The 71,274-nt window shown below is 45.5% G+C and overlaps 3 protein-coding genes across 4 annotated transcripts; 2 read left to right on the plus strand and 1 right to left on the minus strand.

Moving 5' to 3' along the window:
* Positions 1 to 3,189: 3,189 nt before the first annotated feature.
* Positions 3,190 to 14,461, plus strand: LOC117052001 (free fatty acid receptor 2-like). Its single transcript, XM_033158727.1, has 2 exons — positions 3,190 to 3,397; positions 13,428 to 14,461. Exon 2 carries the CDS (start codon positions 13,439 to 13,441, stop codon positions 14,459 to 14,461), a length of 1,023 nt encoding a protein of 340 aa, XP_033014618.1. The 5' UTR covers positions 3,190 to 3,397; positions 13,428 to 13,438.
* Positions 14,462 to 31,857: 17,396 nt separating this feature from the next.
* Positions 31,858 to 55,696, plus strand: LOC117051621 (free fatty acid receptor 3-like). 2 transcript variants are annotated; one of them, XM_033158185.1, is made up of 2 exons: positions 31,858 to 32,111; positions 54,423 to 55,696. In XM_033158185.1, the coding sequence occupies exon 2, from the start codon at positions 54,440 to 54,442 to the stop codon at positions 55,403 to 55,405; it is 966 nt and encodes a 321-aa protein (XP_033014076.1). In that variant the 5' UTR covers positions 31,858 to 32,111; positions 54,423 to 54,439; the 3' UTR covers positions 55,406 to 55,696. The 2 variants fall into 2 exon arrangements, with proteins under 2 accessions (XP_033014076.1, XP_033014075.1); XM_033158184.1 differs by having other exon boundaries at positions 31,858 to 32,099.
* Positions 55,697 to 62,779: 7,083 nt separating this feature from the next.
* On the minus strand, positions 62,780 to 68,583 carry LOC117052002 (immunoglobulin lambda-1 light chain-like). The gene is made up of 5 exons (XM_033158728.1): positions 68,523 to 68,583; positions 67,148 to 67,486; positions 65,429 to 65,713; positions 63,972 to 64,073; positions 62,780 to 63,179 (listed from the first exon to the last, which is right to left on the minus strand). The coding sequence occupies exons 1-5, from the start codon at positions 68,581 to 68,583 to the stop codon at positions 63,103 to 63,105; spliced, it is 864 nt and encodes a 287-aa protein (XP_033014619.1). The 3' UTR covers positions 62,780 to 63,102.
* Between the last annotated feature and the right edge of the window lie 2,691 nt (positions 68,584 to 71,274).

Here is a 71,274-nt window from a genome sequence, read left to right on the forward strand (position 1 = left end):
TGAGGTCACATAAACACCAGAGGAATCTTTGCATATACTGTCCCTGCTTTTGACTGTGGGTGCTGATGCAGAAGCCAAGAATATCTGCACTAAGCGTGCTTCCTTGCATAGACCACATAATAAGCTAAGATACAGCCAAAGGAAACCCTCAGTTTGCCTGTCCTCCATGGGTGGCACTGTGGTTTAAACCACTGAGTCTCTTGGGCTTGCAGATTGGAAGGTCAGGGGTTTGAATCCCTGCAATGGCGTGAGCTCCCGTTGCTCTGTCCCAGCTCCTGCCAACCTAGCAGCTCGAAAGCACGCCAGTGCAAGTAGATAAATAGGTACCACTGTGGTGGGAAGGTAAATGGTGTTTCTGTGCACTCTGGGTTCTGTCACAGTGTCCCATTGTGCCAGAAGTGGTTTAGTCATGCTGACCACATGACCCGGAAAGCTGTCTGCAGACAAACGCCAGTTCCCTTGGCCTGAAAGCGAGATGAGCGCCGCAACCCCATAGTTGCATTTGACTGGACTTAATTGGCCAGGGGTCCTTTACCTTTACCTTTTTACCTTTTCCAAGTTTGGAGGTCTACTAAGGATGCAGTGGCCAAACTTATCTGGTGGATATGCTAAAAATGTGTCTGAACTACAGATCAATTATTTTTAATTCATAACATTTTAATAGTTTATTAAAAAAACCCTCAAGTGCAATACATTAAAATACAATGGCAACATTCAAAAAGCTTTCTGAAAAACAAGATTAAGAAATGAGATAAAAGTGAAACTAAGGATCAGAAATAAAAGTGAGTAATGCATTAGTCCAATATTGATTAGTTCCAATTTAGTTCCAGTTTTAGTGGTTTGGGCTTTTGCGACCTGCTTCATGGTTATGACAGCATATCCATTGCTGGCATCCATCTGTCTCAGGAGATAATGGAAGAGTGTGCCTTCAAGGGTAAAGTCAAACCATTTGAGAGTTACACTGCCTACTGTGGCTGTAGAGACTGATAGGGTAGAGACATGTTTTGTTGCAGGTGGGACGGATGAAGGCTTCCAGTTTTGCTGCTACAGGCACACCATGGTGTTTTCTCTCTCTGTGCTCCTCCGAGAGGTCATTCCTCTCTGGTCACTGCATATCAGTGCTGTATATTTATAGCCATTCCCATACAGTTGGGACCTAAGAATCTTTCCATTTTAGAGCTCAGACTACCCTGGCTGTGATGAACAAGATTTGGACAAATGCCAGTGGCCCTACAGATATTTCCTCCTCAGTCCAACTGAGAACAATCCACACAGGGTAGGTGTCCTCTTCTGGAGCAGTTTCTTGGAAGCTGTCACCCGAGGACACATAAACATCAGAGACATGTCTGCTTATACTGTCGCTGTGTTGGCTGTGGCTGCTGACGTAGAAGCCAAGAATATCTCTTGGAGCAGGAGAGGCTTGCAGCTTAGCTGTCGTGGAGGTTCAGTGGTGGGAAGTGAGCATCACTGAGCCCAGCTGGGATGAAGCTTGAATTGAATGTGCCATTGTTATGTGCCAATCCTCATGCATATGAGCTAGAAGCAAGATCAGAGTCAAACTGTTGGAAGGTTGCAGTGCCTGCTGTGGCTTGAGAGGCCGATATGGGAGAGACATGTTTTGTTGCAGCTGGGACAAATGAGAGTGTCCGGTTGTGCTGTTGCAGATGCACCATGGTGTTTTTTTTCTCTCTGTGCTCCTCCCATTGGTCATTCCTACTTTGGTCACTACTGTGGGTACACCAGTTGACTGTCGGTTTCCAGGCATTGTGGTCACCTGCAAGATTCCCAGACAGTGGAGTTGATGTTGCCAGCCTTCATGTTGCATTTTCAGACATCTTTGTAACACAGAGTTGGTCTGCTGGTGGGCCTGGTAACTGAAACCACCTCCCCGTAGATCACCCATCTTGACATCATGGCATCCATCTTGTCATTCAGGTTTGGGGCCTTGTGACATGCTTGGAACCATTACTGTGCCTGAAACATTTAAGTTTGCTTGTGACTTCTTTGAAAACCTAAATAACCCACAAACCACAATACATCTAACAACGACAGATTTCTATAAGATAAACTATTTTAGTCTTTTGCATTACCCGTTTCCTTGAGGGATTGGAAGTGTTTGGATTCATATACCATTTGAGAAAGTGCAGGTTTGATAGATTCAGCTCCAAAGGAGACCTGATTGGCACCGGTCACCCAGCCCTACCTTCCACATATGTTCTGCCATCGCCTACACCCCAGGGAGTCCCTTTCCCCAAATGTGCTTAGAATCTGCCTTAAGACCTTTGCACCAAACACTGGAAGGTCAAAAGGGGGTGGGTGTTGTGATGGGGGGGGGGGCTTTAAGGACAGCCTGTTGCTCAGTTCCTTGGCATCTTACATTTCCCACTCATATGTTCAGGCCAAACACTTGTAGTGGGCTGTTTTTCTTATATATGTGGCATGAGTTCATTTTCTAACCAGGGAAGAGGGGAAAAAAGTATCCATCATTTCTGTGTCTCCACTGAGACCTTGTGTGACAGAGTGGTCAGTGTTGGATTAGGACCTAAGAGACCAAGGTTCAAATCCCCACTCAACCATCAAGCTCTCACTGGTTGGACTTGCTGCCTCTCAGCCTAACCTACCTCATAGGGTTGTTGTGGGGATTAAATGGAGAGGGTGAAAACCACGTACACCACTTTGAGCTCTTTGGAGGAGAAGGTGTGATATAAATGCAAACAAGAAGAGCAACTTTGTATACAGTGGTACCTTGGGTTAAGAACTTAATTTGTTCTGGAGGTCCGTTCTTAACCTGAAGCTGTTCTTAACCTGAGGTACCACTTTAGCTAATGGGGCCTCCTGCTGCCACTGCGCCGCAGCAGTGAGATTTCTGTTCTCATCCTGAAGCAAAGTTCTTAACCTGAGGTACTATTTCTGGGTCAGCGGGGTCTGTAACAGCGAGGTACCACTGTAGTTTTCACCTTAATGGTCAGGTTACAGTGTGGAGAAATAAGGCTGGACTCATTTGAATCTAGAAGCATCATTGATTCTAAAAAGTAGATTAGAAACTCTGTGGGTGGCACCCTCTGCGTGCAGCTGAAATTGGATTCCTCCTCCGCCTCCTTTCTCCATCCAAGAGTTTGTTTCCCGGTTTTGAAACCAAGAAGAAAATCCCTTTGTGTTACTACAGGAGACAGGTCAGTTTCCTGCTGCAGCTGTGCCTGTTGGGCTCCTTCTGTCAAATGACCACGAGTGATTCTACTGTACCAGGCAGGCTGCTTTTCTCTCTCCTTCAGGGCGTGGGAGCCGAGCAAAGCCTTTCGACTCCTGCGAGGGCAGAAGGTGGCTGGATCCGTTGTGGAAGAAACCCTCGTCCATCTGTGGAGAGACAGGCAGAGCAAAGTCTGAGCTTGTAGAGGAGGTGAGGAATAAAAACACAATTATTTATTGGTGATGGTTTCGATAGGGACTTTCGGAGAGTTCAGGGGGGTGCTTCAATATGAATCACAGTTATAAGCAGTGAAGAAGTCTTGTGGCGCATTAAAGACAAGCAGGTTTATTTTAGAAAAATCTTTCATGGGCTAGGGTCTCTCTCCCCTACCCACGAGGCCTGGAAATGTGATCCATGGCTGGCATTCTGCCAAAGTACATGATATGTTAACTTATCTGAATTAAAGTTCTCCGGTGTTCGTTATTTAAATATCAGCCATAAAGTATGTTGTGTGTAAGAAAAATGGAACGGGGAGATGTGGAGTCAGTATCAGGACTTTTATGCACAGGGAGGGTTGAATTAAAATTAAAATCCACCCTTCTCCCACAAGCATCATTTTTCCTTAGGAAGCTGTCATTGAGATCAGATGCCTGAATATGGCATTGTATGTGTGTGTGGTCTATCTATCTATCTATCTATCTATCTATCTATCTATCTATCTATCTATCTATATCTTTTCATAAATGCACAGAGCTATAAATAAATAAAAATGGATAGTGTGAAACAATGGTTAGAGGACTTGGCTAAGACTTGGGAAACTCAGGCTGAAATCCCCATTCTGCCATAAAGACCACTGTGGACTAGTCTCCATCCCCTCTCCTAATCTTCCTCTGAGGATTGTTGTGTGTCTAGAATGTCCTTGGAGGAAGGGTAGGGTCAAAACTCCATAAGCAAACATGGGCCCCCAAAGTCTGTAACAAAATTTCTTGAAATTCATGGCTTCAAGACCCCACAGCTTACATGCTAATTTATCTTTGTTGATACCTGCCCACTGAAGGAAAGTCTCAGTGCATCTAACTAAATGGGTTCTAATCCTCAGAGGGTTCTGCTGCAAGAAATCTGCCAGCCTTTTAGGATGTGCTAAGACTCTTTGCAGCGAGCTGAAATCGACACACCTCTGGAATAACTCTGCCCCTCACATCCTTCCATACAACAATCTTGTAAAGTAGGTCAATGTTCTTGTAGCCATGTTGCAGAAGGAAGTGCTGATCCTGGATCTATGAAAGGAGGGAACAGCTTCCCTAAGTCCACTGAGCAGGGATGGACAAAGCTGTCACTTTCAGCTGAGTTTCTCATTTTTGCATTCCTAAGTTCAGCTCTCCACATTTCCACACCAGTTTGTATTATTTTTTTAAAAAGTTCTCATGAAAATTCAGCAGCATTTTAGTGTGAATTTTTCCTAATATGCACATCTTGGTATGTAATTTTGCCTAAGACACACACTTTCGTAAAGCAATTTCCTCTTATAAGATGCAGTTTTCTATGCTATGTCCACTAATATGTACATGTTTTGTGCATATTCCTTGGCTAGAGACATGCACTGTAAAATTCAAAGAATTTCGAAGGAGGCTGTTTTGGTTTGTATAGGATTTCAAAAGATGTGACTTTACCTATAAATGTGAACTGCATCAAATTCTCGCCACATTCTTACCATCAAGTGATCCACCAGGTCGGAGTAATCACTGAAAAGGCCTTGGCCCTGGTGGAGAATAGTCTGACTTCCTTATGGCCCGGGACCACTAAACTATGGTTATTCATGGACCTTAAGGTCCTCTGCGGGGCATACCAGGAGAGGTGGCCCCGTAAATACGAGGGCCCTAGGCTGGGACATTGAATGTGCTATACCTCGTATCACACAGGGCGGACACATTTTGGCTGCTGTTGGTGGAGAGCCACTTGTGGCAGCCACAACATTTCCTAAGAGCTTGGCCTCACTCATGTCCTCGATAACAGGCTTTGCAGGAACTCAGTGACAGAAAGAGAGGGCTTTATTGCTGTAGGACATCACTAGAGTCCAGACCTTGAGGCATGAGGTTAATCTCTCACTTCAGAAAGACTCTTGGGAGCTATGCAAGTAATATTTACTTGCGTATTTCTAAAAATATTTCTACGCCGCTATTCAAGAAATAAAAAATAAGTATCAGAGCAGTTTACACCAGTGATGCATAAAACTGCACCATAAAAACCATATAAACATTTAATAACCAGAGATCACTTAAATATTGTAGGTTCTTAGTATTCTTAGTTGCCTGCATAAGCCTGGCAGAGCAGGCTGAAACAGAAGGTGAAGATGGTCTCAGTGGAACTGGGATCATAGAACTGTAGAGTTGGAAGGGACCAAAGGGTCATCTAGTCCAACCCCCTGCAATGCAGGAATCTCAGCTAAAGTATCCACGGCAGATGGTCATCCAACCTCTGCTTAAAACCCTCCAATGAACGAGTGACCACCACCTTCAGAGGGAGTCCATTCCACTGTCGATTGGCTCTTGCTGTCAGAAAGTTCACCCTGGTGTTTAGTTGGAATATCCTTTCTTGTAACTTGAATCTAGGAGAAAACTAGTTTGCTCCATTTTCCATGTGATAGCCCTTTAGATATTTGAAGATGGCTATCATATCTCCTCTCAGTCTCTTCTTTTCCAGGCTAAACATACCCAGCTCCTTCAACTGCTCCTCATTAGGCTTGGCTTCCAGACCCTTGATCATCTTGGCCGTCCTCCTTTGCACATGTTCCAGCTTGTCAACATACTTTTTAAATTGTGGTGCTCGTATACAAGGGTTCAGGTGATCCTTGAAGTACCCTGGACCAAAGTTGTTTGAGCCTGGCTTGGGAGCAGATGGGCAGTCACATGTTCTTGGCCGGATGCCCCCAACAGCAGTATGTACCAGCTGGAGCTTCCAAACCAGCCCTGCATTTTGATGCTCCCAAGTGTCTCATGAACTTGGAGTAAAGTGAAACTCGCCTTTCCCTTCCTTGAGTTCAGTGTATGTGTTAGAGAAACTTGGGCAAATGAAGGACCAGGTCTGCTGGTCTATCTTATCCAACATAAGCAAGGGACTCCTCATCTCCTCTGTGTGATGAATAGAGTTGAAGGAAGGGAGTCTCCCATTCCATCATGGACGTCCAAGGGCAGGCTGTCCCCAGAGAGTTATGGTTGCTTCTGAGGGACCAGAGGAACTGTTAATCACTGCATAGACCAGGGATTCGAAATCTTTTCTGCCCAAAGGGCCACTTTCCCTTCTGGGTCACTTTCCAAGGGCCACATGCCAGTAGGGACGGTGCCAAAGGCTAATGTGGGTGGAGCAACAAATGCCCAATTTACCTTTGTACAGTAGGCTTGCTTCTATACCCATCCCTCTCTATCCTCCACCCAGGAAAGGACACATTCCAGCTAGGCAAAAACACTCAAGAAGGGTGCCAAGCAGGGCAGGTGAAGGTCATGGCTGAGCACCGTGGCATAATCAGAGGTCATTGTCAAGTTTCTGTCCCTCAAGGAGGCTGATTTGATTGCCTGGTTCGAGGGCTAATTCATACAGGCATGTTCAGCACTTTCTGACTTCTGTGGCAACTAGATTCGAAAAGGAACACCTCCTTTCTCATCATTCCCTTTCACAAACACTGGATACCAAATACTTTCTGAGTGGGTATATGCTCATCAAAATACCTGATATTTAACAAGCATTTGCCATCCAATTATTTATCTGTAGCAGTCAGGGTTTGTGGCACGTAGCGATCCCCTTGTGATAGTTACACAACAGGTCACAGTAAATCTTGGGCTCACTTCACTTTTTCATTTACAGTGCAGGCTTATTCAGATGCAAGGCCCCCTCTGTTTAATGGGGGTTCCACCCCCCCACCAAAGTGAGGGTACATAGCAAGAGTCACCAACCTTTTTGGGTCCATGGGTCCATTTGCAAACTGGAGAAATTGCCATGCCCCCATCACAAGCTCCAAGCGATAAAGGCCATATCTGCACCATACATTTAAAGCATCATCATACCACCGTCATAGCTTCCCCCAAAGAATCCTAGGAAGTCTCATTTGCAAAGGGTGCTGAGAGTTGTTAGGAGACCCCTATTCCACTCCCAGAGCTACAATTCCCAGAGTTCCCTGGGAAGAGGGCTTGATTGTTCAAGCCCTCTAGGAATTGTAGCTAGGGGAGAGGTCTCTTAGCAACTCACCCTACCATTTAAAAATGACAATTCCCAGGGTTCTTTAGGAGAACCAAGGACTGTTTAAAGTGGCACGATACTGCTTTGAATGCATAGTGCAGCTGGGGGCCTAGTGCAGCAAGGGACGCAGCCAAATTCTCCATCTCCCTCCCATTTTGCAGCTGTCATGGTCAGTTCTACTCTGTCCCCATGCATATCGCAGTCAACAGAGAGGTCCTTTCTTGGTGGCATTTACCCCAGGATGCTGCAAGGCTTATTTTGCATTTCAAAACCACCGTTCAACAGGTGTGTGCCGTTTTCTGCATGGAACGGCATATCTGAAGTGAGAGAAGGTGGAAGAAGAGCTGCCACATATCCAAACTTGTCATCCAGTTCAGGCCTATCATTTGCATGCTCCCCAGACAAATATCTAAATGTCCAACCAAGCTCTTTGGATGCAGAGCTAAGATAAAAAGGAAAAGCTTCACTTGCTGAACTACTCTGTATTGGTGTCTCCCTCTCTCTCTCCCTCTCCCTCTTTCTCTCTCTCTCTCTCACCCACCCATCCTCCATCCTGGTGAACAAGGGGCTTTATCAGAATTCAAGAACGTGTTCCAGTTGTGCAAAATAATTCAAAAAGGGTATAGACCAGGTCTTGTGAGAGGTCTGGCCTAAGGATATAGAGAGCTCAAGGGTCTCCAAATATAGGGACCTCAAGGATCGTATACATTCCTCCCCCTTGCTCTAGTTCAAAGCTTAGTAAGTGATAGGACGGTGCTGAGGCTCAAATCCCAAGCCAAATAGGGCATATTGGAAGGGATGCCATCGGTACATCATTTCCATATAGTTTTCTTTCAGTGTACAGCACACCGAAAATTTTTAATCAGTTTTCTGCAACCTTCCGGAAAGGCAGTTTCTGTCACAAATTGTGGCTCTTTGTTCATCATCATCTGCATCTTGAGCAGCAGGTGAAAATGAAACAGGGTGATTGGGAAGCGAGGGGCTGTGCCAAGGTTCTCAAAACAAGCAAGGGGACGTGTATTCATGAACAATTTTACAAGCCGGGACTCTAGCTGGGTATTGTACAAAGGCGTTCTATTCCCGGTGTGTTTACATTCAGGCTCCTAGCTTTTCACCTTCCCCCAAGGGATTGTATTGACTTCCCGTCCCATGATTTATCCCTCAGAGACACTAATGGATAAATAATTCCCCTCACTTGGGAGGCGATCCCTCCTCCTTCACCCGCACACTGTTTAGACTGGAGACAAGCAAGCTGCTGCTGCAACAACAGAGAGGTCCGTTGGGAGAAGCTCAAGGGGGAGATGGGAAGAAGAAGAGGAGGAGGAAGAGTTTGGATTTGATATCCCGCTTTTCACTACCCGAAGGAGTCTCAAAGTGGCTAACATTCTCCTTTCCCTTCCTCCCCCACAACAAACACTCCGTGAGGTGAGTGGGGCTGAGAGACTTGTGACTAGCCCAAGGTCACCCAGCAGCTGCATGTGGAGGAGGGGAGACACGAACCTGGTTCCCCAGATTACGAGACTACCGCTCTTAACCACTACACCACACTGGCACACAACATTGGGAAGCAATGTTGGCCATGGGGAGACAGACGCAGATGGGCCAAAGGTCTAAGTTTCCATGGTACCTCACAGGGCCGGCCAGGCCTTTTGGTGTATGTCTGCCAATTCAAAAGCTTGCACCAGCTGCCCATATAATTTAAAAGCTTGCACCGGTTGCCAGGCCGGATTACAAGGCTCTTTACTAGTGTTTGTCCCGGCGTTCATTCCAGTTTCCTTCTTCAGCTCAGGGTTTGAGCACCCACGATCAGCTTTTACTTGCCACTCCCATGCCAGGCAAGGAATGTAGTTCAGGACTTTTGCAGTGGCTCAAGTGATTTCTCAAAACAGGCTCATTAAAAGAAAATTAATGTCACCTCTCTCAGGTTTTGTCATAACAGGACACCTTTATGGTGGATGCATTCCTGGGTGGTATTTAGTGGCGACCACAAGCTACTATACCTGTTTGCAAAGCTCTTTGCTCATATGGGGATGGTGCTTTTTTCTGGGGGCACACGGGCACGCATACCCCTAAACATTTTGTGAATCTAACGGGAGAAGATTCCATTGCTACCCCCAATGGCGGCCTCATTTCCTGTCACGGTGTTTCCTGAGTCTCAGAGGGAAGCGAGCGCTTAACGTGTGAAGTAGCAGTTGGAATCTAGCAGGGTGATTGGTCAGTTTCATTGTTACCACCTCTGATGGCAGCTTCATTTCCGTTCCCGGTGATTTTCTCAAGTCAAAATGAGACTACAGTCATACCTCGGGTTACGGCCACTTCAGGTTGTGTGATTTTGGGTTGTGCACTGCGCCGAGCCCGGAAATAACGGAACGGGTTACTTCCTGGTTTCGGCGCTCGCATATGCGCAGAAGCACCGAATTGATCACATGCATGCGCAGATGCAGCAGCGCGGGTTGCAAACACTGCGGGTTGCAAACGCGCCTCCTGCATGGATCGTGTTTGCAACCTGAGCGTCCACTGTACCCCTAAACATTTTTTTAAAGGAAAAAAAGGACTTGTTCCCACTAAAATCAGAAATAAGATCTCCTACCTGCTTGATGCTTATAAAAAGGTATTGTAAAGTTGGAAAAGGTTGAGGAAAGCAGTGTAGAAGGGGGGGGAGAGGTGTCATGCACTGGTTGGATGCAGAGGAATGGTGGAAGGAACCGGTCATGTGGCAGGGGTGGGACCAGAGAAGGTTTTTAAAGGCAGGATCCTAAGTCATTTACACTTGGCCATTTGAGGTGGCAAACCTGTGATGAACATGAGTTTCAAGGATTGTTTTCTCTGTTTAATGTTCAAGCAGAGCAGCAGCAGCAGGAGCCTCACTCCTGAATGGAGTTTAGATCTGGTGTAACTTTGCACTGGCTTTTCCTTTACAACCATCTACTTGTGCTCAGGAACCACTCCCTTATTCTACCAAGAAGTGTGCCTATTGATTTGTCTTTTAGTCCGGGAGCTCCCTGTTATTTAAACTGCATTCTCAGCCCCTTTCCTTGCTCTATTCCCGCTCCCTCTTCAGCCTCGCTCCATCTGAGCAGGAAGTGGAGCTAAATAAATACAGTTAAATAAATATATAGGTCAGCTAAATAAACCCTATAACAGAGAGACTTCTGCTGATGGGCAGAAGCTGAGGCAGTCAATCTGTCTCTGGACTGAGCTGGAGGCTTACACAACTGAGTGCTTCTCCGCAGGAAAATAACAATAACTCCTGAATATAGAAAGGTAGCCTGCTGGAGATAAGTAATCCTGATCCAGCACGCTCTTCTTATGTTCTTATGGCTATACGCATGCCAAAGCAATGGCCTGCAAGGAAAGATGGGTTTGGGGGGGAATTCGATTCATTTTGCATTTATACATGAACCTGTTTGATTTCAGAAGCGATATGCAAACTGAGACTCAGACATCCTTCAAAATGCACATCTTCTCTGAATCTTTCAATGCTTTTCTCCAGCACAATAATTTCTTTAAAAATGCGTATTCTAGGGAGGAAATGCTTGAAAACATGCACATTGGTGAAAATATCACACAGTAGTGTATTATCATGGGAGAGACATTTTGCAAGAGCATGGATATTAGGCAAAATTGCATACAAATATATGTATGTCAGGTGACATTTGAACTGAAATCCTGCTGAATTTTAATGAGGACATTTTTTAAAAAAATCAAAAATGAATGTGGAAATGTGGAGACTTGAATGTGAGCCTGGAAAATAATGAAATAGATATATATTCCTATCCCTTCCCGTGAGTCTCAAATGGCTGGAGCTGAACTTTAGGAACTGGAGAGTTTGTTTGGTACTCCTGAGTTTGAAAATAAATTAAAAACCTGGACTCCTGCAGAGGATTTATTTCCCTTCCCAATTTCAAAATCAGAGTACTATTGACAATATGCATAGTGCTCCCTCTGAAAAAATGCTTTTAAAAACAACAACACCCAAATGAAATCAAACAATAATGAATAAATACCTTGAAAAAAATAATTACCATAGTTTCCCGTGTATAACAAGCACCCGTGTATAAGATATAAGACGCCCCCTATTTTGGGGGACTCAAAATTATGAAAATAGAGGGAGATTTCACAGAGTTGAGCTTTATGGGGGGGGGGGATTGCCAGCCTGAACAATGCTTCCTATTGCACATGACGCAAAAGCAACCAAATGCCTGAACGGGCATCCACAGCAATATCCAATCAAAAAAAGGCCTGGACACAGCCAAGAAATACCGCAATACCGCCTATGACAATCTCCAGCTCCCGGCAGCAACCAATCCCCCGTCCACTTCCCCTGCACCACCCGTCTATAAGACGAGTCAAATTCTTCAACAATAAGTTAATGGGGGGAAATCCTCACCTTATACAAAGAAATGTTCAGTACTATTGTTTGGCTATGTGTAGTTTAGAAGCATAGCCACCACCCTGGTACCCAACTGACAGATTTGCTTGTGCCTCTGTACAACTCTTGCTTGGTCAACTTCTTTTCGAGTGGATTTATTGTTTTGCATATAGATGTTGTGTTATGCAGAGCACAGATGTCCAGTCCCATTATTCTGCTGTTTTCTTATTAGAGTTATGCAAACATTTCCCGTCTGTGGGAATAATTCAGTTCTTTTGCTAACCTGTGAGCAGTTAACTTTTTCTGTTGATTCCTGATGCCAATAAACTCTGAAGAATATATAATATTTGATATCAGGGAGACCTGTTATCTTTTCCCTTGGAGGCAGAAGCAGCTGGAGGCCATCGGTGGAAGAGATGAGCTGCCCACCTCGCCCTGGTCCACAGCAGCCTTCATTCGCAGCTCCCAATTAAGCTGGTGTCCCCCCATCTCTCACCAGCAGAGAGAAGCCTGCACCAAACCATCCCTGTGTGAGTGACTGACCGAGGGAGTTGGGGCTATATTGCTTCCTGGGCTGACTCAAGCCGAGGTGAACTGCCGGTGGTGAACCCAAAGGATGAGAAGAAAAGGGCATGTACAATTGGGGGATCTGCTTTGGGGAGAGCACAAGAGTCACCCCCTTAAACATTTGGAAGCTATTATTATTATTATTATTATTATTATTATTATTATTTTATTAGTTACTGAATTTATATACTGCCCTATACCCGGAGGTCTCAGGGCAGTTCAAGGATTAAAATTTGGTATTGGTATTGTTTGTGCTTGTTTGCTTTGTTTCTCCTTTCTTCTCCTACGGTGATGGTCTTAGCTTAATTATAAATTTGCAGTCAGGTTGTTTAATATTGTTGAATTTCCAAGAGGAAGGGAAAGATGTGTCTGGGACAGGACCAGCCGAGGGAGTGGCAGTGCTTTATTTCTCCTCCTTTCCAAATCAGTTTGCAATTTTTAATTTAAAAGTCCTCATTAAAATGCGGGCTATTTTTACTAATGTATGCATTTATATGCACCTTCTCCAGTAATGCATATGCATATTGTATTCATTTCTTGGTTGGGGAAATGCACTGCAAAATTCGGAGATGTGCAAATTTTGGAGGATGGTTTCCTTTTGGTTCACCTTTCCATGAGAACTCAATCAAATTTATCCTCCTGATGTGGCCCTCTAGATGTGAGAGGCCATGTATTTGTTATTTTATTCATTGCATTTATATCCCACCTTTCCTTGCAAGGACCACATTAGTGTACATAGTTCTCCCCATTCTTATTTAATCTCCATGACAACCCTCTGAGGTAGGTTAGGCTGAGAGGCAGCAACTGGCCATATTCCACCCAGTGAGAGCTTCCTGGTTGAGTGGGGAGTTCAACGTTGGTCTCCTACACTCTATACTACACTGGCTGGACTATGGTTCCCACTAGCCCCAGCCAGCAGGGCTGAAGGTCAAGGATGATGGGAATTGTGTAGATCAAAGTAACATCTGGGGGTGGGGTGGTTCTCCAGCCCTGGTTGAGAGTGAGATAAATTGGGGTTTTGTGGGGCAGTATCCTTGCATAAGTAAAGCAAAGCCTTTATTTATTTTGCAGGTACTGAAAGGATGTCGTTATACAACGCCATGGTCCTTGCTGTCTACATCTTTGCCTTCCTGGCTGGCCTCCCTGCCAACCTCCTGGCCTTCTACACATTTCAAGCCAAGATGCGCCAGAAGGCAACCCCAATAGAAATCCTCTTGTTCAACTTGACTGTGTCTGATGTCATCCTCCTCCTCTTTCTGCCCTTCAAGATGGTGGAGGCCGCCTCGGACATGACGTGGCCTCTCCCCATGTTCCTTTGCCCTCTCACCAACTTCTGTTACTACAGCAGCATCTACATCAGCACCCTGTTCCTCATGGCAATCAGTGTGGAGCGCTACCTGGGCGTTGCCTTTCCTATCAGGTACAAGTTGAACCGGAGGCCAATGTATGCGGTGTTTGCCAGCATCTTGTTCTGGTTCCTCGCCTGCTCCCACTGCAGTATCGTCTACATTGTGGAACTCTCAGTGCCGGGTCATAATAATGAGACCAACTCCAACTCTGTCAATGCCTCGAAATGTTATGAGAGTTTCTCCCCCAACCAGCTCCACATCCTCCTCCCTGTCCGCCTGGAGCTCTGCATCACCCTCTTCTTCCTCCCTTTCCTCATCACCCTTTTCTGCTATGTCAACTTAGTCCGCATCCTAGCCTCCTTGCCTAACATCCACACCCGCAGGAAGCAACGGGCTGTGGGGCTCGCTGTGGCCACTTTGCTCAACTTTGCCATCTGCTTTGCTCCCTACAACATCTCCCACATTGTGGGCTTCATCCAGAATGAGAGCCCTTCCTGGAGGGTTTATGCTTTGCTCCTTAGCACCCTCAACGCTTCCATGGATCCAGCCATCTTCTATTTCTCCTCCACTGCCATCCAACAAAACTTTGCCAAATGTTTTTCCGGCCTGGGAAGCAAGTTTCATGCCATCATGCCATGGTGTTATCAGTTTTGCGGGTTCTGCTGTGACATAGAGATGGACAACAGTGGGGCTGACAAATCTTCTATTTGTAACCTGGGGGAGCTGCATTCTGAGAGGATTGTGAGGGGCAGGTAGCCTGCTTTGAACATACTTGTGGACTTGGAATGCAAGAGGATGTCCATGTGGAGAAATGAAGGACCTTCTTTCCTGTGCCTCGAAGAAGAAGAAGAAGAAGAAGAAGAAGAAGAAGAAGAAGAAGAAGAAGAAGAAGAGTTTGGATTTGATATCCCGCTTTATCACTACCTGTAGGAGTCTCAAAGTGGCTAACATTCTCCTTTCCCTTCCTCCCCCACAACAAACACTCTGTGAGGTGAGTGGGGCTGAGAGACTTCAAAGAATGTGACTAGCCCAAGGTCACCCAGCAGCTGCATGTGGAGGAGCGGAGACACGAACTCGGTTCACCAGATTATGAATCTACCGCTCTTAACCACTACACCACAGTGGGGTTGGGGATGATGAAAGCCAAAGTGCTCAGCAGACTTTTGCAAACTCCAAAGAGTTTCAGCCTCTAATACATATGGATGATCAGCATGGAGTTTCTCCACAGATGACTGAAAGGCTTATTTAAAGCTATGGTTGTGCTCCAGATGACTAAATGAAACATTTTGGCTTGCTTAGGGGGTAAAGATGTGTGGTCAACACCACAGAAGGAACCTTCTGTCGGTTCATGAATCACTCCACCTCCAGTTGCCAGAGAAGGAGCTGAGAGAGAAGCTACCTCTTCAGAACTCACCCTTTCAACAGGGGAACCTTAGTTCTGGTGGCCAATGGTGGCCCACACTGCCTCTGCCCAGCCCTTGGGACTACACAGGCCACACCCATCACTGGTCTTGCTCTGTTTCCTCCTATAGCAATTTTATGTGGCTGGAATGTGTGATAATACCTCGTTTCCCTGGCTGGAGGATGGAGAAGGACTGATTTGTTTTGAACCATTTTGAATGTTGTGTTTTAAATGGTTGTGACCCACCCTGGGGAAAAGATACATAATAAATTTAATATTTAATGATAATGTATGACTGGCCACACCCATCTTTGCCACACCTGCCACTGGCACATAGCCTCCAGAGGGCCGCCCAACAGGAAAGGTGGCCCTCAGACTGAGAAAAGTGCCCCTCTCTCAACTGTGAGCTAGTCTATTTGCTACAAAAGCAATATTGGCCCCCATTTCACAGTTGACATCTTTTGCTTTGGCCTTCATCTGCTACTGCTGGTTGCAGTACTGAACCTAAGACCTTGCACAGGCCTTCTCAAGATCTGAACTCTGGACTATAAGTGAGGTGTGTGTGTTGTGTGTGTGTGTGTGTGTGTGTGTGTGTGTGTGCGTGTGCGTGCCTTCCCCTTCTCAGGGTAACTGTTCACATTTTGTTTTCCAAGAATGCTCTGAATGAATGAATGAATGAATGAATGAACCTGGCACATCTTTATGGCAGGGCTTGTGAACCATCCCTGTGCTTCAAAAGCAATTTGGCCTCCAGGATCGAGGGCTGCTGTCCAAGAAAAACACACCCAGAGTCCCTTTAGCCTCATGGAACTAGTCACACAATCCTTTGTATCCTGATTAATAAATCCTGGCTCCAGTCCCTTTCCTCAGTTTGCTGGCATCTGCAGATACAGTTGCTTATTCCATTTAGGGGGCAATCCTATGACAAGAGCTACTAGAATGAGAAGCTTGGGATGTGGTGGAGCCAGTTCCCAGCTTGGCTGAGCTCAGCTGCCATTAAGTCCCAAATCCCAGCTCAGCTGAAGATACACCAGCACCCCTTGCTCATCTTGACTGAGACCAAGCTTAGTTGGCTGAGCTGAACCTGGTGTAAAGCCCCTCAAAAGGGGGGTTTCAGTGGTGTGGCAGGGGCCATACCAGAGGGGAGGGATATAGGCTGGATCCTAAGCTTGGCCATGTGATGATTTTCAATGCTTGTTTTCTGAGGGCCTTATCAGTAGTGGTGCCTGCCCTGTGGAACGTCCTCCCATCAGATGTCAAGGAAATAAGCAACTATCTGACTTTCAGAAGACATCTGAAGGCAGCCCTGTGTAGGGAAGTTTTAAACGTTTGATGTTTTATCATATTTTTAATATTCTGTTGGGAGCCACCCAGAGTGACTGGGGAAAGCCAGCCAGATGGGTGGGGTATGTATGTATGTATGTATGTATGTATGTATAAATAAATAAATAAATAAATAAATAAATATTTAGGCAGAGCAGCAGCAGCAGGAGCCTCACTCCTGAATGCAGTTTGGATCTGGTGTTACTTTGCACTACCTTTGTGTTACACCTTCTACTTGTGTCTAGGAATGCTCCCTTATTCTACCAAAAGTGTGCCTATTGATTTGTCTTTTTTCTCCTGGAGCTCCCTCTTTTTCAAACTGCATTTTGAGTCTATTTCCTGCGTCCTTTCCTGCTGCCTCTTCAGACTTGCTCTTCATATGTTCCTAAGGCTATTCACAAGCCAAGCAATGGCCTGCACAGAGGGACAGTGTCAGGATGCTGTCAGTGGCTCCTGGCTGGTTGCCCAGGAAAGTATAAAGACAAGGAAAGGTTTCTTACTGTCCTTTTTAAATTCAATCTTTACAGAGATAGGCTATAGAACCCAGCCTCTTGGATAATGGTGTCCCAAATGAATCTCCACCCCCTCCGCTTCTCTCCCACTTCCGTGTTCGTCACTTCTACGGGTGCTGCTACGTGCCCTCTGTCTTTGAGCTCTTTGCTCTCCTACTTCTAAGGCTCGCCGGGTTCTGGGAGATGGATGGTCTGGGATGCTTTCTAGTAACAATGTTTCAGCTGGGTGTTGTTTGGGCTCTCCCATTATTTCCCAGCTTTCCCCCTCATCTGCCTCTGAGCTGCTACCTCCCTCAAACCCCTGTTGTAAATCTAGGCTGACTTCCTCTTCCTCCTCCCTGGAAGGGTCAGGATGGAGAGGCAGTCTCCACTATTCCTCCTCTGCCCAGTCCCTGACAGACAAGGTTTTGCACTTATAGGTGAAGATGCTTGATTTCCAAAGCAATATGTAACCTGAAACAGCCACCATTCGAAATCCACATCTTCTCTGATTTTTTGCTATGCAGTGCCCCAGCGCAGGAATGTCTACAAATAAGCAATTCTAGTGGAAAGTGTCCATAAAGATGAGTGCATTGGTGAAAATATCATGTAGCTATACATCGGGAGGAATTCCTTTCCAGAAATGTGGGTATTAGGCAAAATGACATAGAAAGATGTATACGCCTGGAAACATTCGAACTAAAATGCTGATGAATTTTAATGTGGACTTTTAAGATATATGAAAAAATCACAAGCTACAGTAGAGAAATGAACTTGAGATTGGGGGGCGGGGGAATCCAAAACAAAACCCAAACAAAACTAAAACAGTCATTGAAAAAAAAACCCAGAATTATTCTCATTTGGCTATGTGCAGTTCAGAAGCACAGCTGCAGCACTGATGCCTAGGAAATGCAGTTCTTGAGAAGTGTTTGAAGAGCAGAATACCTGGCTACATGCAAATCAGGACCAAGAGTACTAAACCACAAACAGCAGCTCTGTTGTAGCAATCCCATGTAAAACATCGCCCACATCTTCCCTGAGGTTTCTGCCTTTTCCTGCTCAGATAAAGGAGGTAGGAAAGATAATGGCTTCCCTTGAACCAAAACTAATCTACCTCATACAGTGCAGTGTAAATTGACATACAAACTTGCTACCTGTGATAATACTTTACATTTTATTGCACTGCTGTGGGAAACGGGCTGTCTGCTCAGCTATTTCTAGATGACAACTCCCATTATTTACAACACTGGCTGGGGCTGGAAGGTAAAGTGTGCAAACAAAAAGAATCAAATTATAGACTTTAAGAAAGCCGATTTCAGAAAACTTAGGGAAACGCTGGGTGTGATCCCATGGTCAGTAATACTAAAAGGGAAGGGAGTTCATGATGGATGGGAGTTTGTTAAAAGGGAGATATTAAAAGCACAACTTCAAGCAGTACCAATGAGACAAAAACATGGAAGGTGCCTAAAGAAGCCAGGGTGGCTATCTAAAGAACTTTTAACTGATTTAAGATTTAAAAGGGATATGTACAAAAAAATGGAAAAAGGGGGAAATCACCAGAGAGGAATTCAAACAAATAGCCAGCACGTGTAGAGACAAAGTCAGAAAAGTTAAAGCACAGAATGAACTCAGGCTTGCTAGAGAGGTTAAAAGCAATAAAAAGGGCTTTTATGGGTATGTCCGTAGCAAAAGAAAGAACAATGAAACAGTGGGGTCACTTAGAGGAGAAGATGGTGAAATGCGAACAGGAGACAGAGAAAGGGCAGAACTCCTCAATGCCTTCTTTGCCTCAGTCTTCTCCAAAAAAGAAAACAATGCCCAACCTGAAGAATATGGAGCAGATGATTCAGCAGGGGGGAAACAGTCCAGAATAAGTAAGGAGGTAGTACAAGAATACTTGGCTAGTTTAGATGTATTCAAGTCTCCAGGGCCAGATGAACTACACCCAAGAGTATTAAAAGAACTGGCAGAGGTGATTTCAGAACCACTGGCAGTAATCTTTGAGAATTCCTGGAGAACAGGCAAAGTCCCAGCAGACTGGAGGAGGGCAAATGTTGTCCCTATTTTCAAAAAGGGGGAAAGAGAAGACCCAAACAATTACCGCCCAGTCAGCCTGACATCAATACCAGGAAAGATTCTAGAGCAGATCATTAAGCAAACGGTCTGTGAGCACCTAGAAAGGAACACTGTGATCACTAAAAGTCAGCATGGATTTCTGAAAAATAAGTCATGTCAGACCAATCTGATCTCATTTTTTGACAGAATTACAAGCCTGGTAGATGAAGGGAACGCTGTGGATGTAGCCTATCTTTATTTCAGCAAGGCCTTTGACAAGGTGCCCCATGATATTCTTGTAAAGAAACCGGTAAAATGTGGGCTAGACAATGCTACCATTCAGTGGATTTGTAACTGGCTGACTGACTGAACCCAAAGGGTGCTCATTAATGGCTCCTCTTCATCCTGGAGAGAAGTGACTAGTGGGGTACCACAGGGTTCTGTCTTGGGCCCAGTCTTATTCAAAATCTTCATCAATGATTTGGATCATGGGCTTGAGGCCATCCTGATCAAGTTTGCAGATGACACCAAATTGGGAAGGGGTGGCTAATACCCCAGAGGACAGGATCACACTTCAAAATTACCTTAACAGGTTAGAGAACTGGGCCAAAGCAAACAAGATGAATTTTAACAGGGAGAAATGTAAAGTACTACACTTGGGCAAAAAAAATAAAAAATAAAAAATGAAAGGCACAAATACAGGATGGGTGATACCTGGCTTGAGAGCAGTACATGTGAAAAGGATCTAGGAGTCTTGGTAGACCATAAACTTGGCATGAGTCAACAGTGTGATGCAGCAGCTAAAAAAGCCAATGCAATTCTGGGCTGCATCAATAGGAGTATAGCATCTAGATCAAGGGAAGTAATAGTACCACTGTATTCCGCTCTGGTCAGACCTCACCTGCAATACTGTGTCCAGTTCTGGGCACCACAGCTCAAGAAGGATACTGATAAGCTGGAACATGTCCAGAAGAGGGCAACCAAAATGGTCAAAGGCCTGGAAACAATGCCTTGTGAGGAACGGCTTAGGGAGCTGGGTATGTTTAGCCTGGAGAAGGTTAAGGGGTGATATGATAGCCATGTTCAAATATATAAAAGTATGTCATATAGAGGAGGGAGAAAGGTTGTTTTCTGCTGCTCCAGAGAAGCGGACAAGGGGCAATGGATTCAAACTACAAGAAAGAAGATTTCACCTAAACATTAGGAAGAACTTCCTGACAGTAAGAGCTGTTCGACAGTGGAATTTGCTGCCAAGGAGTGTGGTGGAGTCTCCTTTTTTGGAGGTCTTTAAGTGGAGGCTTGACAGCCATCTGTCAGGAATGCTTTGATGGTGTTTCCTGCTTGGCAGGGGGTTGGAATGGATGGCCCTTGTGGTCTCTTCCAACTCTATGATTCTATGAAAAATATATGCATACATTAGTGAAAATGACATACAGATCAGCGTTCTATTTCTTAAGATTGCTTTGCAAAATGCGTCTATTAGAGAAATTATGACCAAAAATTGCTAATCATCATCATCATCATCATCAGTGTGGTATGGAAATGAAGAGAACTGAAGATTGGAAAAATGAGAAACTGAGGGAAACCAAAATTGACAGATTTGCTCATGCCTCAGTATAACTCTTGTTTGATCAACCTCCCCCTACCTCCGACTTTATTCAACCTAAATTCTAATTGACTTATAGGGCAGATTTTCTCTAATTATCATTTGCTTAAGAGAGACAAGTATGAAAGAGGGTGCTTTCTGTTTGAATTTTTGCTGGTTCTGAATGCTTCATATCACCTGATGCACTTCTTCAAATGAAACTTTGAAGCCTTACTTGCTTATTCTCATCCCTGTACTTGGAATATTATTAAATTAAAGAAGAATGTGCTTATACGTGCATATAAATCTTGTACATGCATATAAATCTTGTACGTGCATATAAATCTTCTGCTATTTCCTCATGAGGGTTATGCAAACATTTTCCATCTGGTGGACTAATGGAATTCTTTTGCTGACTTATGAGCAAGTTGCTTTTTTATTCCTTTCCTGATGCAAATATACTCTTAGTACAGTGGTACCTTGGTACTCGAACAGCTTGAGTCCTGAGCAAATCAGCTCCTGAACGCTGCAAACCCAGAAGTAAGTGTTTCTGTTTGCGATCATTTTTCGGATGCCGAATATCTGACGCGGCTTCTGCTTGAGTGCAGGAAGCTCCTGCAGCCAATTGGAAGCTGCGCCTAGGTTTTCAAATGGTTTTGGGAGTCAAACGGACTCCTGGAATGGATTAAGTTTGAGAACCAAGGTACTGGTGTAATACATAATATTAGATATCAAGGAAACCTGGTATTTCTTCCCTTAGAAGCAGCAGCAGCTGCAGACCATCAGTAGAGGAGCAGAGCTGCTCACCTAGCCCCCTCCACATTGACCTTCATTCCCTGCTTCCATTGAAGCTGGCCTTTCCCAATCTCTAGCCAGCCAAGGGAAGCCTGCCTCATCCCTCCTGGTTGACTCGCCGAGAGCCCGCCTGCGCTCAACTCCCAGGGATGCTGGGGCTATATTACTTCTAGGCAGTGGCAACCTGCTGACGGTGACCCCAAAGGATGAGAGGAAAGGATAATGTTCCTTTGGGGGAGCTGCTTTGGGGAGAGCACAAGGGCAAAGCCTCCTCCCTTAACATCTGAAGACTAAGGGTATTGTATGTGCTTGTTTATTTTGGTTCTCCCTTATGTGCCTATGGGGATAGTCTTTGCTTAATTATACATCTGCAGCCAGGTTGTTTTATATTGTCAAATTTCCAAAAGGAAGGAAAATATGCATCTGGGATGGGACCAGCTGGAGAGAATGGAACTGCAGAGGTTCAGTTCTCATTTCCAAATCAGTTTGCTATTTTTTTTTAACGTCTTCAGTAAAATTCATCAGGATTTCAGAGCATATTTCTCCAAACAAACACATATGTCTGTAATTTTGCCCAATATACCCATGTAATTTGAACCACTATATGCATTTATATGCACACTGTGCCCTAATCTATACATTGTTGTACCTATTCTTTGCCTGGAGAACTGCATTGCAAAATTCGAAGAAATGCAAATTTTCAAGGATGACTGGTCTTTTGTCTATGTAATGTTTCAGAAAGAGTGAATTAGGTAGAGTCACCCTTCAACGAGATATAGCTTTCCAGATGTTGTTGGACTATAGCTACCATCAGGCCCAGCCAGCATGGCTCATTGGCATGGATGATGAAAATTGTGTCATTTAGCGTAACATCTGGAGGGTGACAGGTTCCCCAAAATCTTTACCTTTCAGCCTTCCACCAGCCCGTTTGTTACAAGTCTAGTATTCGCCCTTAGTTCACAGTCAATATATTGCACTTTGTCCTTTGTCTGTTATTGTTGACATGCCAATGAAACTAACACCTTCTGCAGGCTGTCTCACAATTTGAACCCTAGTCAACTGGCATCAAGGCTTACTGATTTGCAGATTCACTAGCAACAAAAGTACAGTAGGCTGTTCTCTTTTGGGTGCAGACAGGGAAAAGCAGGTCTCAAACTTCCTGTGCCACTAAGAGTCTGGCATTTGTTGTTTATCAAGAGCCAAGGTTGTTATCTTCAAGACAGATGGCACAAAAAGGTGCTCTCTGGCCCATTAATGCAATCATAGATTTTAAAAGCAAAGCAAAACATTGCCCATTGGTATTAAGCATATCAGGAAGATAATTTTGTCTGTGGTATTAACACAGAAGGCATTTTACTGGAGAGAATTCAATACATTGACAAAGAAACTTTTGATTAATCTTGGCTTTACGACGAGGGGTTGTTCATTTGAAGTAAGGCAAGCTGCATACCACATTTTAACTCCTCTCTTCCCACGTTTTAATTAATTGCTTATTTCCTGTAGGAGAGAGCAAAGGTTGCAATGTACAAACAACAACTTTTATGGAGTCTCAAGGTTCAGTGTTGATCCTACTGCTAGGCAGTACTGCTAGTGTTATGGAGGGTGGAATAAAACACTTTTTTATTCACTGTCTTCATGTCATGCATAGTTGTATAAGGTTCGATTATGGCACCTCTTACGTGCCTTTCTCAAAATAAAAAATCCCAAATGCTTCAATCTTTCCTCATAGGAGAGTTATCCCCTTCATCATTTTGGTTGCTCTCTTCTAAAGTTATTCCAGCTCTATAATATCCTTTCTGAGGTGAGGAAAATCATGTTGCAAAAGGAAGGAAGGAAGGAAGGAAGGAAGGAAGGAAGGAAGGAAGGGTAATTGTCTTATTTGGAGAAAGTCACACTTAGATGCTGGTGAAGGCTTTCAAAACAAAAGCCACAAATTGACATGGAAATGTGGAAAAATTAGAAACTGAGAGGAACTTTAATGGACAGATTCGCCCATGGCAGCACATCCCATTGGCTCTCATTCTGAGAAAATGCTGAAAAGCCAACAGCTTCTTCTAATTAACATCAGGGAAAGAAAGGGATAGTAATAGTAGATATATATTTAACTGAGAAAACAATATTAACCACTGGTTAATGAATAACAGGTGCTAGACAATGTCTGCTACCCATGCTGTGGGAAGTTTAAGGGGGAAAGCAACTCGGCTGTCATCTCTAAATATTTGAGCTGGGTTGGGACCCGAGGTGGCCACTGTCCTTTGAGACATGTGGGGAAGAAGACAGAGAGGCCAGCTGAAGGTGGAGCCAGCCAATAACAGGCAGAACCAACTTACTCTAACTTTGCCACCATCTCCTCCTCCCTGGTGAGCTCTTGGAGGGAAACATTGAGAAGCTGACAGGCAGTGCCACCTCCTGGGCTGGATGTAACTTAGGCAACATTCACGTTTGAAGAACTATGATGCCACTATAAACAGTCATGGCTTCCCCAAAAGGATTATGGGAGCTGTGGTTTGTTAGGAGTGTCCTGAGAAGAACCAGGAGACCCCCATTCCCCTTCAATTAGCTACAGTTCCAAGAGTTCCTTGAGAAGAAGGATTGGTTGTCAAACCAAGAGAATCCTGACTGCGGACCAGAACAAAAGGCCTGGAGGGTTGAATTCTCTCTCTCTCTCTCTCTCTCTCTCTCTCTCTCTCTCTCTCTCACACACACACACACACACACACACACACACAACACACACTGCCCTTCTCCAGACCGGGGGTTTCCCACTATCTGCTGGGATATTTGTAAAGAAAGCTAATATCACAAGCAAAAGCAACAACACAAAACCCACCTGTTAGTTCTATACACTATCTCATCGTGTACTTAAATAACACTATCCCTGGGTCGCCTCCTCCTCCTCCTCCTCCTTCATCATCGAATTTATATACTGCCCTATACCCAGAAGTCTCAGGGCAGTTCACAGAGCAAAATCTAAATCTAAAATCACAATATATATAATCAAAATAAAACAATAACTCAATTACCCCCCCCAAAAAAACCCCCACATTTTAAAGGGGCATAGGATGTCAATCAGATCAACCAAAGGCTTGGTTAAAAAAAAAATTGTCTGGCGCCTAAAGGTGTATATTGAAGGTGCCAGGCAAACGTCACTGGAGAGAGCATTCCACAGATGGGGAGCCACTGCAGAGAAGACCCATTCTCGTGTTACCACCCTCCGGACCTCTCGAGGAGGAGACACACGAAGGAGGGCCTCAGAAAATGATCTCAGGGTCCGGGTAGGTTCATATGGAAAGAGGCAGTCCTTCAGGTATTGCAGTCCTGAGCCATTTAAGGCTTTATAGGTCAAAACCAGCACTTTGAATTGGACCCGGAAACTAATAGGATAGGTGTAATATGCGCAAACCGTCTTGCTCCGGTGAGCAACCGGGCTGCTGAATTTTGCACCAGCTGAATTTTCCGAACTGTCTTCAGAGGCAGCCCTACGTATAGTGCATTGCAGTAATCTAAATCTTATCACATGCAACAGTAATTTTAGGCAGGGTGACAGTGATGCCTCCAGTAATTTGACCTCCACCCTCACACACCCTCTGGCTAAGCAGAAAGGGGCAAATGTAGCCACAGGCTGAGTGGGGGAAACTGAATGTTCAGTGGAACCTCTGTTTGCGACCATAATCCATTCTGGAGGTCCATCCGGAGATCGAAATGGGTCGCTGGGAGAGGCGCCGTTGTGTGCAGGCGTGGGCGGCAATTGCCCGCTTTTGCGCATGTGCGAACGGCGGCAAACCCGCTGGTTACTTCCGGGTTTGCCGTGGTCGCGACTTGGAACGACCGTAAGAAGAGGCAGTGGTAAATAGAGGTTCAACTGTACTGAGCTTTGGCCCAGGGTGACAACATAGGCTTTGCATGCATTTCTGCTCTGTACCTGACACTTCTGACTACAGCTCGTCCAAACAGCGACATTCTCTCAGTGCAACCCCAGACACTCTTGCCATCTGGACAGCTGGAACAACATACTCTGCAGAGAAAACCTCAGGGTCTGCGTTGTACTGGGGGAGAATCAACAAGCTGGATGACAGCACTCTGCGCTCCTCAGTTAGCTCATGCACTAGGAATTCCCAGGGGCAGATATGTTTAAGCTTATTTTTCACTGCACCCAGTTTCTTTTGTAAGGAGTGAGATGGGAAGGCAAATTGTCTTTCTGCTTACCTTTGTTTTACAAGCACTATATACTAAGTGGATATGCTGGACACTATTGATAGTGAAGAAGTGTGCATGCACACGAAAGCTCATACCAAGAACAAACACAGTTGGTCTCTAAGGTGCTACTGAAAAGAATTTTCTATTTTGTTTCGACTATGGCAGATCAACACGGCTACCCACCTGTAACTGGAACTATAGATAATATTGAACCAGACCAGTGTTTCTCAAATGTGGGTCCCCAGCTGGTTTTGGACTACAACTCCCATCATCCTTAATCACTGGTCCTGCTAGCTAGGGATTATGGGAGTTGTAGTCCAACAACAGCTGGGAACCCACGTTTGAGAAACACTGGGTGAGGCAGACCAGTGAGTCTGACTTCTATTTTCCCCTGTGCTCCCCTCTCCTGTCCCCACGCTCACCAATCAGATACACAGCTCGAAATGTCTGTCTCATTTGCTGGACTACATTCTGATCACCAAAGTGTTTCCTCCTATCCCTGGTCCTAAGAAGTGGAATGCTTCCACTACCTGGTAGTCACCAGCCATAAAAGCTCCTTCAAGCAAGCATCTTCTAGCCACACCCCCTCCATGCCCCTGAGCTAGATGCATGTGGAAAAAAGCTTAAGAGAAGAGTTCACAACCCCATGCTGTACTGTCACAACAATAAAGAACTGCAGGGTATACCCAAAGGAATTAATCAGAAACTTAACATGCAAAGTCTGGAGCCGGTTGACTGGAGGTTCAGGGTGCGGCAGAAACTAGAGTACTAGAACCTGACATAAAAAATCTGGGTCACTTCAAATCCCCGCTAGAAGTTGCTTAGCATTTCTTAAATATATTTTGAAAGGTGAGGGGAAATGAATTCATTTTATTTTTAAAAAAATATTTTTTTTTTCCGTATAGAATGTTGCATTTGTTAGTTTTGATGGCTGCAGTAATGGAATACTGAATGGTTTAGTTTATGTAAAATATGCAGGGATTTATGAAATGCAAAATGAACCATGGAAAGAGAAGACGGGAAGTCATCGATATCTTAAGGATGTTTAAATGAGTATTTTAAATTGTAAAACAGAAAATTATATATATATATTATTTATATGAAAAACAGATGCTCTAAAAAAAAGAATGTTACTGTTACTCAACAATTATGTTCCAATTCAACAAAACAAGTGACTTCCCACTCACCCAACACTGATGTTTATACCTGTAATCCATACTGCATACAATTGCATTTTAAGGTTCTGCCTTATCTAATTTAATCCTCTCTAGCATGTTTCTTAATTCGTTCTGCTGTTTTCTTTCACTTCAAACCCTGCTGCGGTCTTCACTTATAGACCAGAAAAGATTTTATATAGACCAGGAAAGATTTTATATAGTCCAGAAAAGATTTCCAGTCTTCTTTGAAAGATTCTAAATCTGTATCTTTAATCAGTTCCATCAGTTTTGCCATCTCTGCTTATAAAACTATGACTAGTGTAGAACAAGGGATAGGTAACCACAGGTTGGGGGTGGGGCAGAATGTGGCCCTCCTGTCCACTCTATATGTGGCCCTTGGAACTCTGGGAAGGCCACATCCCTCCAAGCCTTCACTGATCCTGTTTTTCTCTCTCCTCCAAAGATTTTACTGGGCTGAAATGTGACCTTGAACTGTATATTGCTTGGATGGAGCGTGGCAAGTGGTTTGCTGAATCTACTACTGGCTTGCAGCCCCTGGAAGGTCGCCCACAAAGGAACGCCACTCTTGGGGTCGTTGTTGGCTGGGGTAGTTGTGGTTGATGCACAAAGTGAGCAGAGGTTCAGCCCCTGTTAAACATTGTAAGGGTGCCAGATGCAGTGCTGGAAACAGCTTTGAATAATTGCATAACATGATTAATTGGGAGCAGGGCCATATTCTCTCCCCCACTATGAAAGTGCCATGGCAGGAGAAGCAACACATACTAAAAATTCTCCCTCCTGTACTAAAGGTCACTGTTGAACCCTGTTCTTCCAGCATAATCTATAGACCTGGAGAATTTGCTGGCCCCTAGATTGTGATGTAAGGGACACGGCTGACGCTGTGGGTTAAACCACAGAGTCTAGGGCTTGCTGATCAGAAGGTCGGTGGTTTGAATCCCCGCAATGGAGTGAGCTCCCGTTGCTTGGTCCCTGCTCCTGCCTACCTAGCAGTTCGAAAGCACATCAAAGTGCAAGTAGATAAATAGGTACTGTTCCAGCGGGAAGGTAAACGGCGTTTCCATGCACTGCTCTGGTTCGCCAGAAGCAGCTTTGTCAAGCTGGCCACATGACCCAGAAGCTGTACCCTGGCTTCCTCGGCCACTAAAGCGAGATGAGCACCACAACCCCAGAGTCGTCTGCGACTGGACCTAATGGTCAGGGGTCCCTTTACCTTTACCTTTACCTTGCAATGTACATCACAAACACAAGAGGGCACTGGCATGTCACATCTAGAGATAGTGTGCTCCTCCCATCCACCCTGCCCCTCATGTGCTTGGGAGCCCTTCATAAAGTTCTATGCACTTCCTGGGGCTTTTTTCTTTCCATGGGAAGAACCAGTCACCAGACTGAGAATTTCACACGAAAAGGAGCTTTTCATTTCATGGAACTGCAATTTTATGCATACTGTTTATGGAATTTTGGCTTCTGCAATAAGGGAAATCAGTCTCCTGAAGGAGAACAACAGGCCATGCCATCTATAAAGCAGGGAAGAGGAAATGGTGGAGCTCAAGATGTTGTTGGATTCCAAATCCCATCAGCCCAAACCAGCAAGTTTGGGGATGGTGGGGGGTTGCAGTCCAACAGGTGGAAGACCACTGGCTCTGCATTCTTGCAATATATGCTCCAGTCTTACAGATGTAATTTGTTATTCATTTATTGGCAAGGAGGACCTTTCACAATAGCTCTGTTGGTTAGAGTGTTGTGCATCACATGCTGCTCTTCAGCATTACAGTTGTACCTTGGTTGTCAAACGGAATCCGTTCCGGAAGTCCATTCAACTTCCAAAAAAGTTCAACAACCAAGGCGTGGCTTCCGATTGGCTGCAGGAGCGCCAGACATTCTTCTTCCAAAGAATGTTCGCAAACTGGAACACTCACTTCCGGGTTTGCGGCGTTTGGGAGCCAAAACGTTTGACTCACAAGGCATTCGGGATCCAAGGTATGACTGTACGGACAGTTAACTCTTGAATGGAATTAAAAGAGGATCAGACCCTGACATTAAGCGTCTCATGCTCTACCAAATGAGATATCCCACAGGTAACAACAACAACAACTCCCCCCAATAACGCCTCCTGTCTGAATTCCTCCTTTTCTGCCAGCAGCAGAAAATCTTTTATGGGGGTGAATGAGTTACATCCAAAAGTGGTACCCAGACTCAATTCTGCCTGGCACCCCAAGTCAACCCAATTAACTACAGTAGTCTACTGTGTGGGCAAGAAGCACAGGGATAGGCTAGATGGCTCCAGATTAATCAGGCAAGACAGCATGGGAACATGGTGCAGCATGGAATTCTATGTACAAGGGCGAAAATTTACCCAACACCAAATATACCAGTCCGATCCCAGGAATATTACAGTGGTACCTCTGGTTACAGACGCTTCAGGTTACAGACTCCGCTAACCCAGAAATAGCACCTCGGGTTAAGAACTTTGCTTCAGGATGAGAACAGAAATAGCGCAGCAGCGGCACGGCGGCAGTGGGAGGCCCCATTAGCTAAAGTGGTACCTCAGGTTAAGAACAGTTTTAGGTTAAGAACGGACCTCCAGAACAAATTAAGTTCTTAACCTGAGGTACCACTGTACTGTGTCAAGCTTGGTAATGAAGCATTGCTGCCCCAGGCCTCTAGGTGGAGCAACTGAGAATGCAATCTTCTCCCAAAAGATAATTTCACAAAGGCATATGGAAGAATTTCCAAGAGACAAACTTAAAGGTTGGTAATGGAACACCTAATCCTATTGGCTTCTTCGGCCCTTTAAAAGCTGCTAAACCCCAGGGACACGGGTGGGACTGTGGTCTAAACCACAGAGCCTAGGGGTTTGCTGATCAGAAGGTCGGTGGTTTGAATCCCCATGACGGGGTGAGCTCCCGTTGCTCGGTCCTAGCTCCTACCCACCTAGCAGTTCGAAAGCACGTCAAAGTGCAAGTAGATAAATAGGTACCGCTCTGGCGGGAAGGTAAACGGCGTTTCCGTGCGCTGCTCTGGTTCGCCAAAAGCGGCTTAGTCATGCTGGCCACATGACCCGGAAGCTGTACGCTGGTTCCCTCGGCCAATAAAGCGAGATGAGCGCCACAACCCCAGAGTTGTCCACAACTGGACCTAATGGTCAGGGGTCCATTTACCTTTGCCTTTAACTACCCAGGTAGTCACCTTCCCACAACTGGTCTTTGAAAGAACAGCTCTTCAAACAGAAGATGCTTTCAATAAAGTTTTATTTTTTCTATCCTTCTCTTCAACCAAAAAAGGCCCCCTGAGCAACTTACTATAAAATGAAAATATAAACAGCCCCTGGGTTCAGGCTTACATCTAAAGAAGACATGAAACACAAAAGGAAAAAGGACTGGGAAGGAGGGGGAGGAGAGAAGCAAACTCGGGTTAAAGTTCTGAGTTATGTAAGTTCATCTAATGACCAGCTGGGGTGGGCAGATTCAAGGAGAGGAAGCACCAAAAGTTGCTGAACTTTCAGCTGCACTGATGGTGCAGCCCTGCACCCTTTCTCTCCCCTCCTCTCTTGCAGCCTGATGGCAGACCGTTCAAACAGAGAACTGTGCTCTGTAATACTGGACACGCTCTGGAGCTAGAGAAGAATTCAGATGCATCATAAGTGGTCCCTGGACTATATGGCATTAAAAAGAAAGGAAAAAGCTTTGTTGTGTTGTTCTGATGTTTACTGGCTTCTTCTGGAGACACTGAACCAATAAAAAAAAAATGAAATGGTTGACAGCCCTGTTTCTGCTCAAACCAGTTTCTGAAGCTGGCACCAGATGCATCGTGGGTAAGAGAAGCCAGGACAACGTTGTCCCGGGCACATTGGTGCACTTATAAACCTCCCTCCCCCCCCCACCCTTTCCTGTTTGCTTGAGAGGCATTATTAATCCTATAAGGAACAAGCTGTAAAACGGTGAAGAACACAGATAACTAGTGATATTGAGTCACAAGGTTGCTGGAGGAACGAAGACTCTTTTATTGGGGAAGTCATTTAACATAATAGGGAGAGTGTAAAAGCGGGGTGGAGTGGGGTGGAAAGGTACACAAATATTGGCACAGGAGGAGCAGGTGCACTGGGGTAAAAGAGTCAATGCGGCTCCACCGAGTTACCAAGGGGCTGCTTAAAGCAACCAGAAGCAGCTCTCGTTCCATTCCGAGCTCATTTGGCTATGCAGGTCTGCCCTAACCACTAGGTTAGGTTGCTAGGTTCTCGCCCAGAGAAAGCACCAATGCTTTTTAAATGCATGAAGTGGTTGCCAGCCAGCTGGTGTTTTGCTGGTCTGGACAGTAAAACCACGTCTTGCACAGGGCGCTGTACTGCACACCTCTTTCAACCTGGCTGTCTCAGGGGCAGAAATGACACGGGGAGATCCCGCTTTAAACGTATAGTGCAGATGGGGCCGTCATCTTCCGTTATTGCTAGTTCTGGGCAAAAGGAGGGGTCATATACAGCTCAGTGACAAAATGCTTCAAGGTCCCATGTTCAACCCAGGTAGGATTTGGAAAAATTGCTGTCTGGAACCTTGGAGAGTCACTTCTGTGAACGTAATGATCCATCTACGACCAACTGATGATGATCAGGAATATAGCTCAGCCTGCGCCAGGGAAAACTGCACCTGGTCAGAGTTTCCCTGCGAGTTGTTATCGCGTTAATCTTGTTCCTCTTTGTTTTAAGATGAACATCGCTTCCTTCCCATTGCCTGTTGACCTCTCCTTCCTCCTTCTGTTTGCATCCCAGCGGCCTGCAGCCCGATCCTCTGCCTGTTTACTCAATCGGAAGCAACTCCCACTGAGTTCCAGGAGGCTTACTCGCAGCAAGGATGTGCGCGGGTAGCATTGCCTCCCCAGCCTCATTTTCCAGACATGGCTCGGGAAGGTTCCAGGATATGCTTACCTGGGAAGATGGCCTCGCACGCTGAACGTGCCGGGAGTTACTTCCGAGTAAGCACAAAGAGAATCGGGAGGCGCGCGCGCTCACTCACTGGCGCTCTCCTTGCAAGCCCCATTCAGCATCTCCCGCGCCACGGCTCTCCTCGAAGTCCCGCCCACTCTCTTGGCAGCCCCGCCCCCGGCCTCTTCGCGATTCAGACGTCTTTCAAGCGGTCCCCTAGGACACTTTTCGGTTGGATGCAAAGGGTCCAGGTGGAGCGCCGGGCGAGATCCAGGACTCGAGCGAAGAGAAGCCAACAAGGGATCCGCTACCTCCAAACTTACAGAGCAGAGAGGATCCGATATCTTGCAAAAGAAATCCCGAGGACAAGACTGGGCGGTGGTGATGCAGTAGAGGTTTTTCTTCCTTCTTTCTTTAAGGGACCCAGGAGTCCGGTTTCCCCAACCTAGGGAGGTAAGTGCTAAGGTGGGTGTCAAATATATGTTCGGGAGGTGCTGAGTGATTGATTTCTAATACTGTATCTAAGATTCTCCTGCATTTCCGATCCCCATTCTCTTAACAATCCAGGAACTGAGTAACCACACTTGTTGACTCAGGTCCTCCAAAACTTGAAGCTCCTCATTACATATGCATTTCCCACCCGACACCTCACAAAAAAAGAGAAATCTTTGTAATCTGCTGCAGAGCCAGCTGGGGAGAGAGCAAAAGAAAAAGGGTCCTGGTTATGCCTGTGAAAGGCAAGAGATACGCATGGCATTTATTTATCATTTTGTATCTGTCTCTTTCAATCCAAGAAGCTCAGAGATGGCGTATGGGGAGCGGGGTTATCTGCACAACAACCTTGTGAGGTTTAGTCATATACAGATAGATGAGAATTATTGGAAGCAGTGTGGTGTAGCGGTTAGAGCATCGGCCTAGGACCTGGGAGATCAATGTTCAAATCCCTACTCAGCCATGAAGCTCACTGGGGGACCTTGGACCAGTCACTGCCTCTCAGCCTAACCTACCTCACAGGGTTGTTGTGCAGATTAAATGGCAGATGGCAGGGGGAAGAACCATGTAGCCACCTTGAGTTCCTGGGAGAAAAGGGTGGAGGAAGCTTACTCAAGGCAATAAGCTTTGCTGCTGAGTGAGGATTTGAACCCAGGGCTTCCGGCTGTGCAAAAAGCCACACATCTAAAGCCCTGTTGACTCTGCACGATTTGTTGGATGGTGGTTTGGGATTTTGGCTGGAAACTCTAGAGCTGTTGCCTATTCTACACCTCCAGAAGTGATATGGGGGGGGGAGGGGAGCAACTACTGGAGTTCCATCTCCAAGGATGACATACCTTCTGTGAAACTGACTTTCAAAAACGGGGATTCCAGTTGCCACAGTGCATAATGATTAAAGTAGGAAGCCTCTCGCGTGCAGGAGCTCTTTGCAAGCTTATAGGAGTATGGATAGAGTCCCTCCTGACATGCTGCAAACACCCAACAAGTACAACTTGGAGAAGGCTGGCTTCAGCCTCTGGTGCCAAGAGGCAAACCAAGACCATGTGTCTTCTGAATCTCACAAAGGGGAGCCTCTGAAGTGAATCCCAGCATATAGGAATTCATAAGCTTGGATCTTGTTCTCAGCCATTCCTGCTAGTGGCTAGCTCACAGCAGAGAGCAATTCCCTTTCTGGATATTCTTGCTTTCACTGCTGAACACCCCATTAATCACTAGCAGCTAGGTGACTTGTGCCTATACCAGTTAAGTCTTAGATTCATTTGATTGGATTTTGTTTTCATTCAGGCTCTGCATAGTACTTTGGCACTCCTCCATCCATCTAACTCTTACGCTGCTGGTGTGTGGGGGCAATAGTTTTCTTATTGTGTGTGTAGCCAGGATATTTATACCCTATAAGTTATCACTTTATGCATGTTCTGACCCATAAAAACATATGCCTTGATAAACTTGTTCACCTTTAAGATACCTTAAAACTCTGTGTTTCCTGCAACCCACAAACATGGTTTCCCCTCCAGAAGGACGTCCTGCTGAAACTCTCAACCTCCAACAGAGGCTCCAAGTTTGATGGGATCCTTGGCAAAGTGTCCGGATGGGCTCATGCAGGAGTCACTGAGCACCCTGGTGGACTTACCTGGCTGCGGTAGAAACGGCAGTGACGTCAGAACTGCCATCAGAGCCAAGTGGCAGGTGGCCATTTAAATTTCCCACAATGCCCTGCAGCAATGCTTCATTGGAGGAAATCAAAATGGTGACTTGGTGGCTTGCATCCTTGCTGATTGTAGGGGCTAGGGCATTGGCACTTGCATGGTGGTGGCAAGGAAGTGTGCTTGTTCCCTCTGGATGAATTATTCCCAGATTTAAAGAGTAAGTTTCAAGTATTTGTAGAACCTGAGACACCATGTACAGGAACTATCTTCTAATTTTGCTAGGAGAGATGACCCTGATCCCCTCTTTCAGTATTTAACTCTCTCCCCCACCCCTAAAATACATGCAGACTCCCGTGGCATCTGCCCCAGGATAACACCTGTTGGAGCCCAGCCCCTATGGGACTTTAAAGAAGCGATGGCAACTAGCTAAGCTAACATAAGAATACAAGAAGAGCCATTCTGGTTTAGGCCAAAGGTACATTTGTTCCAGCACCTTGATCTCACACTGACCAACCAGATGCCTGTGGGAAGCCTGCAAGCCGCAACTGAGTGCAAGAACAACTCTCACCAATTTTTATTCCCACCAAATGGTATTCAGAGGAATCAGTAACCATGGGTTTGCAATGATCAGATGTGATGAGCTCAAGCTCTTAATGCAGCAGGTGAAACAGCCCTCAGGTGTCTGCAGAGCACATGGTTCATGTCTCTCGCCACCCAAGGGAGCTGCAAATGAACTTCCTGTCTTCTTTTCCCATTTTGTGGGCAAGTGAAACCCCATTTCCCACCATTCCCCTTACATGGCAACCAGGTTGTATTTCCCCCAGAGGAGGCTGAACTCCAGGCACTCTTAATGTCTCCATTTATAATCCGGAGAAGTCCAAATACTTACACTTGAGCTGATTTAGGGAAGGCTGGGGTTTAATTCATGCCAGGATTCTTCCCGGGCATCTGTTTTTCAGTGCTATGCCTCTCTGAAGCCTGGAACAGATGAAGAACAGATTAAATTGTCAAACCACTAAGGAGTATCCCCACGCTGTAAGACTTAGCTGTGAAAGGAAGATTAGAGACAGGTATTGACATCTGATGCCTCCTTTCTTCTCAAAATTAAAGGCCTTCTACAAGGATGGAGGTTGCCTGTCCCTGTGCAATATGAACCACCAAGCTGGCCTCAGCCCATCAGCCCCAATCCATAGCCTGCTAGAAAGTCATTCAAATTGATGTTTTTTTTTTTTTATAAGAATTTATTGGCATTTTTCTATAACAACATATACCCACACCCACACCTACAATTAAACAAATGCAAAACAAATAAAACAAATACAAACAATGTCAAGTTTTCTTATTGCATCTTTCTGAAAAAAAAAAAATTTCTATTTCCATATCTTGACCATTGACTTCCCCTGCCTTTTCACCTTCGAATTTGTATCCTTAATCTACTTTATAACCATTTCTCCTAAAAATAAAACAAAAATTTAAATTCAATTGTGTAGTTACATTCAATTTATATCTTCAACATTTTACTGAGAATGCATCATCATAATAATACCTCATCATAATTCTTCTTCATTTATTCTTATCGATTTCTTATCTTAGTCTACATCTTAATCTTAATCCTCTTAATCCATAAACTTAATCCATTTCAATTCACTTTACTTATACTCCACCTCACAGATCTTCCCAAATCATTCGCATCAAATCTATCTCTTCTATCCTTACGACTACTGCTAATAACATAAAAACTTGAAATATCTCCTATCATATTCAAATAAAAATATACCAAAATATTGTTGACAGTATTCACCCTCCGATTTCAATTTACCATATCAGGCTACTTTAAGTTTTGCTTAATGCTTCACCCCACACCCCCTCTGTCCATTATTCTTCTCCTGGTGGCATCAGCACTGAACTTCCATGTAGCTTCCCTCTCCAAACGTCCACAGATCCAGGCACAGTCCAAACCTCTCCTTGCCACGAGTTCAGAGGTGTCCATCTCATCATCTCTCAGCTTCTTCGGTTCTTTGTAGCATTCCTTTTCTTCTTGTAAATACCTTAATTCTCTGTCCCTGGCCCCCGAGCTCACACCTCGGGGACTGGATATAAGAAATCTTGACATCGCCTTGGGGCTGCCACCCCCAAAAAGCGAATTTCTTCTCCGAAGTAGCTCACTCATTTCTCTCCATCTTTCCATCCACCCTCTCAGCTCCTTGGCAAGGCACTCTTCCAAAGTATCAAAAGTTTTAAAAGCCTCCTCTGTGGGCAATTGGTTCCATTTCAGACCCCCACACAAGACTTTGACTTTTCTACAAAGCAGTTCCACCTTCAAGGCAGTGAGTCTCTGTTCATCCGTTAGTCCAGGGTTCAATACCAGTTCAAGGACGAAGCCCAGCATACTGGCAGAGGAGGAGGAAGTGGGTATCATATTTCTGCTCCTGCCTCTTTGTTCGTCGCCATTTTCCTGTGCTGGAGCGCAAATACCGCAACATTAAATGGAGATATTTTCCTCTAGTTAACTTCCCGAAAAAAAGAGTTTGCCAGTCTCATGTGTCAATTTTGAATACTTTGTAACCAGTTCTGTAGCAGTAATCACTCAAATTGGTTAGTTTCTTAAGCTCGAAGGGAGGGAGGCAGGCTGCCTTTCTCCTTCCCCCCGGATCGATCCAAAAACACGATTTCTAATCAGATTCTTTACTCACGACCACCGGGTTCCTTTAGCTCCGTTCTTCAAAGGTAGAACTTAGACGCTCACCGCGGGCTCTGTCGCCGCATTTACATCCTGGTTGGGGCATGTCCCCGAAGCCCGGCTCCGTTGTCCCTTCACCCCCACTCCCCCTTTACAGGGGGAGCGAGGGAAGGGTTCGGAGCCTCCGCGGGCGCTGCCGGGGAGCCCAGGGTGCGGGACGCTCTTCCCGCACCCCAACCGGAGCCCCGCTTTGCGGTGGCGGGGCTCCTAACCCCCGGGATGGACAGGGCGCTTCGGACCCGAAGCAGCCCTCGACCACCCGGCGATTGCGTCGCCGCCGGAAGTCCTCAAATTGATGTTTTGCTTGTTTTCCTGGGAGAACTGAAAGATGGGGTTGTTGAGTACAAGGCAGACCACAACACATTAGAGAAGTGGACTGTGTTCAGCTTGGTGGGTCACCGATTGTTGAGGCCCGATTTTGGTACTAATTGCACCAGCTCTGCCATATTCCTCAATCCTAGGGTTAAAAACCATATTGCAAAAAGTAAAAACCAGGACACCCCGAAAGTTGTTGAGCTTTTGGGCCATGCTCCCAGGCGACTCACATAACCTGTGCGAGATTGCAGCCTCCTAAAAAGCAATTTTTCAGGCCTGTGTGCTTGCATGAGAGCATGATGCCCCAAAACACACGTTTTGGAGCGCCACACAAATTTGCAGCCCTGGAGGGGGAAAAAAAAAAAAAAGCTTTTTGGAGTGAGATTGTGGAGCAAAATCATGCAAGATTGTGATGCCAAAAATTGCTACCGTGCTCTCATGTGAAAAAAAAAATGTGATGTAACTAATAATAATATCCCATGTTTGATTGATTGGTTGGTTGGTTGGTTGGTTTAAGATGTGCACTTAGCTTTCTCATCAACAGTGTCAAGCTCAATGCAGCTCTCAAAATGATAACAGTAGCATTAAAAAATTAATAAATAATTGACTGCCCTGTGCCAGTTGACTTACTCTGGGAAGGGGATTTCTCTCTCTCTCTCTCTCTCTCTCTCTCTCTCTCTCACACACACACACACACACACACACACCCTCCAGGAGGGACCAAAGCAGCTTCAAAGCAGTTCCATCCCAGCCACGTGTTCAGATGGATAGTGTGGCTGATAATGATACTGAAGTCCACCAGAGGTCCATCAGAATCAACAGGAATACACCACAGTTGTCTATTTCCCAGGAAAAGTCACACACCAAAGTAATCTCACCACTGTAAGCACACGGGAGCCAGGTTTCCATCCAGGGCAAACCAAGTCTGAGCTCAATTTAAGGTGGTGCCAGGCACATAGCTTCCGTTCCAGCTGCCACTGAGTATGGCAGACCTCTTTGCCAATCAGGGTTGACAGGCAGATCTTTTGTGCATTGGCCTAATTCCCTTCAAAAGATGTCAGAGCTAGTGACACAATGCCACACCATGCTGTGCATAGGATCAGGCTGCTAATTCTTTTTTATCTTAGCTGGGGTTGGCACTTGATTTCTTGAAAAGAGAAGTGGTGTGACTCAGGCTTGTGGGAAAGCCGTAGCCTTTGAACTGGAAGGCGTTCTCCTCTTTCCTAAGTTTGCAGGGTCTTGCATCGTGAGTGACGCTTGGAAGTGACTCTGCGCATGCTCCTGGGGTGATCTGGAATGGTACGAGTTGTTTGAGAGTGGAGCAGGGTAGCTTGCAAGGTGGTGAGCCCTCTTTTTGATAGAAGTTTTCAAGCAGAGGCTGGATAGCTACCTATCAGAGACAGTAGCAGCTGGGGTGGTACAGAAGAGTTTTTCAGTCAGCCTCTGGCCATGGGTGCCACAGCAGCTTACCTGGATGGGACCAGGGCAGCGGCAAGGTTAGGCTGCGTGGATACATGGGTGGACTGTCTGCAGGTGATTCTGTGCAGTCAAACCTTCCTTGCTGCTCTACTCAATCCATCCAGGTAAACTGCACTGATACTGGTGATGGGGGGCAGCTGTGCCCCACCTCACCCACTGCCACTGATCAGAGATTCTCCAATAGCAGATGTCCTCTTACATAGGCAGGGAGGGATGGACTAGATGAGTGTGAAGGTCCCTTTCAGCACTGTGCCTAAGTTCTACTCAGAATACACCCATTAATGGGCCTAAGTTAGCCATGCTGAGCAATTTCAGTGGGTCTGCTCTGAGCATGGCAAGTGATGGGTTTAGCCCATGGGGTCTACATTTGTTTCCACTAAATAAGATGGCGGGCTGGAGAGGCTTCATTTACTACTCCAGGAAGAAAGCCTTCAAAGCTGGCTCGCTCGTTTTCTGCTTATCCCCTGCCAAAGTGCCTTAGCTTTTTGAAAACCTTGCGTTGAGCATCCAGGGGGAGGGTCAGCTTGGTCTGCATTGAGTGGCAGTGGCTCTCAGGCAGAAATGGGCCTTTTCCTGTTCACCTGCTGTGTGATCCTTCGGGGTGACTGGGACGATCTGCAGGTGTTATGTTCTCTCAGCCTTTGCAGCCAACCTCTAGACCAGGCGTGGCCAAACTTGGCCCTCCAGATGTTTTGGGACTACAACTCCCATCACCCCTAGCTAACAGGACCAATGGTCAGAGATGATTGGAATTGTAGTCCCAAAACATCTGGAGGGCCAAATTTGGCCATGCCTGCTCTAGACTAAGCAGCAAGCCCTGATCTCCAGATTTCCAGGGCTCAGCTGCCTGCTGTCAGGTGTCTGTGGTCATATCAGTACAGAGAAAGGTGGTGTGTAATGTTTGAAGCTGAACAACTGCACTGTGCAATGGGCTTCCTAGCTTGGAGGGCTGTCTGCCATCTCCCAGTGACAGAGGTTAACGACCATCTTGTTAAGAGAGCTGACAAGCTCATTGTTTTTTTTTTGGCGTATAGCAGAAGAGCCTCTGCAATTCTCAAATCCCATCATGCCTTAGGAAGCATAACTGGGCAACTTGCCATCTGCCCCCCCCCCCGCAACTTTATCCCATTCAGAGCTGTATGCCTTCTGTGCTCTGTAGAATTTTCACAGGTAAAAAACGGTTTTCCCAGGTAGGCTTTCACAGAACTGTCTGTTGGACTGTTGGGCCACATTCACACAATATATTTAAAGCACAATGATACCACTTTAAAAAGTCATGGCTTCCCCCAAAGGATTCTGGGAGCAGTAGATTGCTGAGAGATGTTAGCAGGCCGGTATCCCTCCCTAAACTACAATTCCCAGATTAGTTTATCTAACAGTTTGCTCTTCTCAGGGAACTCTGGGAATTGTAGCTCTGGGAACGGAATAGGGGTTTCACCTAACAACAGCTCTCAGCACCCACCTCAAAGTTTAGCTCCCAGAATTCTTTGAGGGAAGCCATGACTGTAGCACAATGTTCTCAATACATTGTGTGAATGTGGCCTTGGATTAGAATGTGGGATATTTGGGTTCACACAGCCATGAAGGAAACAGAGGCTGTTTCTCAGTGGTTAGAGTGCACAAGGTCCCAGGTTCAGTCCCCACCACTTCCATGCAGAGCTGGGAAAGGCAAATGCCTGAAACCCTAGCGAACCCCCCTTCCCTGCAAAAAAAGACCCACTCTAATATGGATTGAGCATGCGCAGTAGCCATGGACTGTTGAACACCAGTTGAGAACTACGGGGAAACTGACAGGTGAGAGGAAGGGCGTGCTGGGAGGTGGGTCAACTCACCAATGAGGAACGGTTGCAGCTCTTTAGGATGTTTTAGTTTAGAGAAGAGGCAAGTAAGTGGCAATGTGATACAAGTGTATAAAATGATGCATGGAAAGGGGCTAGAGAAAAGCTTTTTCTCCCTCTCTCCTAACACCAGAAATTGTGGGCATCCTATGAAGCTGATTGCTGGAAGATCCAGGACAGGCAAAAGAAAACACTCCCTCCCACAGCACATAGTTAAACTATGGAATGGGCACCAACTTGGATGGCTTTAAAAGAGGATTTGGCAAATTCATGGAGGATAAAGCCATCACTGACTACTGGTCACGATGGTCATGATCTACCTCCACTGCCACAGAAAGCATGTTTCTGAATACCAGGTGCTGGGAATCGCAAGGAGGGAGAGTGCTGTTGTGCTCAGGTCCTGCTTGTGAGCTGCTTGTCCACTGTAAGAACAGGATGCTGGGCTAGATAGACCATTGGCCTCATCCAGATGGTTCTTCTTATGCCAGATTTAGGCTTCTTATGGCTGGCAGGAACCCTAAAGAGCAGTACACTGCAACATTTTGCTGCAGATCCCACTTACGAAGCTCAAAAGACAACAAGCATGCCCTGGCAACCACTGGCACTTCTCAGCCAATCCCATTTCAGCGAAGGAGGATATGAGAGAATGCCTATTCGAACCCTGGGGGGCAATAATGTTCAGAGGCACATTCACCTCTGTGGAGCCAGCCAGCCAGCCAGCCGGGCCTTCCTATGATATCATCAAAAACAAGGTGCAACACTCTTGATTTGACAGCCTGGTTCTGTCACATGAATGACCCTGGAAGAGGCGCTGTCAACAGAACGCAAATCTTCCTGTCGCCTTCGTCATGTTCTCAGAGCAAAAGTAGCCAGCGCTTCTAGGTCAAAAGCAGGGGGGTCAGAAGATCTGGGGTGGGTAGAACAAAATGGCTTGGTATCTCATGCTGTCATATGAGGCTTCTGTAGTTTAGGCATCTTGCTGAAGAACTATTGTTGCTTACAGATTAGGATTCTGGAAGCTTAGTGGGGGAAAGGGCTCCCCACAGAGGCCCAATCAGTAGCTGGGGAATTTAAAAGTTTCTTCTGCCCTAGATTCTGTGTAGGTCTTGGTTGGGACAGGAAATTAATCACAGATCAGACTGGCTCCCCCAATATGTCTCCCCCTGCCCCCAATATCCTGAGTGTCATATGTTTCCCATGGGTTGCCTCACCCCAGTGGGATATTAATCGGCAAGAGAACTTCTCAGGAAACATATTGCAGATGTCGAATGCCAATATGATCTAGGTTTAAGTCAAATAACACGTTCATTGACAAAGCACTCCAGCCCTATAAACCAGCAAGCTCCCCCCCCCCCCTGTTTTTTTAATGTGCTCTCTGTTCAAAAACAGAGCCTTGTTTCTGAACAGGCCCAAGTTAGTCACATTCATTAGTTTCAATGGGTCTCCTCTGTGCAGGACTAGCATTGACTACAACCAGAGTGAGAATGTGGAGAAGACACTTCCGCTTGCTCTGGAGGTATAGGGCAAATGAGATAGGGCAGCGGTGGCAGAGGCAGAAAAGTGTGGGCTCACCCAAGAGAGCAGGCGCTCTGGAGGCATCTTGCCAAAGGTGCCCACAAAAACTGGGTTGAACATTGCCAACTATTCTTATGCAGTTGGCAGGTGTTGAGCATTCCATTTTTTATATGAAACTTTGGATTCTGCTCCAGTCTCCATTTGTGTGTGTGGGGGGGGGGGGTCCACAGGGTCTCCACACTTATATCACGTGGCTCTGTCCATCAGAAGCCCGATGCCTCCCTTTCTCCCATTGACCCAGGTGAAGCTTTTCAAGAGTTGACTGTCAAAATGATGGTGCATTGTCAGGGCCAGCCCACCCATGAGGCAAGTTGAGGTGACCGCTTCAGCCAGCAGGATCCAAAGGGGCAGCAGATCCAGCCATCAAGGAATGCATCACCTGCTGCTGCTGGTGTGGTGGCAGTGACGGCTGTGGCATGCTCCTTGGAGGCCGAATCAGCTGCCCTCTCAGCAGCAGCCCCCATGCCACCTCTACAGCAGCCTCTTGGTGAATGGGAGGAACTGCTGATCTCCTCCCATCCCTGGGGAGAAAATGGCAGCGACTGGTCTCTTGGGCTCTGCCCTGCCCAGTTGTGATTCAGAGTGGGCAGAGCCAGTGTGGTGTAGTGGTTAAGAGCGGTAGACTCGTAATCTGGGGAACCGGGTTCACATCTCCGCTCCTCCACATTCAGCTGCTGGGTGACCTTGGGCTAGGCACACTTCTTTGAAGTCTCTCAGCCCCACTCACCTCACAGAGTGTTTGTTGTGGGGGAGGAAGGGAAAGGAGAATGTTAGCCGCTTTGAGACTCCTTCAGGTAGTGATAAAGCGGGATATCAAATCCAAACTCTCCTCTTCTTCTCTCCCATAACAGCCTTTGATTCCCACTTTGATTCAGGTAAGGTTGATTCAATTCCTTGCCCCTTGTTCCAGATGTAGATATCTATTCCATGTTTGTCCCTGATGGAGATATTTATTCTCCCCCTTGTTCTTCACTCACCCCCTTTTCCCTGGCTGGGAGTGTGGCATTTTGTGGCTTGCCTCAGGTGCCAAAATGTCTTGGGCCGGCCCTGTGCATTGTCCTGCTCAGACATCGCTTAATAGTGTTGGGCCACCATCAGACCCCACAGTAAATTGGCCTTTAATTGCCTGCCTTTTGTTGGTCCCCAGACGTCGGTGAGAATCATTACAGCTAATGGCGAGGGGGCCATCTGATTTCCTGGCTCACATATTCTTACGAAGTTGTGCCTTGATTTATGGGAATCGGAAGGAGCCCAATTATGACAAACTTGCTGAAAACAAGGAGCGGTGGGTAGGGGGTGGAGGGAAGCAAACTAGAATGAGAATTCAAATGGGTACCCTCCCATTTCACAGTCTACTTCCCTCTCCTCTGCAAAACATCCCATCTCCAGTCTTGGGCGCCTTTGCCTAGTTATAATGTGTCCTTGAACTCTGGACACATAACTCCTTGCTTGTCTCAGTGGAGGATAGTGAGGAGTTGGTGTGCATACAGTGTGAGCCTACTGCACAAAGCTACGATTCACATTCCTTGTTCCATCTACCTTTGCATTTGTTCCTGCCCACCATCAGCATCCGGCCCTTGCAAGGCCACCCAGAATGAAATGCGGCCCTCTGGCAGAAATGCGGCCCTCCTCTGTTGCACAATTCCTGCTTTTTATAATTAAAACCAGCCCTGACTGTGAGATCAAATTCCAGAATTAATTCCTGGTGAGCTGCACATTTAAGAAATCCCTCCTTCTATTCAAGACAGTGTAGAGTAGTCTTCCCAAGCAAGTTTCTCTTCTAGGTTTTGACCTGACCTGAGGTTGATGTTGTGTCCTCCCTCAAAGTATGCACAAAAGGTATCAGGTGTAATGACAGTTATTATACAACAAACCAACAACGCCAAAACTGGCTTATGAATATAAATGACAATTTTACTAGAATAGGTATATAAACTCATAAACCTACTAAACAATGAACAAACTAAAGTGCAGTGTGCATAATCAAGCCTGGAGATACTCATAAACATAGAATGAACTAATGCCTCTCTCTTTACTATAGCGGTAGTGTATGTGGTAAGTATTTCATTACATGGCTGTAACAAACAAATAGTTCTTCAAATAGTTGTTCACTGGAAGCACACAACATGAGATGGGTATTGCATATATTTTGTGGTCTTTCATTTATTGTAACTGGAATGCCATTTTTGCATTATTTAGCATTACTGACTGATGAAGCTTGCTGCGAAACCTGGATAATATCCGGAGAACAGGTCTCGATTTGGCTCCATTTGACTATTTGTATCACTTTTACTGTGGGAGCATTGTGGAGTTGTTTTCCCGCAACTGCTCATACATATATGGCTTTGCGTTTCCAGCAAACGACTACTTGAAGAACGCTTTCTCGCAACCACTCCTACGTATATGGCTTTGTGCTTCCAGTGAATGACTCTTTGAAGAACTATTTGTTTGTTCCAGCCGTGTAATGAAATACGTACCACATACACTACCGCTATAGTAAAGCGAGAGACATTAGTTCATTCTATGTTTATTAGTATCTCCAGGCTTGGTTATGCACATTGCACTTTAGTGTCCTCCCTCAAACCATGCCCTGGGATCCAGTAGACAGAGTGAGGCCGTTAGGCTTGGAAGTGAATTTCCAACTTTTCCCGCAGTTCCTTCACCAAAGCCAGCGTATGTCGCAGGAGTGATTCAACTCAACCATGCAACTGAGCTGTCTGGAAATGTCTTATTATTATTATTCACCTTGACAGGGACAAGAGCAATAGAGTTAGATCTGCAGCCATTTCCTCCCCTGTGATATGAGAACACAGAACAACCACCGCAGCCAGCAAACATTTGCCATCTCATCTGGCATAATCTCATCTCTGTCACCTCTTGAGCTCATCTCCTTCTATCAACAGCTTTGCTGTCTCAGATGGATCGTTTCAAGGAACAGGGCTGGCTGTTCACGACCTTTTGCACAGGGTGGTTTGGTGATGTATCCAGGAAAGTGGCAATTAGGCTGGGGAAACAAAGCCTATAAGTGATGCCATGCTCCAGCTGCCTCCTGCCGCCCCCACCACTGCTCCCAGGGCACTGAAGAACGTAGGTAATAGAACATAGGAGGCTGCCTTCTACTGAGTCACACCATTGGCTCATCTAGCTTAGTACTAGGGGTGGCCAACTTCCAAGAGACTGCGATCTACTCACAGAGTTAAAAACTGGCAGTGATCTACCCCCTTTTGGGGGGTTCAGATCAAAGTTGTTGAGCTTCTTTAGGGAAGAGGAAAGCGACATTGAGCTCTTTTTTTTAGGAAGGAAAGCCCTATTTTTGGTGTTTCAAGTCATTTTAGGGGTGCAGGACAAAGATGTTGAGCTTTTTTTAGGGGAGCCAAACTTTTTTAGCTTCTTTGGGGGGAGCCACTGATCTTCTGGTGATCTACCACAGACGTCCAGTGATCTACCGGTAGATCACGATCTACCTGTTGGACATGCCTGAGATAGAGGACAACCCTACTTGGAGGTTGAACCTGGGATCTTCTGCATGTAAAGCAGATGCTCTGCCACTGAGCTACAGCTGTTCCCCAAACCCTGGGAGGATCTTGGGGCAAAGGAATTCCTCATACCAGGTGACAGTACTGGAGATGAGCAAATCTCCCAATTTTGGTTTCTCTTAGTTTCTCATTTTTTCCCCAATCTTAAATTTTATTCTCAAAATAGATTTGCAATTTTCCTTAAACTCCCCATGGAAATTCATCAGTACTTTAGTTCTATTTTCTCCTGATCTTCATATTTTTGGCAGGCACATTTGAAAGAATTGTAGAGTTGGAAGGGACTACAAGGATCATCTTGTCCAACCACATGCAATACAGGAATCTTTTTCTTTTTCTTTTTTCTGTCCCATGTGGGGCTTGAACCCACAGCCCTGAGATTAAGAGCCCCATGCTTTACCAGCTGAGCTATCCATCACTGATTAATGGGAACAGGCACAGGCAGCCAATGTAGACTTTTACCCTGCCCTCCTGCCCATCAGATGATGTCACAAGAGTCATCAGCTAACAGATGGGTGTAATTTGGGGGAAATGGCCCTGTGGGGTGGAGGTTTCCCATCCCTGCACCATACCATCCAACTTACTCAGAAAAACTGGGACATGTGTCTTCTGGGACTTGCTCCTGGGCAAGCCACGTGACAATGTGTGCCTTTTTTCAATGTGACCTCTGCCCCCTTTTTTATGGCACACTTGGCAGGTATGCTGCAGTACAACTTGCTGGCAAAAAATGTCTTCTGAGAAATTTTGGCTATGTGAAATATAGGGGTCTCCCCCATTTTCTTTCTAATGTGTGTGAGGGAGGTTCTCCATCCCCACCCAATGCACTCTGGCCCTTCGGTGCTTCCCCATCTTTTCTTCCTTCCTTCCTTCCTTCCTGGTGCCAACCTTGTTCCACACCCAATGATGCCACAGCCCTGTGCCTGGGCTTAAACCAAGGTCAGCTTGGCACTGTGACAAGCTGTGTGCGTAAGAATCAGACACACACACCCCAGCAGCTCTTACCTCCAATCAACATCTGTGCCAGGGGGCATTTCATTAGCTTAATCTGATAGCATGTTATTATTGCCATTGGCTGATGCATCTCTTAGCAGGACAACCATTAACAATGTCTGATAGCTTATGTCAACAGCTGGATTGTTTCAATTTATGGGCAATAAATTGGGTGCCAACCCGCAAGTCATTACCCATGAACCTGGGCTTTATTTGAATGAACTTTACACAGTGTTGCTAAACTGTAGCATTAGGAAATGAGCTTGTGTCATTTTGGCCGAATTGCAATATTAAATTAGAAGTGAACTAAAACACAAAAGCGGGATTAACAGATACCCGAAAAGCAACACAATTTTTTAACAAATGCAATGAAAACAGGAAAAGTCATTGATGATGTGCTGGAAAATGAGAAGGCATTATAGCAGTCTTTAAATGCCTGGAAGGCTAACAGGCAGAGCAGGTGTTCTCAGTCTTTCTATCCTCAGGGTCCTCTTGAGATAGCTGAAAGTTACGAAGGCCCACCAGTCACAAAATGGTGGTGCAGTGGCAGAGACAGTCACAAAATGGTGGCAGGTGGAGGAAGAGCTTGGCATAAGCAGAACTTGGCATCCTTTTCTGCTGACAACCTGATCCACCTTTGAAAACATTGCTAAATTCTTTGCTGCAGTGATTTCCTTGCAAGGAGTTCCAGAGTTCCGTTTTCCTCAAGTTAAATGTACTCATTTTCTCTGGAGGTATTTTGACTTGGTCTTTTCATGTCAGGCAAGTCCAGAGGCTTTTCTGGACTTTTCTGCTTTTACATTTTCCTCTTTCCCATCCCCACCTGCCCTTAAAAGTAAATTTACCCCTGTTGTGTAATTTCTTCTCCCATTCTCCTTTCACATTCAGATTGTTACTTCTCCCTCACTCACCCAACTGCCAAGTTCTTCTGTTCCTCCTCCCTCGTTCTTTCGCATCACTTCTTTCTCCTCTAACAGCTTTCCTAAAATCATGAGAAGGGCTTGCTGAATTGGGCCAATGGTCTATCTGAATTGGACCAATGGTGAACCAAAAATTTGCAAGCAGGTTTGGACTACAGCTTCCATCATTAATGAACGTTGGCCATGATGGCTGAGCCTGATGGGAGTTGGGAGTTCAGCAACCTCTGGGGGGCACCAGGTTGGGGAAGGATGGGCTAGCCCTTGAGCTTTATGGCTGAGCAGGGATTCAGGGTGTCTTCTTATAGGTCCATCTTTCTCTGGACTACAGCCCAGGCTCTCTCTGCCTTTCAAGCTTGTCATCACAAGGAATTCACTCACCTGTTCACTTGGGCTCAGGGAGTGGACCTCCTGATATCTCCAGAACCATTTTGTATTAATATTTTCACGTGGTAGGATGTTTGTGGAACAGTTTACAGTTTATCTCCCTGCTGCTTTATACAGAGGCTGTTGTATTGAAGTTTTATTATATTTGACCATGTGCCTTACTGTCTGATAACATTGTTATTTTATTGCTTTATGCTTTAAACTGTGATTTTTAATGAAGGGTGGTATAGAAATTAATTGAGCAAATTAGGGCACAGTCACGCAAAGTAGAGCACAGAGACAGTAACCCAATCACTGGAAATAAATCTTATTGATTTCACCCCTTCTGTCTTCTAAGATTTCAGCAGGCATTTTGCACATGCTTTTCAGTACATCTTTGTCCACAAGGACTAGAAACCTGCCTTAAAAAGCAAGCCAGTATTCTTTGCAACTGGAATCCTGTGCTTCCTTGCACCCCTTTTGATGTGGTTCACCAGAATGGTGGAATATATGTTCAATTGTGTTTATAAAATGCACGTTACTTGCCTCGGGAACTGCATTGCAAACTGTGGAAGAGTGTGAATTTTGAAGAATGGCTGTGTTTGGTTTTCATGCTGCTTGAAAAGAGCCAATTACATAGATTTGCCCTTTATGCAAACAGAATCAAATTTCTCCCTCATCCATAGGTGGAGGTCAACCACCATACCCCAGCACTATGGTTCTGTTCTGAATCCAAACACCCAATGCTCAGATATTAAGACACAGCTGCAGAGAGGGAAAGAAAGTGAGTGTGTGAGAGAAAGGGCAGATCCACACCATACTAGCACACACCACCCAGCACACATTTGAAGCACATAACTTCCCCCAAAGAATCCTGGGAAATGTAGTTTGTCAAGGGTGCTGAGAACTGCATCTCTGGGAGGAGGAAACTACAGATTCATACTGCGGATCTGTCCACAGTGAGAGGGAGAGGGAAAAGATAGGCCTACTCCTCTTGTATTTCTTGGCATGAGGTTTGTTTGAGCTACCCTATACATTGCTCCTAGAAGAAGCAAATCAAGAGGTCTGCCATGCGTCACTGAGTCTCAGGTGGGATGCTTTCATGGAAGTGGCAGCTCCTTTGTGTCTCTCGAAGCGGCTTTCACAAGCGTCTACTCTGTAAACAAGCAAAAGAACAGAGAGAACCCAAAACAACCCATGTGGAAATCTGCAAGATTCAGAGCTCCCATTTCCAAAACAGACAGCAGTTCTGAGATGCAAAACAGCTTCCTCCGGAGTCCAGGCAGGCCCCCTGCCACTGTTTGGGGGCCAGCATTTGTTATGGGAAATGGTTGTGTGTGTGCTCCCCTGCCACCACAATGACCCCCATCCATCCTTGTGCTTGCTCAAAGGGTTTATTGACCTTGTTTACAGACAGCTCCAAATATTTTCCCTATCTCTCATTTTCATTTTAAAGTTGCCGTTCTGATTCCATTCGCTAGCCCGGGACAAACAATGCAGTGAGTCTAGCCATCTGCTGCTCTCCAGCGCAGTGGGATGGAAGCCAGTCTGTCCAGAGAGTCATACTGACTAAGCACTTCTGCCAAGTGACCAAGGAAGGTGTTGCTGCTGGAACTCACAATGTTAATCTGAGAAATTTATCTCTCTTTCGAGGATCAAACGGGTTAGCGCAGTGACAAGAGCATTTCCTGCTCAGCCAGAAACCTTGCTGCATGTCTCTGGACCAGTCACTGCCTCTCAGCCTCACCTACCTCACAGGGTTGTTGTTGTGAGAACAAAAGTGTAGGGATCTTGCATTCCACCCTGCGTTGCCCATGCTCACATGGGCATTGTGCCACCGAGCCTCAGGTGAAGAGAGCCAACAGATGTGAAGGGCAGCTGTGATCATGTTCCACTTGTGGGTTTCCTGGAATCTTTGGCCTGTAGGGCCGGCCCTGTCGTGAGACAACTTCAGCCTCCGCACGCCCCCTGTGGCCAAGTGCCGCCTTCACTCCACATGCTGCAGCCACCACCACATGGCCCCCACTGCCTCTGCATGCCCACCACAGACGCCGCCTCTGAAAACAATGTCTGCCACCTCCACGGATGCGCGGGACCATCCTGTTGTCATCACCACAGCGCTGGAGGTCACTCACTGTGCCATCATGACACCCACAGTGGGCATTGGGCGCCCACAGTGTGGGGCCCAAGTCAGTGCCCCCTGTCCATGGGTACTAGCATTTGCCAGGCTGAAGCCTACCCAGATGGGTGGGGTATAAATAATAAAATTGTTATTATTACTCCTCGTCCTCTTGCTCTTCCCTTTACCTCATGGCCTTGATCCTTCTTAGGAACGGACCTTTCGTCAGCACAGACCACCAGGAGGGGCAAAAAGAAGATGGGAAGAAAAAAAAAGCCAATGATTGCCCAGGGCATGGCGCCAAGTGTGCCAGGATGGTTTATGCCAGCAGGCCAGTGTTGGACCAGTGTCCATATCACTTTGTCCAAACACATGGCTGCAGGCTTTGTAAACCAAAAGTGCCTGTTGACCTTTTCTGGGGATGCAGCCAGGCTGGAAGACATTGTTATAGATCAAAGCCAACTCCGGAATGAGCTGATTCTTGCAGTTGGCAGAGAGAGAGAGAGAGAGAGAGAGAGAGAGAGAGAGAGAGAATAAAGTAACACCCTATTAATAGAGATGGGGAATTGGGTTTGATGCTAAAGAATTCCTAGCAGTCATTTGTAGGAATGCATCGTCTTCTCCTGTGACACTTACCCTGAATTACCATTTAGGAACACAGGAAACTGACCAGGGCCAGTTTTCGGTTTGATGAGGCTCATAGCTACTGAAGGTAGTGGGGCCCTTTATATGTCCAGCTGTCCTTTGTCAACAACAAATTGTCGCTGTTTTTTTGTGTTGAATATATGCTATATGGTAATTTATGGACCTAATAGGTATCTAAAGCCATTTGCACATCACAAAATATGTATTTTATCAAAGTAATTGTTGAACTGAAATACAATTAAGAAGTATATTAATAGTGAAATACAATTAAGAAGAAGTATATTAATAGTGAAATAATTATTAAGCTCTAACTTAAAATGATTGGGGGCCCAATACTTACATCATAGGAGCCTTGTTGTTGTTCATTTGTTCAGTCGTGTCCAACTCTTCGTGACCCCATGGACCAGAGCATGCCAGGCACCCCTATCCTCCACTGCCTCCAGCAGTTTGGCCAAACTCATGCCAGTCACTTCGAGAACACTGTCCAACCAGCTCATCCTCTGTCATCCCCTTCTCCTTGTGCCCTCCATCTTTTCCAACATCAGGGTCTTTTCCAGGGAGTCTTCTCTTCTCATGAGGTGGCCAAAGTACTGGAGCCTCAACTTCAGGATCTGTCCTTCTAGTGAGCACTCAGGGCTGATTTCTTTAAGGATGGATAAGTTTGATCTTTTTGCAGTCCACGGGACTCTCAAGAGTCTCCTCCAGCACCCTAATTCAAAAGCATCAATTCTTCAGCGATCAGTCTTCTTTATGGTCCAGCTCTCATAGGAGCCTACACAACACAAAACACTGTTGCTGTATGTAGGTTTTATTTTGTTTGTTTTTTATCTTATATTTTGGAAATGCACATCCAGTTTTATTTTACCTTTAAATTTTTTTTTGGGGGGGGCACCAAGAGAGAGTGGGGCCCGAAGCTATAGCTTGTTTAGCTTACATGTAAATCAGACACTGAAGCTGACTGATACGCAGTCAAGAACAGTGGCATCTGTGGCTCCATGCGAAGCTGTAAGAAGCCATCCCTTCTTATACACAGGGCTGGCACACCTGCAAGGCAAGGTGAGTCGACTGCAGGATCTACAGGGGCAGCAGATCCAGGCTTCATGAAATGTATTGCCTGTTGCTGCCACGGTGGTCGTGACAGTTGTGTTGCGTACTTTGGAAGCCAGATCTGCTTCCTCCTTGGCAGCCCCCCCCCATGCCGCCACTACAGTGGCCGCTTGGCAAATAGGAGGTGCTGCTGGCTTCTTCCCACCCTTGTTTCCAATGTAGAGCTTCATGCTTTTTATGGTGCTGGTATTTATGAGGCCGTAGGAATGAAGAATGTCCTTGTGTGCATCCCTCAAAGGAGCCAGTTCAGGCCCCAGTGCAGAACTGAGAGAACAGGGATGAATATGGCAAGGAGCGAAGCCTGGGAGTTTTATAGATGCTCTAGCATCTCCTCTCAGAGCAAGGTTTCCTCAGACCTCGCTTGGATAACCTACAGCCACCATGGCGTGTAAAATCAATCGAGAGAAGTAGAAGTCCAGTTTTAATACCCCTAAACTGCTGGGCTTCCAGACTTGGGGAGGAGAAAAATGAAAAGAAGGAGACAGAGGCACTAGCCCCAGGGCAGGAAAGAGACATTATTTTATTTTATTTTATTTTATTTTATTTTATTTTATTTTATTTTATTTTATTTTATTTTATTTTATTTTATTTTATTTTATTTTATTTTATTTTATTTTATTTTATTTTATTTTATTTTATTATTTTATTATTTCACAGAATTTACATGCCACTTGGTTGTTAAATAACAAACAAACCTCAAAGCAGTTTGCAGCAATTAGGAACAACAAGAGTGGACTCAGCTATACAGTTGCAAATAAAACATTTTAAATGTGTTGTGAAGTGCAATATACAAGTGTGACACTAGATGGCGAAAGTGAGCTATGCAAAATGCATTGTATTTTTCAAAATGTTTTTAATAAGTTTTTTCACAGCATTTTTGAAAATATGTGTGTAGATTCAACCAGTGTAGCCCCATCTGCACTATATTATTATTATTATTATTATTATTATTATTATTATTATTATTATTATTATTATTATTATTTCTATAACACTTTTCATCCAAAGATCCCAAGGCACTTTACCATATAAAGACACAAAAATACAGACCACAGTAACAAACAAAACCAATACACCCTCAAATAGTTTAAAAGGCCATAGATGGTTTAATTAGCCAAAGGTCTAGAAGAAGAGGAATGCCTTTGGCTGGCACCTAAACGATACATAATGAAGGCACCAGGTGAGCTTCCCTGGTGAGAGCATTCCACACGCAGGGGTCCGGTGCAGAGTAGGCCTGTTATCGTGCTTCCACCCACCAAACCTCACAAGAAGGAGGCTCACGATGAAGGGCCTCAGATGATGATTGCAGGGTCTGAGTTGCTTCATATGGAGAGAGGCGGTCCTTGAAGTATTTCGGTCCTGAGCCATTTAAGGCTTTATAGGTCAAAACCAGCACTTTAAATTGGGCCCAGAAACTAATTGGCAGCCAATGCAGTCAGGCCAGGATCGGTGTAATATGCTCAAACCATCTTGCCATGTGGTGAGCGACCTAGCCGCCAAATTGTGCACCAGCTGAAGTTTCCAAACCATCTTCAGGACAGCCCCACACATATTGCAGCAATCTAACCTTTAGGTTACCAGAGCACAGACAACGGAAGGTAGGCTATCGCTGTTCAGACAGGGTTGGGCCACATGCTGAAGCTGATGGAAGGCATTCTGCACCACAGACACACTGATACCAGTTTAAACAGTCAAGGCTTCCCCTCCTTCCCCCCAAAATACTGGGAACTGTAGTGGATTAAGGATGCTGAGTATTGTCTGCAGACCCCTATTGCCCTCAGAGAGTGACAATACTCAGAGTAATGTAAAAAATGGAACTCTGAGAACTGTAGCCCTCTGATAGGAATAGGGGTCTCCTACAGCTCTCAGCACCCTTTGAAGGAAGCTACATCTGTTTAAAATGGTATGATACTGCCTTAAATGCATGGTGCAGATGGGGACCTTAAAGACAGAGAATAGACCAGGCATGTGTTATTTCCCAAGTATTCACAGCAGAAAACTCCTGAACCAGAGCAGTCAGTCTGGCAGAGATTGGAACAGGCTGGCACCGAAAGATTGGCTCCAGACCTACCAAGGCGGACAAATAAATGCTGGGTTTGATTGGCTGCTCTTTCAATTTCTCCCTGGCTCACGTGTATTGCAAAGCAAATAATAAATAAATAAACTTTATTCACCTCTTCCTGGCTGACTTCCAGTCCCTGGCTGGATTACATCTCGTCTGTCCTACACAGGACCACTGTGGGGGGGGGGGATAAAGTCAGAGGGTGGATTAAAAATGGTTTGCATAGCAAACAGAGAAGGAGATGCTCTGGTTCTCAGCAACCTTCAGATACATCACAGGTCTTATCCACAACCCGTTTGTGTTTGTGTGTGTGTGAGAGAGAGAGGGGGGGGGAAAGAGAGAGAGAGAGAGAGAGAGAGAGAGAGAGAGAGAGAGAGAGAGAGAGAAAATAAACCCAGTTCTCATTTAAAGGCAAACCTACCTAATCTGCACTTTCTGAAATACAGTAATACTCGAGCAAACACAGCATCCTTTGAAATTTGCAAGTCTCTGTATTTTGAGATGCTGTTCTCTACCCAACTCATATGTATAATGCCGGAAGTTGCCGGAACTCAGTTCCAGCACCTCTCAGGTGGGAGCCATTGCCATTCTAAGAGACTGAGGGAGGTGTTCATGATGAGTTCTGGCACTTCTTTTTCTAGAAAAATAGCACTGCATATACTCAGGTGAGGTGTGCATAAGGATGCACCCATTAGTGAAAACAGCAGACAAAAACCCATTATCTATTCTATTCTATTCTATTATGGAAAGGAAAGTTGCTTTGCAAAAATGTGCCATTGTTATTTATATATGGGCATATTAGGAATTTGCACTAAAATGCTGATGAACTTCCACAACAACATTTTTAAAAAGGAAATGTCTGAGGGCAACTGCTCGGCATCAGATTTATTTCCCCTCCTCTTTCCTCCTCCTCACAAATGGCTTCTCTCACACACCTTATCTCCCCACACAGGTGAAAAAGCATCTGGCATGCCTTCTGGTGTTTACCTCTCCATCTACCTGCTCACCATCCTGACAGGCTTTCCCACCAACCTTCTGGCCCTGTATGCCCTCATCAAGAAGGTGAAGACCAAGGCCACGCCCAACTGTGTCCTCCTCCTCAACCTCACCGTTTCCGACCTCTGCTTCCTGGCTTTCCTGCCCTTCAAGGTGGCAGAGGCAGTTGCCGGGCAGTGGCCTCTCCCCGCTCCCCTGTGCCCCCTTAGCGGCCTCTTCTACTTCAGCACCATCTACTCCAGCACCCTCTTCCTCACGGCGGTGAGCGTGGAGCGCTACCTGGGCGTGGCCTACCCCATCCACTACAAACTGAGGCGCCATTCGGCTTATGCAGCTGTGGCCAGCCTAGGCCTCTGGGCCTGCTCCTTTGCCCACTGCAGCATTGTGTTCATCACCGAGTTTCAGCCATACAACAATACAGAGCTAGACAACGGCTCCCATAAGAACTGCTACAAGAACTTCACAGATGTCCAGCTCGCCATCCTGCTCCCCGTCCGCCTGGAGCTTGGCATCGTCCTCTTCCTGGTCCCGTCCTTGCTCACTTGCTTCTGCTACTTCGGCTTCATGAGGATCGTGATCTCCTCGCCGCACATCCGCAGGAGCAAAAAGCAGCGAGCCGTGGGGCTGGTGTCAGCCACGTTAGCCGTCTTCATCGTCTGCTTCTCGCCTTACAACATCTCCCACGTGGTGGGCTTCATCCAGTGGGAAGATCCACGGTGGAGAGATAAGGCCTTGCTCTTCAGCACCTTCAATGCCAGCTTGGATCCGGTCATCTTCTACTTTTCTTCCTCTGCAGTGCAACGTTCATGCTGGGGCTTCCTGACCCGGGTAGAGCGGGCCTGTGTCTTGCCTTCAGTGATCCGCAAGGTGTTCTATAGAGGGAGTGAAAAACTGGGGAGAGCAGGTCCACAGGAGCCAGTTTGCTGTTCCAGGTTATGACCATATACATCTTTGGAAATGCCCAGAGACTGAGACTTCCTTTGTGGGCTAAGCAGAGAGTACAACATTTGATTTAAGTCTGACAGAAATGGCTCCAGGCCCCCGAAACTGAAATCTCAGTACCATGCACCTCTGCGATTTCCGCACCTCTGAGGCTAGCTGGACTGTGCCCAGAGATGCTCCATAAGTCCTTTTCCACGCTGGGTTGAGGAATCATAGAATTGTAGAGTTGGACATCTAGTCTAACCCCTTGCAATGCAGGAATCTTTTGCCCAACATGGGGCTCGAACCCACAACACTGAGATTAAGGTGCACATGCTCTGCCAATTAATCCTCTCCCCCTTGGTTCTTGAAGCCTAGAAGTAGTGGTGCGTGAGAGCCACTTCCTTCCAGTTTCATTTAGAATATGTTTTGAAGAAAATAAGTTTAATTTGGTGAGTGCATGTGGGATGCAAGCTCATTCTGATTCTAGGCACAACTGTTATGAGGTCCATGGGGCATGGAGCTCTTCCTTCTCCATCCATTGATCTACCATCCCACCCATGAGCTTCCCCCCATGTCTTTCTTCTTCTCTGTTTCCCCAAAAGTTAGCCAGTGGTGAATGTGGCGTACAAGGCCTCCACTAGGTCCTAGGCCAGGCATAGGCAAACTCGGCCCTCCAGCTGTTTTGGGACTACAACTCCCTTCATCCCTGACCACTGGTCCTGTTAGCTAGGGGTGATGGGAGTTGTAGTCCCAAAACATCTGGAGGGCAGAGTTTGCCTATGCCTGCCCTAGGCATTGTTCTGATTGTTATAGAGGAGACAAATAAACCAGGAGCCATGGGAAATGTCGTTCCCATGGCTCCTGGTATCCTGGATGCTGCTACATCTGTTCCTAGTGGTATTGTGGAGATGGCTCACAGCAGGGCGAGGTGCTTGGTGATGCCTGGTGGAGACTCATACTCTCCAACTGTTTCCAGAAAAGGGATGATGGGACACTGAGCTCCTTCCATTTTCCTTGCTCTGCTGGAGAAGGGGCATACATGTGCTTTTCGGCACTCAGACTCATTGCTGGAAAAGGATTTTCTGAAGAAACAAGGGCTCTGCTTGCTGCCACAAATAACGCCAAGTGTTAAAACTGTAGAGAATCATGTTCCATGTTTGTGTGTGGTAGTGTTGGAAGGATGGGAGCCAGATCCCATCGAAAGTGACTTCACAAAAGTAGGAGGGTGCACATCTCCCCCAAGGAGGCTGGGGGAACCTGAGTGCATATTTCCTACTTTGCATGTTAACCCAGCAGTGCCAAAAGAGGAAATACGACTCTACGGTTCTTGCCTTGGCACTTTCCTTTTTCCTTTTTTGTGATGTTTGAAGCTGCTCCCAAGATGTGTGAGAAATCTAAGAGGCTCTCTGGGCAGCCATGATGGTCCCAATTGGCCTGTTAATGCCTCCCAGAGGACATGTGAGGAAGCCCATCCTTTTTACTGAATGCAAGTAATTTGAAGTGGCAAGATGCAGTGAACCCGTGTAACACAAGCAGGAGTTGCTAAGGAGTGTGGGATTGTTCAGGGTGGCAAGAGAGGATATACTGTATTGTTTATTGATATCTTTCCTAGCTTGTGCTAGCAAGTCCCTCTACTTAGCAGAGTTTACATTCCCCTTCTAACGCACAACAGATAGCTGGTTGCAGGCTTGTTTAAGCGTTCTTCGCTGGACAAGCAGAATAAATGGGCACATGTCAGATTTGGCAATGCTCAGAAAGCTTTTCAGCCTGATTGGGCAGTCTGCTGCAGACTTTAACAGGAAAACTGTGGTGTGTGAAACTGCTAAGTTCCAAACAATCAGGAAATTAAATTAATCACATGTGGCTTGAATTGAGATTGCGAGTTTATCTCTTACGTTAGATAATCAGCTGGCCAGTGCCAGGATGTTTGAGTTATCATCCACACTGCCTAGTATTTGACAAAGTGGGTTTGATTCCACAAACGTTTGTGCCATAATAAATAAGTCAGTAAATAAATAATGTGCTGCAAGTCTCTCCGGGCGGAATCCAAACATTAGTCATCTGCAGAATAATTTATGGACATGACTAAGTTCAGTCATTTCAATGGGTTTACTCTTAGTGAAACAGAGTTAGATGCAACCTTTTGCTGTTGTGATTCCCTTGGTAAGGTTCACTGCAACATTTTTCCTTTTACATAATTATCCCAGTCCTTTATGTATTTCATTATCCTCTGGCTTCACTCTTCTCTATTCCCACACCAAAACATGATTATGCCTTCTCATTTAGGATTATTATTCATGCATCTGATGATATTGAACCTTATGCCATAATACAGTTGCTACAGCTCAAGCCTAACCATGCCTACTCAGAAGTAAGTCCTGTTGAATGCAATGATGCTTACTCCCAGCTAACTGCCTTCATCATTGAGATGCCTTATTTTAAGACTCCCTTATTTTGCTGCAGACCAAAAAAAAATGGCCACCCCTTTGAAAATTAATGTTGTGTTTTCATTCTTTCCCCAGTATTTAAAGTAATGCTGCTTGACTCCAACTTCCATTGGCTAGCTCTGAGAGGGGAAGAGGGATGATGGGAGTTGTAGTCCAACTACATCCAGAGAGCCACAGGTCCTCAATTCCTGTTTAAAACATCCCTCTTGTCATTTCCTTCCAGGATGATTCGCCCGTCCCTCATCTTATTAATAGGTGGAGGAAAGGACATTCCTGGAAGTTTTCACATTCCCACATTTTTCCCACCCTCACATCAGGGTTCTTCTTCAATCAGCTATTGCTGCCCTGACCACCAGAGCCAAAAATATTCTTATCCAGCCCAGGGTCCTGCTTAACATCTCTCCTCCTGACAGCTGTTGGGAATGAGGCAGAGCATGCAAACTAGCCAGCCTAAGTGGGTTTCCTCTTTCATGTTTATTCTTAAGGGTTGGTGCCGTGCCTGTCCAGGTGTTACAACATCTGGTGGAACACAGGCTCACCAGCCCTGGTTTATGCCAGACTCTTCTGTACCTTCTGCACAAGCAACCTTGCAGTGAAGGTCCTGATGAGAGTCAATGTTACCATGGATGAAATTATGCGCCAAGCTTAGGACGGATGTGAGGTTCCTCAAGGTTTTTTGAGTTCCCTGGCTTGGAAACATGAATCTTGATAGCTTATGGTGGTTGCCTAATCCCAGAGTCAAACATTATGGCTCCCAAATGCTGGACAAACCAATGATATTTTAATCAACTCTAATATGATGCAACCAACTTTACCAGGCAATTATAGGAGTCTTCAGGAGAGGGGATGGTGGCTTTTGTATAAAATGTCAAGCAAAGATATGGGTGGGGGGGGAGACCTTTCAGCCCAGGGGGCCACATTCCCTCTTGGGGTTTGCATCCCAGCTGTTGGTGTGGCCAGAGGCAAAAGTGGCTAGATATGACTCTACATTTCCAACCGTGCAAAAGCCACAAGTTCCACACACACAAATTCCATCCTGGAAAGTGAAGGGCATTATCACAGTTCAGTGACATATTGTAGTCAGACAAAAAACATTCAAAGACGGTGTGAAGCAGGGCTAGTGAAAGGTTTTACCTAGAGAGGAGCCATGACCTAGGGAGAGTTCTGAGGGCCATCAAGAGAGTTGTGTAGGGCCACAGCCTCCAGGCCTCCACCTCTGTTTCAAAGTGCAAACTGTAACACCAAGAATCCCCGTGGTCTCTCTTCATGTTTATCTGTGTTGCAGATTTGGGCAGCTTGCCCCCTCTCCATCCCTGGGGTGCTAATGCCTTTTTCTAGAGAACAGTGCAGCCTTTATCACATTACCATCTCATCTAAGAGCATCAAGTGCTTTGCAAACATCGGCTAATTACATTTTCTTAACCTCCCCTGGAGGTTGTGACAGCTGAATTGTGCGTGCACAGCGGGAGAGAGGCTCAGGAAGGGAATCAATGAACCTGGAAATCATCTCTCCTCTCTCTTCACCCACCCTTCATTCACCTTTGGTCACTTCAGTCGGGTTTCCAGGTGTAAAGAAAGAAAGCCAGGAGGATCAGGCCACAAACTCCACCCCCACCCCGCTAACTCCAGCTTGTTCCATCTAAACAGACTGCCTTAAATGCAATTTAAAGAAAGAATTTTAAAAAGAGGAAATACCACCACCCACCATATTCACCCTCCGGTGTGCTTATGCATTACTCCCTGAGCCACTCTGCATCACCACGAAAGGGTTATGATCTCTAGGATAATAAACATTTGGCTTCTGAAGGCTGTTTTCCAAAGGTCTCTCTGGGTGTCAACCGCTTTAGTCTGCACCTCTCTCCTGGCTCAGTGGTGCCTGCCAAATCACTAATTAGTTACTTTGAACTTCAGGTGAAGCATGGAGATATAGATGGTGAACTAAATCTCTCCAAGGCTGACCCAGCCCTTAATCAGTCTGTCCGAATTAATTATACTGTTAAGAGGGAGAGTCACCAGTCATCCTCTGGTTTGCTATGGCAAGTTTACCACTGAGATTTGTGCTGCAAGATCAGAATCAGACTGATGAGCTGAAGCAGGGCCTTGTTGGTGGTGTCCCACAGTCTGTGGAACTCCTTCCTGAAGGATATAGTTAACCCCATCAGTTCTGGCTTTTAAAGAGGCCTTGGAAAAACAACAACATTTGGCTTTGAGCTGGGATGTTTTTGGGGTCATTGTTTATTCATTTTATAAAGGAGACCCACAGTATTACAATAAAAGTAACCGCCTTAAGCGCAAACACAGCAAATACAGGTTTCCTTATGGGACAATGGTTGGTGGACCTCTAGCATTTGCCACCTGAGGCAACTGTCTCACTCTGCCTAATGGTAGAGCAGTTCTCTTCTTTATCCATGTTTTACCCCTGGTCCTCACCATGGCTTGTGTGAACCTAGCACAGTAGCTTAGCAATGGTTGAGTAACTATTAACCAAGGGTTGTATTTAGTTCATAAAGTTCATTTTACATGTAAACCTGGGCTTTTCACTGAACAATGGTTAAGGAGCTATCACTGCCCCCAAAACAACAGAGCCATGAGTGAGAAGCAGCAAAAATTTCAAAAAGCTCTCAAGGCTTGCTGGTCGTGTTTTTTGTTTCTTTTTGTGATAATCCATATCTGCTTTAGCTAAGGTTTATTAATGATGGTTAACATTAAACATCAATGGTTTATTAATGATGGTTAACATTAACCATCAATCCTTGTGGGATGTAATCCACTGAGAGCAGTCAAATACAACATTCTTTGTTTTCCTAGAGAAGACATGCGGGGTAATGTTTGGTCCCACCAGTCGAAAACTTCCTATTTCCTCCTGGCTGGAGCATCCTTCCTTTGCATGTGACTAGAGGTGGGCGTAACCTTACCTGTCCAGGTAACAAAAGGACAAGGCATGCTGCCACTCTCTCTCTCTTTTCCATCTTCCTTTCATCCTGTGAACTGCAGTGACTGCCAGTCTGCAGTCACTGGAATTAACCCCCCTCCCAATATGGGGTAGATCCACATGTACATATTTGTAACTTAGTCTGTCTCCAGGGATCCAACTGTGAACTGAATGTGAGTAAAATTCTTTTATTGTCTTTAAATAAGATTGTCATGTCTTTATTCTTTTAAGAGGTATAAAAGGGAACTTACCAGGAACATACAATTCAATACTGAATTGTATGATAGTGAGAGGCTTACACAAGCCACGTGCAACACCAGAGCCACACAATACATTTGCAGCACTGTGATATCACTTTTAAAAAGTCACAGCTCCCCCCTCCAAAGAATCCTAGGAACTTAAAGCTGCTGAGAGTGGCAATGAGACCCCTCTTCCCCTCACAGAGCTACAGTATTCCAGAGTGGTTTATCAATCTCTCTTCCTAGAGAACTCTGGGAATTGTAGCTAAGTGAGGGGAACAGATGTTTCTCAAGAACTCTCAATCTTAAACTACAGTTCACAGGATTTTCGGGGAGAAGCCATGACTGTTTAAAGAGGTGTAATAGTGCAAATGGGACACAGGTGGTGCTGTGGTCTAAACCATAGAGCCTAGGGCTTGCCGATCAGAAGGTTGGCGGTTCGAATCCCCATGACGGGGTGAGCTCCTGTTGCTCGGTCCCTGCTCCTGCCAACCTAGCAGTTTGAAAGCACATCAAAGTGCAAGTAGATAAATAGGTACCGCTCTGGCGGGAAGGTAAACGGTGTTTCCATGTGCTGCTCTAGTTCACCAGAAGCGGCTTAGTCATGCTGGCCACGTGACCTGGAAGCTGTCTGCGGACAAACGCCGGCTCCCTCAGCCTATAGAGTGAGATGAGCACCGCAACCCCCGAGTCATCCACAACTGGACCTAACTGTCAGGGGTACCTTTACCTTTACCTTTAATAGTGCAAATGGGGCTTATGTTATCACTGTATTATTTTTAGAGTCTACAAAGTAGTTTCAGAACTGCATCTTTTCCTCTGCTCCTTTCTTCCCCTAAAAGAATTTCTGTTCTTTCAGGTTTTTTAAAAAATGGTCCATTAGTCACTCACAGCCCTGAGCAACTAATGGACAGGACTGCTTGCTATTGCACAATTTGATAGCAATTTAACTAGTCCCCCTGGGAGCAATGGATGGTGTCCCATCACTCTTGAGAACTATGGTGGGGACGGACATGTGTATGACAGTAGAAGAGAAAGCAGTTCCCAGAGAGGGGCTGCTGGAATACGCAGAGCACGAGCACCATGTGCAATTAAAGTTGGGTCACAGGTTCTTTGCACCAGCTCTAAAGCGATCGCATACTATTTGTTTCTCTAGCAGCTCATTAATGAAACCAGAGATAAACAGCGACTTCTCTGGAAAATGCTTGTGTACCTCTTTTGGATTCCATGTCAGGTTGAGTGATTCAGCAGTGCGTTTCTGAATGTGCTTTCCCACCCCCTCCAAACCAAGTGTCCAAAACGGATTGTGTAAATATAATCTAGTTCCCAGGAAAGACAAACAACCACGTCAATAGCACTCTTCTTAATAAAGTTTATGTGTTTTGAAGTAGCTGGATCCATATTATTCTGCTCTATATTGTTTTGTATATCCTTTATTAATTTCTACTGTCTCTTAGGTAGGGAAAGACTCCTTTAGATAGAGATGGACTGTTCTGGCAATTTCAGCTCCCCCGAGTTGTTATTTTCCTAGTCTTAAAGTCAGTTCTACACCTTTCCACATCAGCTTGGGAATTTGTTTTCTTCAAGTCCTCATGAGAACAAAATTGGGTGAAGGCAGCATAAAAAGAGAGAAACCACAGACATTGAAAGAGAAACCACAGACATTTATTCATGTGCATGTGAAGACACATAGCTAATTTGCAGTTTCACAATTTACATTCTGGTGAGTTGAATTCTTCCACCCATGCCTTCCACTCATGCTGCAATTGGACAGTCTACTTTAAAAAAATAATAATCACCACCTATATATTCACCAGTCCCTATATGTTTAAATGAAAATATTGTAAACACAGCTGCAAATCTTCTCCATCAGGTACACGAAGAAGTGCCATGGCAACATGACCGGCACTAGCCAATAGGTGCTGTCCACAGCTGGATTTTGCTACAAATATGCAGAGCTATAAATCTCTCATCCACACCTGACTTTAGCCCTGGAAAGGAATAGGTATGCTTATCTGGAATGCCAAGGAGGTCCTTCCAAACTGGCCTGATTCTTCTATAAAAACTATATCTGCCTTTGCCCTTAGAATGATGTCAGATCTGATGTTGCAGTTCTGTAGCCTGACCTACCGGAGATCTTATCGAATGCTTTTTGCAACAATCTGTGCACACTGTGGAAGAGAAACAAAGACAATATATGGTCAGGGGAGCAAGTACCCATATGTGCCTTAGAAATGAGCCAAAAGCACCAAGAAAAAATGCTTCCTGCAAACTATGTGAGCATTGCTGAAAGCCATCTCCCCTCCTTGCCAATTTCCCTCCATGCATGTGCTGTAAAAGGTTTGGTCGTTAATTATGACCCCTCACTTCTCAGTTGCCTTCACTTGCCCTAGTGACGTCCTCAAGTCTAGCTATGTATTTGTGACCTCATTCCAGAGGTGCCAGATTGCCCCCAAGACTGAGGAGGCCCATCATGTGTTGTACGTGCATGGTGCTATGTGTGTTGCATGTATCTGACATCATGCATGTAACACAAGTCATGATGTCATATCCTCTGGAGGAGTTGGGCGCTGAAGCTGTGATGCTCAATGTGTGTCACATGTAACAACATGTGTGTGTGCTGTATGCCGGATCCCCTCAACATTAAGAGGGCCTGGCTCTATTCCAACAAATATTAAGGGCACCGAAGGCACCCCAGCACCCTAGAGGTGATGCACCTGCCTCATTCTGTTTATTGTGTGTGATCTTTGATGGAACAGGATTGCCCACATGAACTATTCAGGAAGGTAGAAGGAATCACAGCTGGAGAAAATTGTGTCAAGGCAGTACTCAGGGGAATAAAGAAGAAAACCCAATGAGGAGAGCAGTTATGCTGTCAAAGGAAAACCAAATCACCAGATAGACCTAAGCTGAATGCATGCTGGGAGATATGAGGCAAGAAAGGAGAGAGGATTGTCACGTACCTGGGGCAAGAAAGGCAATGGTGACGCCAAATATTATCCCAATCTTCAGCAGGTTCAGAACTTCAATCACCAAGGGAGGGGAAGAGAACTGGCTCTGTGGTTCTGGAAGGAGGAGAGTATGATTGGTTAGAGTAGAAACTATTTATGGGTTCTGGATGTAGGATATGCCTCTAAATAATGGAAAGCAATTCAGAGTTGCAACTTTAAATGCCTCTTTCCCCAAGGAAAGGCAAATTAATGATAAAGCGATGCAGCACGAGGAGAGGCAGTTACCAAATAATGGTACAATGAAAATCCCTGTAATATGGACTACAGAGTTAGGGAGCCTCTCGAGGGCCACATTGCCTCATAGGCAACCTTCCCAGGGCCACATGCTAGTGGTGGGTGGAGCCAGGAGCAAACATGGGTGGAGTAAAAGGTGGGACACTTTCTTTCATACCATGTTTACACACATACCACCACACACCACCCATGCCAGCAAGCAGCATTATGCCAGTTCAAGCCTGGCAAAATCACTTCAGGTGACTCACAAAGCAGGACTAGTGAAAAGGAGTGTGCCCTGAGTTCCAGATATGGCTGAAGGGTTGAATTTGGCCCTTGGGTTTGAGGTTGCCAACTCATCCTTGACGATAAAGTCAAGGATTCTGATTATTGGCACTTTTATGCTAGTTTTAACTTCTGGACAAGTGAGTTTGCCAGAAAAGCTGGCACATGTCTCATTATTCCTCCTGTTTTCGCCGCCGCGTGCATTCCTTCTTTTAAACATTTTATTTATTAATTCGATCTTTAAAAAGTGCTGTGGTGATGGATTTTAAGGCTATTGCACCGATTACAGTATGCTAATAAAAACAGTTTTCAGAACTGGAACTGTTAAAAAAAACCTCGTTTGTGAAGAACATGAGTTAGAGCTTTTGCAAGCTTATTTGAATTGGGTGTGTAACCAGGGCTTTTTTTTCAGTCACAGCTCACAGGAGCTCACCTGCGTCACCTCTCAGGTGGGCGCCATTGCCATTCTAAGAGAACGAGGGAGAAGTTAATGGTGAGCTATGGCACCTCTTTTTCTAGAAAAATAGCACTGGGTGTAATAACTGCTTGAGAAGAACCACCGTCCCTAATACTGTACAGTGGTACCTCGGGTTAAGAACTTAATTTGTTCTGGAGGTCTGTTCTTAACATGAAACTGTTCTTAACCTGAGGTACCACTTTAGCTAATGGGGCCTCCCGCCGCCGCCGTGCGGTTTCTGTTCTCATCCTGAAGCAATGTTCTTAACCCGAGGTACTATTTCTGGGTTAGCGGAGTCTGTAACCTGAAGCGTCTGTAACCCGAGGTACCACTGTATCTTTTCTCCAAGGCAAGTGAGCTCTGCAAGTGAGCTCCGGATCTTCCGTACATCCTCAAACGACCACAAGGGGGCAGAAATGCTCTGAGCAATTCTGGCTGCTCCTTACCCACTCACCATAAGAGTACTGAACGCTTATCGGCTCGGACACCGATGGGTGCTCCACGCTGCAAGTGTAGCTCGCCCTCTGGTCAGGATCAGGCAAACCTAAGAAGCTAGAAGCCTGGGAGAACCCGGTGGGATCTGTACAATCCTGCTGGGAAGAATTCAGCGGGAGTCCAGAATGATACCACGTGAGCCGCACCGGAGCAGGGTAGAAGCCTCCGGTTCTGCAAACGAGGGTCCACTTGGATTCAGGCTGAGTCTGGAGCTGCAGGAAAACGACCGGGTGGGTGGGGCGAGCTGCGGGAGGCAAAGAGAGAAGGAAAGCGGTTGCGAGCGGCACAAGAACACTCTCGCCTCCCGCAGTTTCTAGCAACAAGCATTCAGAAGCAGTATGGAGAGAGTGGGTGAATTTTCCTCTCCGTGCCCAGGAACAAGGAGCTGCAAAAAGAGGATTTTTGGAATGGAGAGTGGACCCCAGCAAAAGGCATTCCGTGGCATCAAGGCTGGAAGAGAGAACTTTAAGAGGACAATGATTGTTTCATCACAGCCCTTGTTTATAATGTGGTCGCCAGATTGCTGAAGGAGGTGCCTGGCCAGGAAGACAGGACACCACTGTTAAAACAGCGCCACTGGCTGCCCATCTACTATTGAGCCAGGCTTAAGTTATTACTTTGCAGAGTCCTGCACAAATTAGGTCCAGGGTACCTCAGGGATCTCCTGAACCTTTATAGCCCAGCTTGGTCCCTGAGATCATCAGCATGGGCATCGCTGGTTGATGGCGAGGCTCACTTGATAATAACAAGAAATGGTCCCAGTCTTGTGTACAGTGTGATACTTTGCCAATGGGGATTCAGAAGGCGCCTTCTGTGCCAAGTTTTAAACGTCTGCTGAAAACTTGTCTATTCTGCCAGGCCTATGCAGGCAACTAAGAATGCATCCTTCTATAAGGATGTAATTGAGGTGTGGTTTTAACTTTTTAATATGCTTTTACTGTGTGTTTTTATGCATTTTTGTTGTAAACAAAAATAACAGTCTATAAATAGTTTTTTTTATTTAAAAAATAGTCATATATGCATATATAATTAAGACAGGAAGTTCTTTCAAGAGCGTCCGGAGGATTCCCCCCTACCCCAGGATAGGAGCAAAGTGAAATAGTAAACAGAGAGGAGAGGGCTGGTTTCTCACAAAGAAGTGAGAAGAATTGTGCCTGCACATTTGACCTCACATCTCAGGTTCTGCAAATGCTAAAAACCTCCCCCCCATGCTTTCTCCCCCCTCCCATGAAATATGGAAAATTGGGAATGATGATTCAACAGGAAGGGGGACTGCCTCCATACCCCCCATGGAAGCCCATGTATTCTTTATGAGTGTTATTTAGCTTGGCAAGCACAATTGTTCACTATGAGACCCTCCAGCAGGGCTAAGCAATGTGGCACCCTCCAGGTGTTGTTGTAGTCCAACTCCCACCAGTCTCTAGCGAACATGCACAACAGCTAGGGGTTATGGAAGTTGTAGTTCAACAACACCCAGAGGTCACAGCATTGGCTATTCCTGCCATCTGGACACCCTGACCAAAGAACCTTGGTTGAAGTATAGATATGCAGAGGAACACAGAGATTCATGCATTGCAGGGGGTTTATCCCTTACAACTCTATGATTCTATGAGCGTTTCCTGAAGGAGAAAGGCTCAGTGCCCAACAGACCTACCTACCTGCCGCTGGCCTATCTTACCATAAACATGGAGCTTGACCCCATTGCCGCGCTTCTCCTCTTCACCCAACACCATCACTTGGCAAGTGTAGCTCCCAGCATCCTCCAAGGAGACATTGGTGATGACCAGCAGTCCCTCTCCTGGGCTGAGGAAGGTGTCTGGATAAGACAGGCTGAAGCGGGGTCCTGGGAGCACCACAGATTCTGCCATCCTTGGGCCTTTCAACCAGGACATGCCCCCCTTGGCTGAAGTGGGCTTCCCGGTCTGGATGGAGAAGGCACATTTCAGGGTGACGTTGTCTCCCACGATGGCAGTGACCTCTGTTGGAAACTGGACCACTGAGTAATGGATGCCGAAGGCTGAAAGGAGGCAATCGAAAGGGTAAAAGAGTATTGGGAAATGATCAGTAATGAATTGAAAAAATGTTTAAAAGTACTCCCCCCCCAAAAAAAACCCCAGAGTCCTTTCTGTTGGGGATAATAAAGACTGAAATTCCCAGGTGTCAAAAAGGTTTATTTAAGTTTGCTACTACTGCAGCCCGTGTTTTGTTAGACCAAAAATGGAAAATGAGCAAGGTCCCAACTAAAGAAGAATGGCAACTTAAATTGACAGAATATGCACAACTCGCAGACTTAACATATAGAATAAGAGAACAAGAAGAACATACGTTCAGAGAAGATTGAAAAACGTTTATTGAATATATGGGAAATAACTGTGTACAGCTGAAAACGCTGGCAGCATTAAGATAAATTCAACAGTGTAAGTAAGTTTGGATGGATGCAATAATGGAATACTGAATGGTATAGTTTTTGTAAAATATGTAGGGATTTGTGATATGTAAAATGAACCATGGAAAGAGAAGAAGGGAAGTCATTAATATCTTAAGGATGTAAAATGTTTATTTAAAATTGTAAAACAGAAAATGTAATACAAATTAAATATTAAAAAGAAGGAAAGGAGGCAATGGAAACTACAGTACGCCTTGGAGTTGAGAGCTGGAGCCCCCAAATGACAACCTATATACACACATGTCTCCAGTGTTGGAGATCATATTCATAGGAAACAAGAATATTCTTGCTAAAAGGTTGCAACTGGGGAAGGGAAGCCTGTGGAACTCATCTTAGAAATGCAAACTCTGGATTGAAATCCATTCGCTAAGTACGGAATTACTAAACTATGGTCGTCAACAGAAGAATAAAAATGTATTTTTGAGGAATCTCAAGTTTTGTTCATTTTGCAATAAATCTGCTAGACATTGCTTCCTTCTCAGAGCAAGGGACTGAATTCAAATGACTTGGGCTCCTTCCATACCAATACTAAGTTTATAGGGTCTGTATTTAGGGATATCCCAAATCAAAGCAGGCATAGGATTTTCCCACCATCCCTCAGACTCACCTGTGGGGAGGCAGAGCAGGAAGGAAATTCCCAGCAGGAGATACACCTGTTTCAGCTTCATTGTTTTGTGGCAGCTCAGCTTTGCAGTTCAGAAAAGACAGAGGTCCCCCCCCCACCCACCCAGAGAAGCCAAGAGAGACTGCAGAATCACATGATACAAAGCGCAACAGTTCCTTTTCAGGTCAAGGCTGTGAAGCAAAATAGGCTTCTCATTCGTGGACCATCTGTGCTGTTCTCTTAAGATTGAGAACCCCTATGGGATCCTTATAAAAATGGCTTGCATAGAATCAGGGCTGGCCCACCAGAAGCTCATCACATAACTTATACAAACCAACTTCAGAAACCATCCTTGGAAGTAGGGATGGAAGGATCTATGAATTTTGATTCTCTCGGTTTCTCATTTTCCTCCCAATTAAAATTCAGTTCTCTACAGTTTGCAGCAATTTTTAAAATATATATTTAATCATTGTGAAAATTCAATTCCTCCTCAGATTCCCCCCCCCCCCAGTTCTCCAGTTAGCAGCAATTTGCAAATAAAGAAAATCTTTGTGGGAATTCATTAGCATTTTAGCGAGGCTTTCTCCCAATAAACACATTTTATGTGAAATTTTGACCAATGTACACATTTTCTGCAAGCCATTTCCCCTAATATAATGCATTTGTGGAGGCTATTTTCACTATTTACACTTTTATTTAAAATGTTCAGATTTAAGACACTAAAACCTGGTGGGTACGGGTGACTCATCTTGCTTTGCCACCTGAGGTGAAACAGGAAAGTGTCGCCATCATCAAAGCTTTGCTTATTGGAGTTGTGCTATGCCTTCCAGGTTCCAATGAGATCTCATGATATTTCACAGTGCTCTCATGATATCTCACAAGAACCCAGAAGCTGCCACCACTACTGGTTCTCCTTGTTTTCCCAGTGGCAAAGGAAGCATCCATGGTGGCCACTCATTACATTCTGCTGCCTGAGGCAGCTACCTCCATCCACCTCATGGATGTGCCGGCCCTGCTCTATGATCACACTATGATTTCTAAAAGCTATGAAATTAAGCCATATTTGTGGCTAGGGACAAGGTGGGGTCCTCTTTTAGTTCCATTTACTTCTGCATATCAAGTATTTTTTCTACTATACCACAATGGGTGGAGCCTCTTTTCCACAGATCCCTCCATACAGAAATTTGCCCTTCAGTGCATAACACTTTCCTTTATAGTCCCTCCATAGTTCTCCACATCTTATCCTGGATTCAAGGCCCTCAGAATCCTCAGCACAGAATGTTATCTTGGGTGGTGTTGGAAGTCCAAACAGACTTTATCTCCATGTCCTCTGGAGCCTCCTCCCTTGAAAAATTCTAACTGGGTGGGGATGCTAAATATCTGGCCAAAAATGAGCCATGCCTAAAATAAGACGACAGGCCACTGCTGCTCCTTATCAATTCTTACGTATCTGCTAGTTATCGGGAGCTTGAAAACAAATATATATTTTCTCCCATACACATCAGTTGCCCCACAGAGCGCACCACTTTCAGAGCAGGACTGGCTTCAAGTTTGCAAGAAAATAAGAAGAACGTAGTAGATCAGGCCAATGGCCCATCTAGTCCAGCATCCTGTTCTCACAGTGGCTAACCAGAAGCTCCAAAGCAGAATCTCAGCACAAGAGCCCTTTCCCCTTCTGCAGTTTCCAGCAACTGGTATTCAGAAACATTACTGCCTTCAACCATGGAGGCAGAGCATAGCCATTGGTAGCCATCTCCTCCAGGAATTTGCCCATCCCTATTTTAAAGCCACCCAGTTTGGTGGCCTATCGCTGCCTCCTGGTGAGGGTGAGTTTTATAGGAGCTGCATGGAGAACTTCTTTGATTTATGTGTCTTGGATCTTCCAACATTCAACTTCATTGGGTATCCACGGGTTGTAGCATTAGGCAAGAGGGTGAAAGGGCCCATGCCTGCCTGATGCCCCAGAGAGTCATTGCCAGCACATATAAACAATACAGATCTAGATGAACCAAGGGTCAGAATTCATACAAGGCAGATTCCTATGTCACAGCAGCTCCATCGCTGGGCATCATTCCAAGGGTTGATTATGGTCTAGAACACCCTAGAAGGCTTGGGTTCCAGGTATCTGAAGGACTGCATTTTTCTATATGAGCCTGCTCAGGCTTTGAGATCTTCTAGGGGAGGCCTTTCTCCCTGCCCCACCACCTCCACAGGCATGATTGGTGAGGACACTTGGAACTCCCTTTCATGGGAGGCTTGGCTGGCCCCCTCTCTGCTTGCCTTTCATCGGCAGGCAAAGATATGCAGGGCAGTTCTACCCCAAGGGAACCTACTGAGAAACGCATTGCAGAGGATAAGGCAAAAATGGGTGGTCCAGAAACTAGTCTTCTGGGACCTCCTGCTGATGAATATTTTCTGCTTTTTAATTATTATTTTTTATGGATGGCATCTCCTGCTTCTTCCATGGATTTTTTGCTTTGGTTTAACTTGGTTCCCTCCAGGGATGTTTGTCTTGAGCTACAATGATTGTATTTTGATGGATTAACCATTTAGCTAAATGAAGTTACGCCTGTGTGGAAGCAGGGACCCATATACCTCCCGGCCTTCGGCATTTCATAGAATTGTTCTTTCAAATTGATTTTTTAGACGCAACAGCTGAAATAACCCATTTTCTTTTCCTGGAAGACAATTACACAACTATGGTTTGATCAGTCACCCTCTTGCTGTCAACAGACCGCTGGGTTTCCATTCTGCA

The sequence above is a fragment of the Lacerta agilis genome, chromosome 8 (assembly GCF_009819535.1).
Source record: "Lacerta agilis isolate rLacAgi1 chromosome 8, rLacAgi1.pri, whole genome shotgun sequence".
NCBI classification, from domain to species: Eukaryota; Metazoa; Chordata; class Lepidosauria; order Squamata; family Lacertidae; genus Lacerta; species Lacerta agilis.

Excerpts from the sequence above, each read along its gene's own strand:
- LOC117052001 (XM_033158727.1), top strand. The coding sequence starts at position 13,439 with ATGTCGTTATACAACGCCATGGTCCTTGCTGTCTACATCTTTGCCTTC.
- LOC117051621 (XM_033158185.1), top strand. The coding sequence starts at position 54,440 with ATGCCTTCTGGTGTTTACCTCTCCATCTACCTGCTCACCATCCTGACA.
- LOC117052002 (XM_033158728.1), bottom strand. The coding sequence starts at position 68,583 with ATGAAGCTGAAACAGGTGTATCTCCTGCTGGGAATTTCCTTCCTGCTC. Across the intron at positions 64,074-65,428 it reads AAGCGTTCAGTACTCTTATG|AACCACAGAGCCAGTTCTCT; the intron begins GTGAGTGGGTAA and ends TCCTCCTTCCAG. Across the intron at positions 63,180-63,971 it reads CATTGCCTTTCTTGCCCCAG|TGTGCACAGATTGTTGCAAA; the intron begins GTACGTGACAAT and ends TCTCTTCCACAG.